At 45.4% G+C, this 72,089-nt stretch overlaps 1 protein-coding gene across 1 annotated transcript; it reads right to left on the reverse strand.

Annotated features, from left to right (window-relative positions):
* Positions 1–25,836: 25,836 nt before the first annotated feature.
* Positions 25,837–52,929, reverse strand: LOC146869352 (keratin, type I cytoskeletal 12-like). The gene is made up of 8 exons (XM_085651262.1): positions 52,230–52,929; positions 49,459–49,541; positions 43,199–43,355; positions 41,133–41,291; positions 40,734–40,859; positions 29,745–29,962; positions 29,608–29,633; positions 25,837–26,463 (listed from the first exon to the last, which is right to left on the reverse strand). Exons 1-8 carry the CDS (start codon positions 52,854–52,856, stop codon positions 26,360–26,362), a joined length of 1,500 nt encoding a protein of 499 aa, XP_085507388.1. The 5' UTR covers positions 52,857–52,929; the 3' UTR covers positions 25,837–26,359.
* Positions 52,930–72,089: the final 19,160 nt, after the last annotated feature.

Below are 72,089 nucleotides of genomic sequence, written 5' to 3' on the forward strand. Positions count from 1 at the left end.
CTTAGACTTTGTTTTGGAACTTGCTATTTGTTTTTGCTAACTTTTTTTCTTACAGGTAATATGAGAATATTTTTTATTTTCTCTCTGTTTATAAGTTTTTTTGATCTTATAACATGCCTATGTTTAGCACCCTTTGGAAGTTTTGTTGTTGCTGCTGCGATAAGCAGAGCATTTTGGAAGAAAGTCAGCCGGCGCCACCAGAAGGTACGCCAAATTTTGAGATGTACATCAAATATGGTATTTGTCCCATCATGTATAATGCATTATGGAACAAATATACAAAAGGGGATCCCCAGTTAGAATGGCCCTTAGAGGGAACCATGGACCCTCACAAACTCAAGTATTTAGAGAAACAATTGTTTTTAAAGAAAGTTAGGCCAGCTATGTTCGACGGTTTGCGTATGTGGAGGAAAGAAGCGAAGAAGCGGCAGCTCAATGCAGAGAAGGTAGAAAGGAAACAGGAAAGGAAGACAGAGTATCAGAAGTATAATGAATTGAAGGATAAGGAAGTTCAGGAGAAAAAGGAATGTTTAGACAGAGAGCATAGATTATTAACATCTAAAGAATATATAGTTAGACCAACAGTAGCAGTAGAGGTCCACCAAGAAGATGTGGTCTCAGATATTTATGGATTGTTGATAGAACGACCCCTGCCCCTATATGTACCCTTAACACCTCTTCCCCCTGGACCCCTAAATATCGCCCCCCTTGTGCCCCTGGCTCCCCCTCCTTTGCCCGCGGTTGTCCAGCTCCCTATTTTCCAACCAATACCGGTACATGCTTTACCCCCTCCAACCCAGGCCACTGCGTCCCCATCCCAAGCCTCTGCGCCTCCACCTCAGGCCACTGCATTTGAAATGACTAATGATTCTGTGCTTCCTGCATCTGTCCTGACCCCTCGAGTTCTTCGCTCTACTGTACCTCAGTTTCGTCAGGATGTGATAAGATCGATGGTGTTAAATTGGTTGAGTGATTTAGAAATGAAAGTAGGGGAGATGATAGATCAGGTACAGGATTTCTCTGAGGGTGAGCTTCTTTGTCTCATAAATAAGCTTTCTCATTAATATATGGTTCAATGGGAGATGACTACAGGACAGAATGCCCAGATGATGTTAGAGCTATTAATCGACAATGTCAGCTAGGGGCCTTCCCTGTAAATAGAGTTAATACTGCCATAGCAATGATAATTGGATACCGTAATGAACTCTCTTCCTCTCCCCAAATTAGACCTATGAGGGAAGCTGCGCCACAGTTCATTCCTGGAAGAGGGAATGCAGACGATGATGACCCAAATAGTGCTAATGTTAGAGCCCATTTTTTGTATAATTGGATATATACGCCATGGAAAAGGACGAATGTACTCACTTTAAAAGCCTCCTTACCAGACATACGGGAAAAACCCTAGAGGATTTTATGATGATGTACAGGCAGCCATTGATTCTTGTATTATGACTTTAGCGGATATTGATATGTTTTTTGGTATGATCCTGCCACCAGAGATGTGGCAACTTACCCAGAAACAGGATCATGCTGTTGATTTGGGAGGAGATTGGACTGCCATAATAGCAGCTGATAGGGATAGGAAACCTGGTCAGAAACCTAGTCAGCTTATACTGGATCTGCCTGGTAACATACTTACTATATAAAAACGATGGTTCCAGCTAGGAAAATAGACTGGGCACTCCTTACTGCTTGTAAACAAAAACAGGGAGAGGCCGTCCCTAATTTTTTTACTCGCTTTGAGGAAGTGTGCCATAATTTTAGTGGACAAGATACATCTACACCTGCAGGTGCACATTTATTTGTAGATAGATTTATGGGAAATTTGCTTCCTAAGATATAAGTTTGCTTAAAGAACTCTTAAAGCACATGGGCTTCAGTGACTCCAAAAGCTATATTAGATATGGCTCAGTATTACCAGAATCAGGTTACCACTGAGCAAGAATGAAAAGAAGGAAAATTAAAAGAATTGAAAACTAAGGTGATGATGGTTCAGGCCTATGGACCCCAAGGTTGAGGCCGTGGCCAAAATTATGGTCAGAATTATAGACAAATGCCTCCAGTAGGGCCACCGCGTAGACAAACTCCACTGGGACTGAATCAATGTGCTTATTGCAAAGAGAAAGGACAATGGCATTCTGAATGCCCTGTTTTAGCTGCTGGTGGGAGAGGAAGGGGACAAGAGACTAGTAATCGAGGGACTTCAGCTCCCCGACAACAGCCACAGCAGGTTCAAGCTCCAGAGCGGAATAGGTCAGGAAATTATTTTGATCAGCAAAATAATCAATTTTTTATGGAGGATTGGGATTCAGAGGAAACTGTGGGAACTCATTTTGCCAAGGACAGCGTAGGACAAGGAGGACCAGTTGAGATACCTGTAGATCAGTCAGGGCCCTATGTAACAGCAACTATACTTGGGCAGGAACAGAAGTTTTTAATGGATACAGGGGCAACACGTAGTGAGAGATCTCAGAAACTGGTCCCTGGGACACCCTTGTCTGGCCAAGTGATCACATCGATAGGGTTTGATGGAACACCAACTTCTAGCCCTGTGTCCCAAAAACTACCTTTGCAAGTTGAGAATTTCATCACTACATCCCCCTTTTTACTTCCTCCACATGCTCCAGATAATCTGATGGGACATGATCTTTTGAAATATTTCCATGCTACTATACATTGTTCCCCATCTGGAGTACGTGTCATTTTTGGGGAAAAGACATTGCCTAAACAATATAACTTTTCTTTATGTTCGGATCTTGATTCTGTCCCTGCATGTGTTTGGGCTACTGCTGACACAGATGTGGGAAGAATGGATATTTCCCCAGTACATATACAGGTTTGGGAGGATGCTTCCTTACCAAGGGTCCCGCAATATAAAATATCAAAAGAATGTGAAGATGCATTGATGTCTATCATTGATGACATGATTCGTACAGGAGTTGTTGAGGAAGTTTCCTCTAATGTATGCAATAACCACATTCTTCCCATTCTAAAACGGGGCGATGGAACAGGAGATAAGATTTACAGATTCGTGATCAATTTGAGGGAAGTTAATAAAATAATAATCCCTCAATATCCTGTCGTCTCTGATATTACGACCTTGTTGACATTAATTCCACCTACAGCAACTGTATTCTCCGTTATTGACCTCAAGAACGCCTTTTTCTCTATTCCTATACATGAAGACAGTAAATATCTTTTTGGGTTTTCATTACGAGGTGGCTCATTTAGATTTTGTAGGGCTCCACAGGCTATACAGAAAGCCCTAGCATTTACAGTCAAGCACTTAAGCGACAGTTGGATGAACTTCTTTTGCCACCAGGAGTTACACTTGTGCAATATGTCGATGATATTTTGCTAGCTGCAGACACAGTTGAGCATTGTAAAGAGGCCACTCTTTCTCTCTTGCAGCACCTTGTTGTTAAGGGACATAAAGTCTCTAAGAGTAAGTTACAATATTGTCAATCTGAGGTCACTTACTTAGGTCACCTCTTGTCTAAAGAAGGTCGCACTCTGACTAAAGACAGGATTCAAACTATCCTAAAAATTCCTATTCCAAGTACCAAGAAAGAAGTTAGGGCACTTATTGGGATTACTTCCTACTGTAGACAGTGGTTCCCAAATTTCACCCTTATCATCAAACCTCTTTTGTCCCTTGTTACTAAAGACACTCCCTCACCTTTACCATGGACATCTGAATGTCAGGAAGCATATCAGCAGCTCCGTGCATCCCTTTGTTCTGCTCCAGTGTTAGGCACTTCAGACTATACAAAGTCTTTCATACTATAGGTACAAAAGAGAGAAGGATGTGCATTGTCAGTTTTGACACAACCATATGGAAATAAGCATCGTCCATGAGCTTATTTCTCAGCTGTATTAGACCCAGTAGCTAGAGGACTCCCAGGTTGTCTCGGAGCGGTTGCCACCACAGCGATTTCTATACGCCAATCTGATGGAATAGTGTTGAGTAATAAGCTTATGGTCATGGTACCACATTCCGTGGATGCACTTCTGAATCAGACTAAGACACAACACATGACTAGTGCTAGACTTACAGGATACAAACTTACGCTTTTGGCTCCCCATATCACACTTAAGAGATGTTTGACATTGAACCCAGTTACATTGTTACCTTTGCCAATGGAACAAGCTCATGATTTGCATGACTGTATTTTCCTAACAAAAGAACAGACTAAGGGAAGAATAGATCTAAAGGATACACCTTTGTTAGACCCTGAGGGAGAACTGTGGGTGGATGGTTCTTGATTGAGATTATCTGATGGCACCACCTCTGCATCCTATGCCATAACTACATTACAGACCGAGGTGGAAACAGCCCGTATCCCACAAAAATCTGCCCAAGCAGCTGAACTCATTGGGCTCTTGAGGGCTTGTGAACTTAGTCAGGGATTAAGAGTGAACATTTATACAGACAGTCAGTATGCATTTGGTGTGGCACACAAATTTGGCAAGCTCTGGAAGGAACGGGGATTCCTAACCTTCCATGGCTGTAAAATACAACATGGTGAATTGGTAAACAGTCTTCTTACTGCCTTAACATTGCCAAAGAGTGTAGCCATTATCAAATGTATTGCCCACAAGAAAGTTACAGACAAAGTGGGACAGAGAAATGCTTTTGCTGACGAAATTGCACGAGAAACTGCAAGTGCACTCACAAGTAAAATATAGGTACTACGCTCCCAAGCTGAAAGATGGGAAAACATGTATACAGAGATTAAGGACATACAGCAGTCAGACACTGAACAAGAAAGGGCAGAATTGCAATAGGAAGGAGAATTAGATGATGAGGGATGTTGGAGGTCAAAAGACATGTTTAAATGGAAATTGCAATATACCTATGTATTGCCTTTTGTGACTATGGCTGATGGACCTGCTCACGTTAGTGCCAAAAACATAATTTCCCAATTGAATCCAATCTGGGATAGTCCGCTCATTTGGAAAATGGCTGAGCATGTGGTTAAAAATTGTGTGATCTGCTTACAGCACAATCCTGGGAAGGGAGTATCAACCCGTACTGGTGGATTTTCTCAACCTCAGGTTCCTTTTGAAGCACTTCAAATGGACTACATCCAATTGGAGCGCTGTAACCATTTAAAATACTCTCTAGTTGTGGTTTGTTCCTTTGGTAAGTGGGTAGAAGCCTATCCTACCAAAGACAACATGGCCTTGACAAAAGCTAAAATTCTGTTGAAAGAGTTCTTCCCTCGTTTTGGGGTTTGTAGAGTTTTATGGAGCGATAATGCCCCCCACTTCACTGGCCAGATAATAGAGTACCTAATGAAAGGTTTAGGGGTAAAACAGAAGTTTCATGCTTCTAATTATCCCCAGGCAGCGGGTTTGGCAGAAAGATAAAATGCCACCCTGAAACTCAAATTGGCAAAAATTCAAGCAACAACGGGCCTTAAATGGCCAGATGCTTTGCCACTCACTTTGCTATCTGTTCGTTCCATCCCACACAGTAAGATTGGACTTTCTCCCTACGAGATAGTCTTTGGTAGGCCTATGAATGTATGGGAACCCCTAACACCAAATTTGAATAAAGAAATACAGTACCCTGTTTTGAGTGACTATCTTAGAAACTTGACTGAAAAATTATTTCTGATTCATCAGCAGGTGCGTGAAGCTATTCCAGACAAATCAGAGGGTCCGGCCCATGGTCTCCAACCTGGAGAGTTTGTAATCCCCCAAAATTTCCAGCGTTCTAAGAATCTGGAACCTCGTTGGAAGAACATCGAGCAAGTGCTGCTGGCAACCCGAACTGCTGTCCGTGTCACCAACAGATGCCACTGGATCCATGCAGGGCACTGCAAACGAATCCCAACAACTGTTCTCCAGCCAGAAGGCAGAAACGATCTGAAGGACTCAGAAAACTGTTGCTCCTCTAAATGAAGATACTTTTTTCTCTAATCAAACGACGCCTTCAGTAACAAGGTGCAATCTACGACCAAGGAAGGGAAGGAGCAGATAGAGATACTGGAGGACCGATTTCAATTAGTGGAACGGTTTGGCTGCGACACGGTGGGAATCACAGAATCGGCTGAACTAGGTTCAGAGGGGTTGTGATACGTGTTCAGTGTTGCCTGGATCTCTCTCCGACCTGTGGTGTATCAATACCGAGAAGGAGACATGCAGAGACTGGGATCCAAGTTGCAGTTGCAAAACAAAGACAAGACTCCATGTATGGTGACTCTGATCATATTCTTGATAATCTTGGCAGCAGTTTTTTGAGAAAGTGATTCCGGCCCGAACCCTATAGCCCGGTACTACTCCTGTCCCCACAGAACACGTGTACTATACCCTTCCCTATCACGAACAAAAGCACCGCATGTCCTACCTCAACAACACCTTCATACAGATGTTGCATCATACTCACAACGCTACGAACACCAGCAACTGTTGGGTGTAGGAACGCCTTTCATTCCCTTGCCATTTGCACATAAAGGCTCCTGCGGAGCCTGGTTCACACTGTTGTGGGCCTCTGATATTGCTAACATTACTGACTATGATGTAGGAGGACTTAATGCAAAACTGAACAATGTGTGTTACCCCGATGAGGAAGGGGACCCACAAGCCAAAGGAACTGCATGGGAAATGGAGGAATATCGCAGAGGAAATGCCTCCACACGCTATGCTTTCCCCAACACTCGAACGACCAAGGGTAATGGGCCACCTGTCATTGCTGTGACTAGAGCTCGAGCGGACCTTTGTGTGAGCAGTATTGGCCGTATCCCTGTGGGAAAAAGTCACTGTACAATAGTACTAAACATTACTGGAACAAATAATAGTAGCTTCCTGTCCTCACACAATACCTATTTTATCTGTGGAAGCAAAGGTTACTATCATTTGCCTATTGGTTGGTCTGGGGTTTGCTACGTGTCTTTCCTGCTTCCCCCTGTGTTCTTAGCACCTGCCTCCTATCACAAAGACCAGAAACTATTTAAGGACATCTCTTTAAATAGATTCAAGCGGACCATAAATAATGATGAAGAAGATCGGACCGATACATGCAAAAACAACAATTGATGGACCAGTTTCGGGCTTTCAGCCCTCATCAGAAAGGATAGCTTGACTCTAGTGGCATGGAGAGCACGGGACCCACGTCTGGGCATACCCATCCCACTCGGGGTGACAAATGCAAAAAGAACAATTAATGGACAGAATGCAGAACAATGTCATACATTCACCCCAGTACAGAGATCTGGGCCTAAATCCATTTTTTTTTTGCTCACCATGCCATTCTAGTTTGGACCCAGCCATATGCAAATCAGTCTTGACCCTGCACCCAATGGGAACAGTGTAGCCCGAACTGCCAGGCCAGGTCCTCCCTTGGCTGGGAAAAAACATCCTAGGACCGGTTTCGGGCTTTCAGCCCTCATCAGCCAGGATAGCTTGACTCCAGTGGCATGGAGAGCATGGGACCCACGTCTGGGCATACTCGTCCCACTCGGGGTGACAAATGCAAAAAGAACAATTGATGGACAGAATGCAGAACAATGTCATGCAAATCAGTCTTGACCCTGCGCCCAATGGGAACAGTCCAGCCCGAACTGCCAAGCCAGGTTCTCCCTGGACTGGAAACAAGCATCCTAGGACCAGTTTCGGGCTTTCAGCCCTCATCAGTCAGGATAGCTTGACTCTAGTGACATGGAGAGCACGTGACCCATGTCTGGGCATACCCGTCCCACTCGGGGTGACAAATGCAAAAAGAACAATTGATGGACAGAATGCAGAACAATGTCATACATTCATCCCAGTACAGAGATCTGGGCCTAAATCCATCGTTTTTTTGCTCACCATGCCATTCTAGTTTGGACCCAGCCTTATGGAAATCAGTCTTGACCCTGCACCCAATGCCAACAGTCCAGCCCAAACTTCCACGCCTTGCAGCAATATGTAGATTTCAATTTGGGACTCTTTTTCTTCGTTGGTGCAGCCCTAAACAGTAGAAAGATTAGACGCCTAACCCGAGTAGTACAGGCAGTAACTAATCAGACAGCAATGGCTCTAGGAAACATTTCTGAAAAACTCCAGATTACAAGAATTTCAACTTTTCAAAATAGAATGGTGCTCGATGTAGTGCTCGCTGATCGTGGTGGAGCATGCCGCGGTAAACAACGTTTATAACAAAACTTTTTGTACGCAGGGAATCACAACGCGGTCGTTACAACGACCGCGTTGTGATTCCGCATACCATTACTCCGCAAGTCGGAACAAAGACTTGCGGAGGAGGGGAAGGTTTTGGATTTAAAATCCAACACCTTCTCTACTGTCCGCACAGACTGGAGTTGGAACAGTAAATTATACTATTCCAACATCCAGTGCTCCCCCTCTGCAAGTCGTTGTTCCGACTTGCGGAGTAATGGTATGCGGAATCACAACGCGGTCGTTGTAACGACCGCGTTGTGATTCCCTGCGGACAAAAAGACTGCGGGATAAGGAGGCATATTCGCATGCCGCATCATAGGGAGTAGCTGTTGCGTGTTCATTCCTGACCACGCCTCTTCTGTCTATGATGCCATTTCTAAATTACACAAAATAGCTGCAAAAATACATCAAGACCAAGGAACATGGTCCTGGTCTGCCTGGTTACAGGGACTTATCTCCACTTGGGGTTGGAAATTGTTAACGGGAATAGTAATCATAGGAGCCATCTTTCTCACCTGTTGCAGCTACATTCAATGTGCCCCTATGATATGCACCACTGGTATAAATATCTGTAGCCTCCCCAGCCAATGTTCATGAATTGAATAGAGAAATGTTTATGCACACCGAAATTCATGAACTAATGAATATTAATGTACACGATTAATATATGTACCTTCTATAATGTATTCAGCACAGCTGAAAAGGAAGGACTGTGAAACCTTAAAATCTGAATCTCTCGTTTACTAATTCAGCTGTGCTTCATCCATGCTCACCTTTGACCTGTTGTCAGCCTGACTCTATCCTTGACACCACACTTGCATAAACATTAGGTCACAAATCTAAGTTGAGACATTGTAGGCTGCGTAAACATGGAAAGTCAGCACAAAAGAACAGCTGATGTCTGCACTGTGGGTTTCGTGTGTATTTTAAACAATGATAAAGCCTTAGAAAAAGTTTGTTCAGATAAGCCTATCTTGTTATGCAGCTTCAAGACGCGACAGTTACACAAGGCACCAAGGTTGTTGATTCTTACCGATTGTCTCATTTGTGTGTTCTTCCCAGAGCTCTATTTATCTCTGGGCGTTCCTTGTCTGTGTTTTTCTCTATATAAACCCATGTAACCATTGCTTAGTCTATTCTCTCCTTGGGTATCTTGATGGCACTTGTCGGATGGAGACCCATTCATAAATGATTAAAATAAATGACCTATGGTTTGAATTCGCTTCAATGTTGTTTCCTCCTTACTAAGAACTTGTGGCTAAGTGGTGTGACCCTGCACCAGCAGATTATTAATAATTTGCTCCACACCTTTATTTTAGCATTTCTATTTATGTATGGAGAAAACTAGGAATTTAAAATTACACACCCTGGCATGGCTCACTCTCAGTGTACAGTGGATACTAAAAACTCTTTTTTTTACTGGAATCCAATATGGAACATCCTGATATGTTATCTCCGGATTCTCATCCAACCTCCTCCTGCGCCGCTACAATTTCTTCTAAGCAACCCTCTAATATACCAACCACAACTCCGCTAACAGCAAACAAAAGGCCAAAAAAGATCCTCCATCACCTGTTAAACCTATTTCCTCTATCTCTATGGAGCTCCTTCTAGATGAGATCTGCTCCTTGAAACCCTATATGGAGGAAACTAATACAAAGCTTCAGCGACTGGACGACAAATGGTCTCTGTTGGAAAATAGAGTTGCGAACATCCGCGGCCTGTGCAGGTAAGAGTGGTTATTTAATTTTCCCTCGTGGTCATCTGACGAACCCCCCCCCCAACCCGGCCCCACCGCCCCACCTCCCCACCGCTCTTACCTGTATGGGCCACGGCTAGTTGCGAACATAGAACAGCAGATGCTTTCTATTCAGGATACAACTCAAGATGTAATGCAATTCAAAGCGCAAGTGTCAAACCTTTAGAAAGTTACTGAAGATTTAGAAAATACCAATCGATGCAACAACCTTCATGTTTACAGTCTTGTGGAGGAAACAGAGGGTCTCAACATATTTCCTTTTTCAGAGTATTCTAGGGGCAGGGTACCGCCACGAGGTCTACTTTTTTGTTGTTGTTGTTTAGGTTTAGCCAATGGTTTCTTTGGATAATATGGGGCAGGGCGAGCAACTTTATCAGCAGCTGGTTTAACAAGGGTGTAAACTGAAGGTCGGGTCCCCAAACTATTACGTACCAAGGACGTATACAACTGTGGAATAATAATAGGCAGCTCGCGCTCACAGTCTGCAATAACTACAACGCCAAGTCGCTGGTGTATAGCCAAAGAAGCTGCTTCACCTTTAAAATTAGAAAGAATAATTTCGAAGACAACTGAAAAATTACCAACCAGTTTCATTCCCAAATCTAGGGCAGGACCTGCCCCATGTTCACTCTGTATTTGTTTCAGGATGTTCGGCAGAACGCCCATCGTGAGAGTGCCAAAACAGAGAGTATACACTGTGGCAAACACCGTTCCTCAGGTGTTGCAGTCAGCTAAAGAGGGAACCAGACCGTTGGGCAAACACATTGTTAAAATTACACATTTTTCCTGTGGTACTGTAAGGGGAATCACAGAATCAAGTTGATCAATTTTTCTGGCCAATCCAAAATGGAATGTCCTCATGATTAGGTGGGCGTTTGCCCATAACAGAATTCACAATTACAGGACTAATAACAAGACCCGCAGCCTGATGTGCCTGACCAGGCGCCCCAGGTGTAGCAGGGCCAGCCAGAAAGGTACGGAAAACAAATTGTATTAAGCGTCTATACAAATGAACAACCTGTTCATATAACAACAACGTATCAGCTAAATTTAGCACAGCCAAATTCGGGTAAGGTGTAAAGCCAGCAAAAGTAGACCAGGTGGCCCCATCGAACAATGCTATCGACATGGGGAAGGTTACCATTACACCAAGTCTGATGTTCCCAGACTGTAAGAGGAATTTTAAGAAGTGCATAAGGACAATAAGCGTTCGGTACTGCAGCAGCAGTATAAGTGTGAAACATATTCTCATTAGCATTGACAGCTGGAAAGGTGACCCAGGAATAAAAGACTTCAAAGCGGTATGATGTGTCCACTTCAATGACACAAACTGCTTTGGCCCCTGCATTAGGGATACCATGCACAAGTAAGTGTTGAGTAACGACTGGGTGGCCGTTCACTACAATGGCTACACCCATATTCAATCAGCCAAGGATTCAAAAAGGCAGCACATAAGAGGGTATAATCCTTTTAATATTCAAACTTGAAAAACCAACAGAAATAGGTGTGTCCTAAACACTAAGGAGAGGTCCCAAGCAACACGGACATCTCCGCAAAACAGTGCCAGGGAATTGTGGACAATCACAAGCGCTACTCAGGGGTCCTGCAAGTAAGTACCAGACCAAACGCTGGCGGCATTATGCTGCAGGAATTCTGCTTAGAAACATAACTATACTTGAGACCACAGAACATCAGCAGTTAGGGACTGAGTCACCATACCACCTCAGTACCGTGAGCCTGAGTCCGACTAGCTACAGTGTCTCACTTTCCCTCCTACTCATACACAAAAAGACAAGTGAATTGACACCGCAGAACCCAACACTCCTGACCTGTACAGGGATTGTGGTGCCAGGACATTCCCTTTTACTCACTCATACACATCCACAAAATGATATGACAGAGGCACGAAGGAAGTTTAAAATGTTTATTTAAACTATTGTGCTCTAGAATGCAGTATACGTGCCACAATTAGAAAACAACTGCCCAGCAAAAATACCATCAGCATTGTCAATATACCGCATATTATGAAAAGCCCTGTCATATTATAAGACAGAATAGCCTAACCCCTGTCCCCTTCTACAGAAGCAAACTGATTATACCACAAAGATCTCTAGATTTTCGTAGAGCTCCCCGTATCTTAGCATACACAGATGAACTTTCCATATCTCAGATACAGGCGTGATCTTCACTCTGGAAATATCTGTGTATCTCTGTCGGTTACCTTACTGTGCATACCTATATGACAATGTTCACATGTTCATAAACAACAGCTGTATTTCTGTGTTGTGTCTAGGTGCAAGTGAAGGACCAGAACAAAATAACAAGGGACGTTGTTTGACCTTGTCTGCTGTCCAGACTAAATCCCAAGAAGGAACAGAACGCGAAAACAATGGCAGGTTCAGTGTGAAAATATAATGAGGCACAGAAGCAAACGTGTTTATATAGTAACGTGTGCAAAACGAATGCGTCCTGTGTCGTGCACAGTTAGGCTAACATAGGCAAAACTACAATAGGCCCTGTGTAAAACACATGACGGTTTCTTATAAGAAACCGTACACATATTTCCTCCATTATTCATAGCTGCTTGGAAATATCTTGCATAATTCGGCTTTACTGACGTATGCTATTACATTCTCAAGGAATCACTGCATAACCATAAACGTTCCTCAATGTGAGCATTGTTAGCATGCCTAATAATTTGATCTTTCATTAGCTCTTTGTGCTGGTGGTCAAATTTGCAAGAAATTGCAAGTTATTTGAGAGGGCACGTAATTTTCTACAGTCTCTCTTTCCCAACCAATATTCTCTGAAAGAACTACGTAGACGATGTAAAATATGTTTCCAAGTCATTTAGTGATTTTTTATAAATATCAAATTCTTCCACAAACCTAATTTTTTCGACCTGGTTGCATATACGTAAACCAGCTCACCCCAAAGCATGTAAAGGACTTTTTTCCTCAGCAGAGAAAAATATTCATGTTTTTCATCCTTGAAGGCATGGTGGGGTTAAGAAAATGTTTGTGAAGCTACTTAGACAAAATAAACAAAAAGCACAAGTGTCCTTTAAAGTCTGACCTTTTGAATGATATGTTCCGTCTCACAGTAATTTTTTTGCAGTTCTGTTAAGTACTAGTAGATGTGAATGTACTGTACAGTTTAGCCGGGGATGCGCTCCAATGCTCCGAAGGGCAGTTGGTGCTGCTCACGTTTGGGTCATGAACGTGACCCTCGTGACGACTTTGACGCCAGTGAATCGTCATAGGTCTTGCGCTGTATTCAGGGAGCGGAGCCGTAGCGCGTGGGTGCGTAAGAACAATGGTGGGGAGGAAGCGTGCGGTTATCACGAGAGCATGAGTTCAACGGCACAACTACGTCCCGAAATTTGAATTGAAAATGCTTCACTCGTAGGATCGGAAACAGTAGCGGAGTCCCTTAAGCTTTGCAGACTCTATGGACAGCCATCCAGCGCAAGCAGGTTCAGACCAGAAGTTCCTTCAGCCAAGGACTATATCATATGCTGCGCAGGTCAGAAGTAGATGTGAGGCCAGCTCGTCGCTAATTTTTAGAGAACACTGCTCACTGAGAAGGTAGGGGTAAACTTTATTTGGCAACAGCCCCTCAAGGCAGCTACACTGGAATCATCTTGATATCAATTGTGGACCCCAGAATACAGAAGACTGCGAATCAGAATGTCTGGGCCCTTTGCCAAATATACCCCTAAATGCAATACTAAAGACCCCTGTAAACGGTAAATTAAATTCAGTGGTTTAGGGATGATGGCAACTGTTCTGTGTTTATTTTTGTCTTTGCTTGGAATATTTGTGAACATTATGTGTTTTTGTTGCTAATAATGATTGAAAACATTGGACTGCCTGCGAATGTGAAATAGTTTGCGATCATCAGCAACAAACCTTTTATTGTGATCTACCTTAGCTGAACGCACACATCTGTATGTCTGTTTGTGTTACATTTGCAAGATAAAGGATGAATATTTCCCACAAAGCACATCAAGGACGACCTATCCTCCACTTCTTCTTCTCTTGTTTATTTCTAGCAGATACACAAGGCCTCCCACCACAGGAGGCTATCACAAATGCACTTTGGGTGTCTTTCCCAAAAAACACTCTGAATAGTAAAATGTTGCCTTAATTATGCACTGTGAGTGGGAGAGAGGTCTGCGCAACTTCCAGACTTGAAAATGTAAGCTAGATTTTCCACCCAGCAGCTTACCATTGTAGCGTCTTCCCCAGCCCAGGAACGTGCATGAATTACTCCACACAGGAGCTGCTATCAAGCATTAATTTATACTTGAGCAGGGACTCACACATAGTGCATTGCATCATACTTCCCATTAACCACACCATAACACCTCCCCACATATTATGTGTTCTCTCTTCAGAGTACGATCAGAACCACGAGGGTCCTGGTGCGCATGACATGAATATGCTACATCTCCCCCTTTGTTAAATAAAAAGTGACAACCATCATTTAAATCACATTTCTTCGATTAGTTGACAAGGTGTTCGCGCTTGTCTGCTGGCTCGGGTGATCCGAGGTGATCGATGTTTACCCTGATCGAGCAACGGCAACATAGGCTTAGGCACTTGAGGCAGAACTGCTGGCGGGGTCACCTCACACGTGGTTTCAGGACATGACAAGTGTCAAGGTAGGTGTTTAAAATGTGAAGTGTCCTGAGTGATGGATCTCCCAGGACGATGTACTATTACCGTATGTCCCTTGCCTGCCACGACCTGTACAGGATCAGCGCTAAAAGGAATGTCCCTATTCCTTCTTTATGTCTTCTGAACCAGTACCCAGTCTTCTTAGTCAAAGACTGTCCTGGCATCAATGTTCACACTTCCTTCTGCCGCCATTGAGAGCACGTGCTGTTCAGACGGCTTTCGTCGTGCAAGGCAGCACTTACGACTTCTGCAAGCACTAGCCTTGTGCTTGAACCTGGGTTACTGAATGCTTCAAACGCACTTGATGGTAATAAAAATAATTTATAGTTATAAAGCGCGAAGATATCACCCCCTTAAGGGTTTCGAGGCGCTGGGGGCCGTCGGGGAGTTTAAGTGAGCTTTTTCCCAGAATCACATGATGCTGAGCTGCCGGTGGCGCCAGGGATCGAACTGCGAACCCGTGCTCCGGAGTCCGCCGCTCTACTGCTGCGCCATACCTCTCCCATGAGTGAGTAAGTTCTATGTTTCTATTACCTTGTTGTTCTGATTGTTTTATTGGCTTTGTCTGATTCGTTGCTCTATATTTGGGGAGCGGTGCAGCGTTTTGAATATGCTCCTCTGTAGGGCCTTTAATTTCTTCTGCAGCCGTGTACAGGCTGGAGCAAGGCTTTGACTCCACATGTGCCAGTTGCAGACCACTCTCCATCCATTCTGGGCACACATGGCATGCACAAGCAGTTTGCTGTATCGCTGCAAACTGTCAGAAAGAACAGTCTTGTCCTCGTGGGTAACATAACCCCTACTCATCCCCAGTAGATGCGTTCTCCCCAGCCCAGGAGCATGCAGATAAATTACCACACATGTGAGCTGCGATCAAACACGACTTAATTCTTCAGCATACACTAACACACTGCGCATTACATCATGCTTTCCATTAACAGCACCCTAACCCCTCCCTGCATATTATGTGTTTCCTCTTTATAGTCCTCCCAGAACCACAAGGTTCCTATTGCACATGACATCCATATGCTACAAACGCCACTTTAACCACACACCTACAGGGATCCTACTGCTATTGGTGCTTCCAGAAAGTGGTGCAGAGAGCTGACTGTTTCCTCCTGACTGCAAATATGCTTGTAAACAAGCCTGAAGGCCTTGTTGAAACACTACTGGCCTGTCCTGATATTGCAGTTGATCTTACTTGTGTGGAGGCTCCCAGTCAACTCAAAAGGTCCAGAGAAATAAACACAGTGCTGTTAAGCCCTCTCTGCAGGCCTCATCCAAGATCAGAGGAGAGTTTCCCCAAGTAATGACTGCTGCAAGATCTTGTGAGAAGAATGTTTTCTCTGTATTGTTTTAAAATTTGCTGACCCTGCTGCACGGTTGCAGCTCCTCGTTTGCCTTTGTGCTAAGTTGATCAAGATGACCTGATGTTTCATTGTGAACCTTTTGTGGGATGGCACAACTTTGTTGTGTTTCAGACATTGGTGTCTCCCCTTCATCATCAAGTCTGATCCCACAACTGTGGAACTGCTGAGCTGTAGCATCTAGGGCTAATAGGACACAACCCTAATCTTCATGGATACTGTAACTCACTGAATTAAACTTCAAAATGCTCAGCATCTCACCTGTAAGGTATGGTTGCATTGCATTACATTTGCCAATCGATTTTTTTTTCAGTTAACTTGGCATCGCTCCCACACCCCATTTCTGTGCGATGTTGCATTTTTCTATGGTGCATCCCAACGAAACCCATGTTTTCTCAGTTTGTGTAAGGTCAATGGCATCCCACACATTTATTAGGCAAAGTTTTGGGGAGGCCGTCAATGTCTTACTCCCAGCCCTCTCCATTTGTTTAGTATTGGCGTCCAGTATGATCGAGAAACTGGGCAGGTCCAGATAATGTAAAAAAAAAGATCCCCTTCTGGCGATATCATCTGAGAAAAGAAGGATCTACCCGTCTGCCCATTTTGACTAAAACTCCCGCATCCAGATAAGCTTGATGCAGGATCCTCAGTTGGACCAGACGTAGTCTCATGAGGATGGCCACCTCTCTAGGAGAGGCTAAGGCATCGCGCCAATCATCCTCCTCGAGCAAACCCAGGTCCAACTCCCAGTATTGCCACAGACGTGCTAAAGGGTCCGGGCGGTTGTTAATCAATTTTTTTGTACGTGAAGGATATGGCCTTTGTATTCATGGGATCCAGTAGTAACCCATCTTCTAATGGAGAGGCCTCAGGAAGTGGGTCGCCCCCTGGCAGCACTGCTTTCAGTGCGTGGCTGATCTGTAAATATTGAAATGATTCGGTCTGCGTGAGCTCGTATTTCTCCTGGAGGTCGGTGAAAGTGGCTAGTCTCCCTGAGTTCCATATGTTCCCCACCGTTGAGATGCAAATCAGGTCCCACTTATCAAACCCGGGGCAGGCACACAGACGACCCACGAATTTGGGCTCCCAGAGTAGTGTAGCGCTTGTGATTTTACTGTGCCAACCCATTTGTTGATTGACCCTATGCCAAGTTTCAATTGTGCGCGCAGTAGGTCCAGTAAGGTTTAATTTTCGGGGGTTTGTGCATAGTGCTCTATTATATCCACCCTGCCCCATGAGCCACCAGACCGTGCAAAAGTTCGGATCCTCATGATCCCCAAGTGCCCATCGGTTAATCACGACTAGCTGAGATGCTTGATAGTATAATTTGATATAATGCAAAGCCCCCTCATACAATCCTGCCGATAGCTTTTTCATGGCAATCCGTGGTGCCCGGCCGTCCCATAGCAGAGCGCGTACGGCACTGTCGATGTTGGTGAAGTAGGAGTCAGGGATTTTATCTGGAGTGTTCTGCAACACATAAAGAAAGCGCGGCAGTGCCAGCCATTTAAAAAGGGCTGCATGTCCCAAAAGAGTGAGGGGGAGAGAACGCAAGTGTTTGATATCGTCGCGGAAGCGTCTCAGAGGTTCCTGCAGGTTTGGTTCAAAGAATTGGGCTGGGTCAGTCGTTAAACGTATACCTAAATAGCGAAAAAAAAGCAATTCAACAGGGATGTCATATCCTCTTGGATTACGCGGTGGTGGCCCCCACAGTATGGATAGCTGAGATTTAGACCAATTAATTGTACACCCTGAATGAGTGCCAAATATGTGGAAAATGTGGAGAATACGGTGAAGGGTAGATGATGGAGAGGCCATGTATAACAGAATGTTGTCCGCGTACAAAGAGATGCGGTCTTCATGATCCTCCATCAATTTAAGTCCACGGATCAGGGGGTCTCCCCTCACCCAGACCGCTAGTGGCTCCAGCACCAAGGCAAATATTAGGGTCGATAAGGCCCGACCTCGCCGGGTTCGCCTTCCCTATTGGAACTGTCTAGAAGTATGTCGTTTCACCACAACCTGGGCGATCGGGCAGGCATATAGTAGTTGAACTCACTTTAAGAATTTGGGTCCGAATCCCATCCTCTCCAGGACTGTGAATAGGAAATTCCATTTGATGGTATCAATTGCCATCTTGGCATCTAGGGACAGTAGGGCTGCATCCTCCCTGATTGTATGGTGTCTGCCCAGCACCCCGTTTAAACGTCGTAAATTCAGGGCGGTATTCTGTCCTGGCATAAAGCCTGATTGGTCTGGGTGTATCAGATCAGTGATATGGGGGAATGAGCCTGCTGGCCAGTAGTTTTGCTAATATTTTTGCTTCTACCGTAAGAAGGGAAATAGGTCTGTATGCCTTGCAATCATCAGGTGGCTGGCCCTGTTTGTGTGTAACCACAATTGAGGCCAGTCTGATACCTTTTGGCAGCATCCCTTCTCCAAAACTTTTGAGGTACATTTGGCGCAAAAAGGGGGACACTTTAGAGGCCAGTGTTTTGAAGAATTCAATTGGGAACCAATTAGGTCCCATAGCCTTGCCCGATCAGATGTTGCGAATCGCCAATTGTATTTCCTCCGTAGGTTCAACCTCGAGGAAATCTCACTCTTTAGGGGACAAACAGGGGACTTTGATGGTTGAGAGCAGGTCCCCAGCCGCTAGCGGCGAGATTGTCCCGAATGATGTATTAAACTGATTCGAAAAAAGGTTGCAAATGTGTCCGCTATCCGCTGGGGATCAGTAATTTCATCTCCGCACGGCCTGAGCAATTGATGCACTCATATTGAACTTACCACACTCTAGGCCAATGATGATTCCAAGGTGGTCCAACAGGTCACCCTAATGTCCAACGCAATCCTGCAATCGGTGCTTCCATTGGCGGACAGTCCTGTCCACACCAAAGACATACAGCATCTGTGCTCTCAAACGCTCCCACCTGATCTTGTGTGCTCGGATGGCATATGCAGAAAGTCTACAACTTCCACTCTCCACCATCAATGGCAGGTAAAATTTGACTAGCCAGAGGAAGCCCCCCAATTCCTCATCTGACATCCTGCCCTCCCTACCCTCACCCACCATCTCTCAGCACACACCTAAACCTACTCATACGGGAAAAAGAACCCAAATATATGCCCCAAACACTATTAATTATTTAAACTACCCCTTAGACAAACACTCGACAAGTTTGAGGACAAGACGCAAAAAACATGTAAAAACAAGTACACAACAATTCACGGAGACACTATCGACGGTACACAGGACACAGCAACACTCTCTCAATCCAAAATCTGCAGCACACAACACCAAACACCTGTATATCCTTGATCATCTGAGACATGTAATGGAGAGATGTGTCCATTAGTTGCTGGGCATGCTGTGTTTGCGGTGTTCATATTTTGTGATGTGTGATTTGTGCTACTTTGGATTACAGGTTAGCCATGTGTAGCTTTAGACAATTAACCAGCATCAGTACAAATTACAATCCCTCACACCTGCTCGTCCCTCCCCTCTAGCCTATTTTATTGTGGGTGCTGCGCGTTTGCATCACTGGCACTCCAATGGCGTGCAAAAGCCAATCCCGTCTGCGCCCGTCCGCAAGCCAAACGCAAACATCAGCAGGGAGCCAGTTTCTCCTCAAAGTAAATGCTAGGATAACATACAACTGCCAATAGGCCACACCAAACACAACTCACATCCAGTTTTCCTGCTGCCGCTGATGTAAGACCTTCACCACCGCAAAACCCCTGCACTCCCAGATCCGGACCAGCCTCAAAGCAACACTCTGCAGCCCACTCGCCTGCAGAGCCCCCGGAGGCTGGGACCTCTTCGGCCACACTATCAAAGTCATCACACACCACTCCATCTACTCCATGGACTATGTACTCATTTCTGAGCTAAGCTTTCACCTCACAAACCACAACAACTCCAACTCCAGTACCCTCTGGCCAAAGCTCCCAAACATCAGTCTGGCCCAACTCTTCACCACACTGACCCACAAGGCAGGACAAACTGTCAAACCCATCTTCACATGTGGGAACAGCGTCCACTTCATCCACACCACTCAACCCACATGGAGTGACCACCTCTGCGTACACTACCTTGTGGAAACACCCAAGCCACCCAAGTACACAGCCCACCCCACACTAAGGAAATTGAGCTGAGTCACAGAGGAGCTGCTCCACTCCGCCTTCAACGGCAACACCCACACTGCGGCAGCCGACACCGACTGTGCTGCCAGGGATTTTCACACATGGATCTACAAATGTGCATACAAACTTGCCCTGCTATGCAACTCAGACTTACAACGTGCAAGAAAAGCCACATTGGTCACAACCAACCTCCAAGATTCCAGATGCATCTGCAGGCGCATGGAGAAGAACTGAAGCAACATCAAGACACACAAAAGACTTCACCACCTACAAGGACACACAGCTCATACTCTACCTCACCAAGGCACACACACCCACCAGACTGGGCTTCCAGGAAGGATTGCAGGAAGTTGTGACATGGATGATCAACAGCTGCCTGGTACTCACCACGGAGGAGAGATAAGTCCTCATCCTCATAAACACCCCATCAGCATGTGACAACGCCTGGTGGGCCACCGCCTTTGGCAGCCCACCCCCCAACGTCCCCAGGTACCTAGACATCGTTCTCGACTCCTCCCCCTCCATTTACCAACAGGTCTACGCCGTGGCCTACAGCTGCTTCAACATCCTCTGCATCCTCCATGAGACCTTCAAATGGATCCCCCACGTGTCAAGAAGGACAGTCACCCACACAGCTATCACCATCAGACTGGAGTACAGAAATGCCATATATATGCACACATAGACAAGTCTGTTCTCTGACTGTACAGGGCACCGCCGCAAGACTCGCCCTTGTGTTCATACTTTCCTCATGGGTCCAGACCTTCAATCGCACCTACTTGCCTCCCACCTCTCCCAGCATTTGCAAATGTGTGGCAGAGGGTTTTCGCCTTTGGGGATAGTTTTTCTACAAGGCTAGCCCCAGTAACCGCATTTACTTGGGTTGTTGTTTATGGTAGGTGGACATGTTACTAGGCATGTTGTATGAAATTAGCTGCATGTGCATTGTCACATTTGTGAGTTCCATGATTGTGTACTTGAGATGTGTGGAGTGTTCAGTTAGTACTTAGCATCAAGCAGGGCATTTCCATATGTGCCATCCTGAAACCGCTGGTTGATGATGGACTGGCGGAAGATGTAGGAATCATGCACACTCTCTGGGAACTTGGCTACGACATTGGTGAGCAAGCCCCGGTGGTCCACAATTGCCTGCACATTTATGGAATGTGTGTGCTTCCTTTTGCGGTATATGTGTGCAGTGTCCTCAGGGGGCAGAAGTAGGACATGTGTGCAGTAAATTGCCCCTAACACCTGCGGGAAGCCAGCAATGGCATAACAGCCTTGCTTAGTCTCAAGCTGTTCCTGTGCAGTGTTGGGGAAGCGTAGGTGCTGGGGTGTTAGGCTGATGATGCCATCCAAGACAGTTGTGAGGAACCTTGATAGGGCTGACTGTGAGACTCCCCAAACTCTGGCAGTTGTTGGTTGAAAGGTACCAGAGGCCAACATGTGGAGAAGTGTGGCTCAATGGTTAGAGCGGCAGACCCTGATGCAGAGGTCTGGCCCGCACCAGGGTTCAATACCCGCCTTGGCGGGTCTTGGGCTCAATTTCCCCGGACCCGATAATTCTCGCCTCGTTGCCTCTTCTAATCATGGGTCCCACTCTGCAACTCTGGGCAATAGCTTGCTTAATCTCCACAACGGCCCCAAAAGCGCTAGGATGCCTGGCTTTCACCTTGGGGGTGCCCAGGAGTGTGCACTTCACAGGGAAAGGCCAGGAAGGGTTCCACAGCGGTATGTGCACAGCGCCTGAGAGACCCTTTCGGGGGTGTGCGGAGCGCTATATAAATGCACTACATTTACATTTAACATGTGCAGCACTGCCAGCAGCTTTGTCTGCGGAGGGATGTTGGTTCTCCGCTCTGTTGGTGCCTACAGCCTATGGGCTATCTGGGTCAGGATGCGGAGGATGGATGACCTTTTGAGCCTGTGGTGGGCGATCACATCCTCTGGCGTTAGGACTGTGAGGGTGTGGCGTGGGCAGTGGACCTGCTGTCTTCTTCGGCTCTGCCTCTGTTGTGATCCTGGGGGTGGTGGCAGTGGTGGTGGTTGTTGTGGCCTTCCTGGTGCTCCAAACTGCATGAGTAGTACCTCCATGGCATCAGTGGGGCTTCAAATGAGGCTCTGGGCTAGTCTCCCTTATGTACTCTTCTTTTTCACCATTTTTAAGACCACCTTTTTTCTGGTTTTAAATCCCAGCCGCTAAAGCGCTTTACCGGTTGTTTTCTGAACATATCGTGGGCCCTGGCGATCATTGTAAATATCGCGAAGTGGGGTTAGCGTGCCTTTTTGCACGGGAACACCTATCTTGAATATCATTTGCGATAGTTATCGCTAATATAAGGGGCAATGCGAAAAACTGACATTTTTGCAGGAAATCTGTCGCTAACGGCTGTTAGCGACAGCTTGTTAATAGGGCGATAAAATGATCGCCAATTTAATGGGGGAAAAGTGACGCTAATGCGGCGTTATCTCCTTGTAAATATGCCCCTTAGTATTTTCAATGGAACAAGTGAATTTTAAGAACAGATTTTTCTTTATCACTCTTACTGTTAGATGAATAATGATAGCAAACCAGTAACCATGTTTGTCTGCATATAGTGTGTTGGTGACTTTAGCTACAAGCTTAGGCGTCAGGCTTTGACAAGGTCCAAAGACAAACGGGCTCACGTCAGCCCTTGAACCCATGCTACTGAAAGTTGTTTTGCTTACGTGATCAACAAACCTATTATTTCTTGATGGTTTAGGTTTTCATGTTGCTGATAGAGATGCTGTAGCTCACTCAATTGTTTATTTGTTATTCCCCAGTATTATTCCAGACTAATTTTCAAATTTGAGGTTTTTGGAGTTTTCCTAAAGGTTAGGCGTCTGGTGACGGTCTCTAGTGCCATATTAGGAGCACTAGGTTTGCTGAAATGTTTTAGACACACTAGAGTCTATATAGCAGGAACGCAGACACCAGGGTGGATGCATAGATCAAGAACAACAATCCTCAAGAGTACCCTCTAGGGCAGTAGATTTTAGAAAAGAGAATGTTCTCTGCGTCATGAGATGGAAGAAAGGTGAGTTTTGGTTTAATTGGCATTAGTTGTGGGGAGAGAACTGAGTAATTTTTTACATCCAGACTTTTGACTGTTTTGGAGGTGTACGACATGAGTGTATGGTTGGTGGTCAGGGGCAATGCAATGACTACAGTGCAGTATCTCAATATGTTATCAATTGTGAATGAGTAGGCTTTGAGTAGACATATGCTAATGCAGGTCGTGTCTGCATGGAGTTCTTGTTGATTTTGAGGCTCAAATGAGTATCATCTACACAGTTGTTACAAACTATTCAAGAAGGATAAGTTAGGTATTGAACGGAAGAGAAGGCTTTGGAGGTGCACTTGCAACGGGGTATGGGTCCTTAATCGAGGTTAGAGTTAGTTGGGTGACAACTGAAAAGTGCTAGACTATTGAGAGGAGCACTGTGCATATGGTACTCCATGGGGTTTGGACAAGAATGTGGCCAGGAATGGTTTAGTAGCTGAGGATACCTAACCGGACAGGGTTTCTGTAGGGTCCTGTGTCTGTTTGTGAGGATGATCGACGGTACATAGATTTGATGTGTGGTTTTGTGTTTTGACATAATGTTGGTTAAGTGCTTCTGGTTCGATGGTTGTTTGAAGATAGTTAAGAGAATGAGTATCCTGCTGGTGCATAATCAGTCATATATCTCATGCTGTGTAAACAGTGAATTCGAACAGGTGATTTGACAGTGTTTGAGCTGCAACAACTCCCTGAAAGACTGGCTTGTATCTGTATCTTTTCTCTTTAGTGAGCCAGATCAAGGTATTTGCTGCATCTCTGCAGAGATTTTAAAACTAAAACAGGAAGGAAATATTTTTTCCCCCAAGGAAAACAACCTTGGAGGGCTTCTCACATACCTTTAGTAGTATTCGTAAACCTTTTGTCCACCTTTCTTTTTCTGGCAGAAAACTCTTTTCCATAAATGTGTACTCTGCACTGCACCTTGACAAACTCTTCTGTACTAGTCCTATGGCAAAACAGGTGCCAGAAGGATAGACCTAACTTAAGGAGGCCAGGGAGGATGTCTGCATGTTTAGTACATCCACACAGACTGGTATTTCCATCTGAGAATGTAGAGGAAGTCAGTTAGTTAATCTGTGGCTGCTGTTCTTATGAGAGTCAGACAGAGCCCATATTCTATGCAAAGAGCCTCTCACTCTCTAAACTCCAAGCCCTTAAGAAGTTAATACAATCTCAGAACAGTAATGGTCTTGGATTAAAAGTCTCGGAAGAAAAGGAAAATATAACTGTGATGACCAATAGCTGAGCCTTTCTCAGGACCTGTTTGCCAAGGAGCCAGCCATAAATAACCCAACTTGTTTATCCTAGAATTTCCCTCTCTGTAAGCTGTGGATGGGGAAACTATTACATTGTTCAAATGAATAATGAATAATGACATTTGGCTTCTATCCAATTTCAACAGTGTGTGAATGTTTTAATGTTCTAACTCAATTTCTTAATTTGCTCCAAAATTCTAACCAAATGTAGGTGCTTGGGAAATAAATATATCGCAAAGTTTGTGTATGCATTTAAAAGAAACACACAGTTTAATAGAATCCACTCAACTAATTAGGGAATTTATGAAAATTGATCTCTTCAAGCTGATTGAAAAGAGTACAGAGATATGGGGTAAAACCAAGTTGGAAAACTCTCAGGAGAAGAGCAAGCGGTCCCCTATTCCGTCTCGATTCCATGTCGAAAAGCTGTCATGATGTTGTGTCTGATACTAAAAAGAATCGAAAAAATTATAAACAAAGACTGCAAATTAGGAGTACAAGAGAGGACTTGTACTTTAACTCCCAGTGCCAGATCCTTAAAGTGGCCACAGTGTGCATGTTCTCTATTTGCATGTCTGTTCCACTGCAGCTCTGTAATTTATGTAAATCGGCTTAAACAAGGCATGTTTGCTTTGATGAGTCACACAGAATAGACACATCAGGATAGAGTAGGAAATATTTTAGCCGATTTAAACAGAAATGGCACTGAATGTTATGGCGGAAAAACGCCGTTATGGATGTGCAAAAACATTTTTTTACCAGCCATATTTTTGTGAAAATCCTAAAATCTGCACCCTTTTTAGAGTTTGCATAGTATCCTAGTTTAAGCTGGTCTTCGCACACACAAATATTTTCTGTAAACTATCTGGTACTTTTCAGCCTAATTATACCAAATCAAGATGGAAAATGCATGCAGACAATAGGTTAAACGTTTGCATTTTTTTTCTACACATAATCACAAATGGATTCAGAATTGTTCTGCAAGCTGATCTTCTATTACCAAAACTGTAGCAAATGTCACAATTTTTACATCAATATGGGAAGATGAGAAGTTTTCAATAGAACATTTCAAAGATTCAGGTAGAACATTGCAAAGATTACAAAATAACATTAAAACTCATACCCTGTGTGCCCAAAGGAATCTAGAGCTTCATGCTCTACCTCCAGCAGGTATATCTCTAGATGGATATGAAGCACTGTTGTCACATGTCCTCCAGTGATAAGCATGTGCTCCACAACTGCTTCCTCATCTGAAAATTCAGGAACCAAACCTCCACTACTAAGACCAGTGTGACTCCAGATCATTAGATGAAAGTAGAAACAGCATAGTTAAAGAAATGTTTTCGAACTCTTTGCTACCAGAACATCAAACCATTGTTTGAATTCAGAAAGAAGATTTATTGAATACTAATTTCACAAAAGTAGAGATTTACATTTTCTGTTCAAGACAGAGATGAAACCCTCCAAAAATAACCTTATTACAGTGAATAGCCCCACTTCCCAGCCAAGAATGTACTACAAATAGGACATTTATGATGCTTACAATTGGTGCAGGTTATTAGATGTTGGTAACAGGTGATTCGCTTATTCTTCATCCGAACAACCTTTCGCTGCTCAATAGTACGTAAGAGAGATCTAAGGTATCTCCTTGTTCATCATGTGTATCGTCTCGTTTACTTGGATACGTGACGTGCTGGTGAAGTGTCCATCAGTGCAATCAAGGATCCAGAACATTCTTTGGTCATTTTTGCAGAGTTGAATATGGCCATTTTAAAGCAGGATTGTGAGCATGCGGATTGGATTATGAAAGGAGAAGGTGTCCCTCCTCCGTGGTTGTGCATCTTGTTGAAGGATTCCTTGTAGAGTAGCATTTCATAGGTAGAGACTCAGGTGCTGGCTACAGTTTGTGCTCACTTTGTTTCTCCTCTTGCGAAACCACTTTGCCATCAACTACGTTCTGGATGATGGTCTTTACAACCCGGCTTCTAACGCTATCTGGGGCTAAAACGAAGAAGAAACATGGAGGTGAAATATGGAACACAGGAAGGATGCCTCTGAAGAACAAATGATGAGGAGGGAAGCAAAGAGGGCCATGAGCATGTCAAATGGAGTGTGGAATTCTGCATCAAGCCATGAATCAGGATTGCCATTTTCCCCTCACATATCCATTTATTTGTGTATCTACATTGAACATAGATAGGCAAGTAGGCTTCTGAATCGGCCAGAGAAGCATTTCATTTGAAACCAGGAAGTGCTCCAAATGAAACTGGTCAAAGCAATCCTACATTCTCCTCAAGTAGGCTTTGTTCCCAGGGCACTTGTTCCCTGTGAATATGTTAATGTTTATGCACAATAATCATCGAAACATGATGTGCCTCCTGTTGAGATCCCTTTGGATGCTTGTACTTCCCGGGGCTATCCCAGTGGGTGCTTGTGTCTCATGTAAATATTCTATTCGTAAGTGTGGGATGATCTTGTTGGTTCATGTACCACATAGAAATATTATTGTTATTATTTTGTTAGCCCTTTATTTGAAAATACTGTTATTGGTACATGTCATGTCAAGATGTTAACATTGGTGAATGTCCATCGGAAGGCTTTTTTTAACATTCAGGCATGTGCTTTATTAGCACATTCTATATGGTGCATATGGGTCACATGAAGCATCTTCTTTTGCACGGTTCCCATTGGTGTATCCTAGGTTGGTGCATCGCCTCATGTGATCATTTTGTTCAGTACCTGGGCTACATGGAAATGTTCTCCTTTTTCCAGCCGTTCGCTTGAATGTGCTAATAACAGTGCATACTCTTAATGCAAACATGCTAACCCTGGTGCATAAGAGTTTTCTAATACAGTGCTTCAAGTGAACATTATAATTGGTATATGTTCCTGATGGTGTTAACTGGTGCATATGCCTTATGAGGAAATTCTCATTGGATGACATGGCCCTTGAGATCATTCTATGTGTGTGCATATGTGTATCGTGACAATGACATCTTTTAGTATGTGTATCATGTGAAGATCCGTGTAGGGGGTGAACCTCGTGGGAACGTTCCAGCTGGTGCAGGTGCCACCTGGGATCATTTTATTTTTATTGCCAATCTTTCATGTCAATATGCTGTTATTGGCGCAGGTGAACATGTGAATGTTGGTGCACGTGCCCCATGAGAATACACCTGGGAATGGACTCAATTTGAAGATTCTAAATGGTGCACGTGCATCAGACAAACATTATAGTTGGAGCATGTGCATTCGGATCGATATGGTGCATGCACATTTATGTGAATAATATGGTAATATTTGTAGACACTTGTGAATATTTTAATGGGAATGCATGTGTCCTCTATGCAAACATTCTTTTGTCATGTGACCATCCTAACATCTCTGACAAATATGCCTAGACGGAGACGACCATCGTGTACCCTGACCATCAGGCCCTCTCCAGTGTCCACTGGCTTTCTTTCAGGATTCATAGGTAGTTTTTATTTGTGATGGTCAGCTCCACATCCATCCTATGATTAAGAAACTCTCCATGGTAAAACAGAATGAGTGTGTGCTTGAGGAGGTGGCACCTTATTGTATGGTAAATGAGTGAGAGAGTGAGGGACTCCTAGGGCATCAGATCTTTTAGGGCCAGAGCTTCGGACCATTGTGTGTGTTTCACTGCACACATTTGGAATATGGAAGTGAATTAATTAATTTATGAAGAAAAACAAGATACATTGTAGACAGAGAGATCCCTGTCAGACAGTGTTGGATTTCAAGAAAGAGTGACCAGGCTTAGAGAGACATGACCAAATCTTAATGTGGGAGGTGTCACTCCACTCCCTGCATGTAACACCAGGCTGAGAGGGCTAGGTGATGTGTAGGATTTCCAAGATGAGAAGTTACATAGACCAGCATCAATAGCACAGGAGGGTTTCATGTTTTGAGGGAGCCTGGGAAAAGCTGTACTCTCGCTGCATGCGAGTTGAGGTGTATTTGCAGGTTCATAGTCTTGTCCAAAATAAAGCCCAGGCACTGGTCAGATTCGTCAATGGAGGGGTGGCAGTTCAGCACGGAGCTGAAGTTCGGCAAGGCTTGTATTGGGATGGCGGAGTTAGCAGAAGAGCTGAGGAGGGACTCAGATCTGTGCAATAGTGGTAGTTGGGAAGTGTGAGGCCAGCTTGCAATGCTGCTCACACTCCTGGATAGCCAGAAGACATGGGTGCGATAACCATTAATTTAACCTCGGCATCTTCTGATGGACTGGGCTGCCCTGAGGATGGGGATGTTCTTGTTCAGGGAGGTGTCTCTCAGATGTTAAGTTTCTTTACTAAATTCAGTAAAATGTGGTCCTAACTCCCTGTTTATCAGGCATCTTTCTATGTTATAGCTTCTCCCGCTGGTTCAAATAGGGCACCTATAAAAAGATAATGTTTAGGGATGTGCAAAATGTGTGTTGTTTCCTTTTATGAAGTTATGCAAAGTTCCTTAAAAATGTACGAGAAATGAGGTGAAATCCAAAAGCAGCATTCAGCACTTTCGTTGTCTGTGATGGGCATCCTTGGGCGCTTTTGGACACACATTACGCTACAAAACAGGGAAAAAATCACAAGTGCCATGAACAATAGTCGATCGCATTCTGGTGGTTTGTATTCTTTATGTGCTCCCATGCTAATCTGTGTCACATGGTGTAAGGGCCTCGTTTCGGGGATTTTGCGTAACAAGTGAAATAGCGCAAGATTATGCCAGCATTACGGAAATTTCACCCAGGCTTATTAATGTTCACATTAGGCAGGGCTGCCTGATGGACATTCAAGCCCGGTCACTTGAGGGCCACCAAGATCGAGCAACTCGAAGCTTCTCATTTCAACCCCGCCCGCAGGCTCTCATCACATCCTCTCGGCTCCCCCTCCGTCAGCATTAATGGTGTGTCCCTGGAGACAGTATGAATGAGCCTGTGACAGAGGACATGGGTGTGTGAGTGAAAGTGTGCTGATAGCAGTAGAGGAGATGTGATGCTTTGATGGGGCAGCTGTTTGCTTCCTAGGAGCCTTTGGTGCTTTGTAGCACTCCAGTGCTACAACAAGTGTTATTATGAAGCAAGAAACAGGCCATTGTGAAGGCATGGACATGAAGCAAAGACAAAAGAGAGACACTCACCTTTTCTTGGCTGAGAGCTGTGACCACTGAAAGCAAACAAAAAGAGACACACATGAGTGAGTGTATTCTACTGGTTCAATTTTCAAGCACCTAGAAGCTGCAAAGTGGGAATGATCCTGGCTCTGACGTATTCATACCTGTCTTCGCCCTCCAGCAGGCGCCGGTAGGTCTCGATCTCCCTCTCCAGCCTGGTCTTGATGTCCAAGAGTTCCTCATACTCTGCCATCTGCTGCTCCATATCGCCCCTGAGATCTGCCAGCTGCTCCTCCACCATGCTGATTTTGACTTGAAGTTGTGCAAGCTGGGCGCAGTAGTTTCCTTCTGTTTCTGCTAAGTTGCTTTCTAGGGAATTTTTCTGCCAGAGAGCAAGACAAGGGAGGGGGCTTTGAAACATTGTGATAAAGCATAAGGAAGGTTGTACGTATAGGAACACTGGGCAGTGCACTTATTAGCACTTGCTTTGGCTATGGTGTAAACATTTCCGTCTATCTGTTTTCACATGTTCTCATTGTTTGGAGAAAAGGTAGAAAAATAAGAAAATGAAATAGAGAGATGAAGGAGAAAAGTGAAAGTAGAGAGAGGAAGAACTGAGAGGGGGAGTTGATTGAGGGAGAGAGGAAAGAATGGAGAGGGAGGCTAAAGGAAGTGGAGAAATTGGGTGTAAAACTGATAGAGAAAGTAATGAAGTTGAGAGAAGGCGAAATAAATGAGCATAGGAGGAGAGTGTAGAAATGAAGGGGATAACGGAGGATGGGGAGGCAGTAGAGTACAGTAGAATGAGTAGAGAGAGAAGGGATATCACTTTGGTATAGTGCAGGAATTTCAGGTTTTGAATATTGTGCTAAACAAATATGGCTGCCAGAATAAACGTACCCGGACTATATGTAAATGACACATTGAGAAAAAAAGGGGCTGGAGACAGAAGAAGTGCAATGAGGTAATGAGAATAGCATAGCAAGAAAGGTGAAGTAGAGAGAGAAGGGTGGTAAAGATAAAGATAAGACAGGCCAGCTGGTGAAGTAGGGCGAGATGTATGGTAAAGAGACAAAGGTGAGCTAGTCCGAATGAAAGATACAAAGAGGTGGAGCAAAGAAGGTGTCACGATCGCACTCGGTAGACGCTGAGTGCCGGGCACTACGGAACCCGGGAAGTAAACAAAGGAACATTCCCGAGAGCGAACTACAAGGCCCAGACATCCCGGCCATCCCTGAGTCTCGTAATAAACCACGAGACAAGAAAGCATAAAGGACGGACACACCCTCCGGAAGACGCCGATTATTCCTGGATGTTACCCGTCAGAGAAGGTACGTGCAGACGTGCGTTCCCGAAACGGCTTCTTCGTTTACCAGAGAACAGACCCGCAGTATCGGCTTCCCGAAGCCTCCTTCGTGGGAAACTCGCGTGAAGCGCCTCAGGACTGTTCCTGTGGCTCTGTCACGCACCTCAGCTTCCCGTTCCTCCGAGAGAAGAGAGTGGCGGTTCTCTCTCCTCGTCTCCCGCTTGGAAACTACCAGGCGCCTTACACCGCGAAGCGTTCCTCGGCTACCGGCTCCTCCGCGAGTCGAGTAGTAGCGCAACCCGACTACCATCGCCCGAAGGATTTCCGGGTTAACCAGCGAGGGGTTTACTCCTCGATTCCGGTCTCCCACTGGGAGCCGCGAACACCACCTCCGCCCACAGGATTTCCGGGCAGCTACACTTCTAGGATATAGCGCTCCTCGGCTCACCGGATTTCCGAGCCTAGCAGTGGCAGCGCTATCGAGATATCCTAATCTAACCTCAAGACGTCTTCCGGGTGGAAGCGTCCCGACGCCTTGAGTCCACAAATCCTGCCAACAGCCTACGATTCACTCCTCGAGAGACAGACAGTGCTCTCCGGAGTCTTCACATGGGGATTGCACCCAGCTGGGCGGAACATACCAAACTCCGTTGAGGAGAAACCTAGCCCGGTGCATTGTCTTTCCTGTACTCCACTTTGCTCCTTTCCTAAGAAGAAGGGGAGTCCCTTGGTATTTCCCACAACTAGAAGGGAGGAGAAGTCAGGTAAGCGAGCTAAACTCATAGGGGATCAGAGAGGGGGATTGGCAGAGCAGGCCCGAGCTTACAGAGTGTTTTGTTTCCTTACAGATCTCCGTCCCTGCCGTTCCTGTCCTACTTTCCCTCGCTCACCTGCCTCCTCCGTCCGAGAGTATAACACATCCGCCGGACTAGGGGCAGATGGGAGGTGGACCCCATTTAGCATCAGCGTCATCCTGAGGAGAGGAAACCCGAGGGAACACGACAGAATAATCGGCCCACGATTTATTCTCCTCCCGATCACGCTGATCCGGCCATGGCCACTTTAGAGGACGTGTTAGCCGCGTTAGCCCAGATGCAAGTAGAGTTGGCCGCTTCTCGGTCAGAAACGGCCGCCTTACATGCACGTATCGATCGTATGCAGAAGAATCCCTTCGATGCAGGCCCCCCTTTTTCCACACAGACCCCTCAGGTAGTGGTAGAAATGCCGGCACACGTCCCCTTAGCCCCTCCTGAAAGGTTTCATGGGGACACACACAAAGTCCAAGTCTTCATGACGCAAATCATGCTTCACTTCCACTGCAAACCAAAACTGTTTCTTACCAACCAGGCCCGGGTGGCCTTCTTGATCTCATATTTGGCAGGAGACGCAGCTCAATGGGCAGTCCCCATAGTCCGCAAGGACGAAGCTCTGCTGTATGATTGGGACGCCTTCCGCAGCGCATTTGAAGGAACCTTTGACCGACGGGCGGACACCTTTTCGGCGGACCGCGAGTTGCTAGCTCTCCGGCAAAAGCCGAATGACTTCCTAGGCTATATGAACAGCTTTCGTCTGTTGGTGGCAGAAACCGACTGGCCAGAAACCAAGCAATCTGCCATCTTTTACCAAGGGCTCACAGACGAATTGAAAGACGTCATCGCCCAGATTGATCCTCAACCCCTGACCTGCTCCGCCATGATAGAGCTGGCCTCTCGGTTGGAACATCGTCTCCGAGAAAGAAAGGGAGATCCCAAACAGAGAGACAAGACGTTTTCCTCATATGACAATAACCGAGCTCCCGAACACGCGGGTCCCAGATCCGACCCTATGGAAATAGGGACTGTCCGGGCTTCGTTGACTGTGAGCGAACGTGACCATCGCCGCAAACAAGGTCTCTGTTTGTACTGCGGTAAAAAAGGCCACTTCCTGCGAGAGTGCCCGGTTAGACCAAAGACGAACAGACAACGTTCCGGACAAGCAGCACTCTCCACCGACGACGGGGCTACGGGAAACGACAAAGCTTGAAGGACCAGGGAGGGAAGCCGTCAAGCCCACACTTCATCCCTTGTATGGAATCCGACAAGGTGCAAGATCCTGACCACTTCTTTATCTCTCTGAAGGCGGTAATCAACCAACGCACACGAACCATACGAGCCATGGTTGACTCCGGGGCTACGGGATGTTTTCTGGATAAGGTAGAAGCAGACAAACTCGGAATTCAGCTAACCCTCAAAGAGCCACCTGCACGCGTCTTTGCAGTCGATGGGAAAGAACTGGAGTCTGGGCCCATACGATATGTTACTCCGTTTCTCTGGATAACCATAGGGAATGACCACGGCGAGTGGCTACAGTTTAACATCATTCAAGCCCCCCGATGCAATCTCATACTTGGGTTACCCTGGTTACGTAAACATGAACCAACGATTGAGTGGTCTACGAATACCATCTCGTTCCATTCCTCTTTCTGTCTCCATCGATGCGTCGGAGATGCGCATTATCAAGACACAGGTTCTACCCTAGCTCAACATATCGCCACGGCCGCAGAGAAGGACGTCACGCTCCCCACTTGGTACCTATCGTATCAAGACGTGTTCAACGTTCAAAAAGCAGAGGAACTACCCCCTCATCGGGAGTACGACTGCCGCATCGATTTGGTTCCCGGTGCGGTAATCCCGTGTGGCAGAATCTATGCCCTCACCGGGCCCGAGACCACCCACCTACGAGAGTATCTGGACACCTACTTAAAGCTGGGTTTCATACGTCCCTCACGGTCCCCTGCCGCTTCGCCACTCTTCTTTATTCCGAAGGCCAATGGCGAGCTCCGCTGTTGCATTGACTACCGCGCCCTCAATGCGTTAACGATCAAAAACAGATACCCATTACCACTGATTCCGGTGCTGTTGGAACAGGTTCGGGAGGCGCGAATTTACACCAAGTTGGACCTCCGAGGGGCATACCATTTGGTGAGAATGAGAGAAGGTGACGAGTGGAAAACCGCCTTTAAAACGCGGTTTGGGCTCTTCGAATATTTAGTGATGCCCTTTGGGCTTTGCAACGCCCCGGCAGCCTTCCAGTTCTTCCTCAACGAGGTGCTACGGGACTTTCTGGATAGGTTTGTCGTGGTCTACATAGACGACATCCTGATATTTTCCAACACGCAGGATGAGCATGTACTCCATGTGGGACGAGTGTTGCAAGTGTTGCGGAACCACCGGCTGTATTGCAAGCTCACGAAGTGTGAGTTCCACGTCGACACCGTGGAATTCCTCGGTGTACATTTGACCCCCACCGGACAGGTAATGTCCGTCCGAAAAGTGCAAGCGGTAAAACAATGGCCCCAACCAAGGTCCGTCAAGGACATCCAGAGCTTCCTAGGCTTTTCGAACTTTTACCGCCGGTTCATTCACCACTTTTCGCAACTGGTTTCACCCCTCACCAAACTGACGAGGAAGAACGTGCCATTTCACTGGTCGTCAGAAGCCCAGAGTTCCTTCAAACAACTCAAGGAGGCCTTCCCATCCTACGACACGCTAAACCCGACCTCCCTTTCTTAGTGGAAACAGATGCCTCCGATATAGCAGTAGGAGCGGTTCTTTCTCAACGGCATCCGGAGACAGGCTACCTCCACCCAGTAGCTTACATGTCCCGGAAACTGAACACCGCCGAACAGAACTACTCTGTTTCAGAAAAGGAACTCCTCGCTATCAGGGACACTTTCCTAGAATGGTGACACTGGCTGATGGGGGCACAACATCAAGTCACGGTCTTCACAGATCACAGAAACCTCAATTTTCTGAGGTCCGCTCGACACCTCTCTCCCCGACAACGTAGATGGATGATTTTTTTTGTCGAATACAACTTTATTGTTACATACCTCCCTGGCTCTCAAAACATCAAGGCAGATGCCTTGTCAAGACAAGACATGAACCCACTCCCGGTGGTGGAACCTAAACAGGCGATCCTCTCACCTGGACAAGTGATCGGACGAACCGAATCGGAATCCTTCCTGCTCGAAGTAAAGCGAGGGGTCGCCTCGTTTTCTTGGATCACCTGGTTGAAAGGGCACAAAGACTGGCGCCTCCGAAACGGCATCCCCATGCGGGGCTCACAAGTACTGGTCCCCTCTCTCAAATTACGGAAGCTCGTCTTCCAGTGGTGCCATGAACTACCCAGTGCCGGGCATATGGGAGGAACGAAAACCCTTGAGAAAGTGCTAAGAAACTTCTGGTGGCCTTCGGTCAGGCCCGACATATTGCTATGGGTCAGTCATTGTACCGTATGCTCCCAAATGAAATCCGACCATCGCAAGCAACAAGGCCTCTTGCGTCCGCTACCAACCCCCCGAAAGCCCTGGGAGAGGATCTCGGTGGATTTCATTGTTGGACTACCGAAAGACCAGAACTGTACGGCCATAGTCGTGGTGGTCGACTACCTTACCAAAATGGGACACTTTCTGGCATGTAAACAGATCCCTACTGCCGGAGCCCTTGCAAAACTGCTGCTGGTCAACATCGTCCGACTACATGGACTTCCGCTTGGTATAGTGTCGGACAGGGGGTCGCAATTTACTGCGAGGTTTTGAAAGGTATGGTGTGCCAAACTAGGAATACAGTCATCCTTGTCCACCAGCTTCCATCCACAGACCGATGGGCAGACCGAAAGACTAAACCAGACCCTGAAGCAGTATCTCCGGTGTTATGTGGACCACGCATCCAACGCATGGGTGGACTGGTTATGGATAGCAGAAGTGGCATATAACGATTCCATACATTCTTCCACACAACAAACCCCGTACTTTCTCTCCTCTGGGTTCCATCCCAGGTTCACACCTTTCCAACTCCCTCACACTAATCTCAACATTCCAGAGGTCCAAGACAGGCTAACCACACTTCGTCTAACCCTCACAAAGGCACGCAAAAGTCTTCAAGAGGCGAAAGCTAGATACAAACACCAGGCAGACAAACGTCGCAGACCCAATCCGGTGTACCATAAGGGGGATAGAGTATGGCTGTCCACAAAACACATAAGATTTAGACGTCCCAGCATTTTCAACCCGAAATACATAGGCCCTTATCCGGTCCTCCGGCACGTAAACCCCGTGGCTGTACAATTGAAGCTTCCTGCTCATTTACGTATCCACCCTGTATTCCATGTCTCTTTGCTCAAAACCTCGCTCGGCCCCGTCCGGAGACTACCTGCTCCCATATGGGTACACCACGAACGTGAATACGTGGTGCAACGGGTGCTGGACTCCAAAAGGGTGCGGGGTAAACTCTGGTATCTCCTGGCATGGAAAGGGTATGGGCCCGAGGAGAACTCTTGGGAACCAGCGTCGTCGATCCACGCAGACCGGCTGGTGACGGCCTTCCATCGCAGGTGTCCAGACAAACCTGGTCCCCCGCTCAGCGCCCCGTGAGGGGTGAGAGGGGATGTGCTGTCACGATCGCACTCGGTAGACGCTGAGTGCAGGGCACTACGGAACCCGGGAAGTAAACAAAGGAACATTCCCGAGAGCGAACTACAAGGCCCAGACATCCCGGCCATCCCTGAGTCTCGTAATAGACCACGAGACAAGAAAGCATAAAGGACGGACACACCCTCCGGAAGACGCCGATTATTCCTGGATGTTACCCGTCAGAGAAGGTACGTGCAGACGTGCGTTCCCGAAACGGCTTCTTCGTTTACCAGAGAACAGACCCGCAGTATCGGCTTCCCGAAGCCTCCTTCGTGGGAAACTCGCGTGAAGCGCCTCAGGACTGTTCCTGTGGCTCTGTCACGCACCTCAGCTTCCCGTTCCTCCGAGAGAAGAGAGTGGCGGTTCTCTCTCCTCGTCTCCCGCTTGGAAACTACCAGGCGCCCTACACCGCGAAGCGTTCCTCGGCTCCCGGCTCCTCCGCGAGTCGAGTAGTAGCGCAACCCGACTACCATCGCCCGAAGGATTTCCGGGTTAACCAGCGAGGGGTTTACTCCTCGATTCCGGTCTCCCACTGGGAGCCGCGAACACCACCTCCGCCCACAGGATTTCCGGGCAGCTACACTTCTAGGATATAGCGCTCCTCGGCTCACCGGATTTCCGAGCCTAGCAGTGGCAGCGCTATCGAGATATCCTAATCTAACCTCAAGACGTCTTCCGGGTGGAAGCGTCCCGACGCCTTGAGTCCACAAATCCTGCCAACAGCCTACGATTCACTCCTCGAGAGACAGACAGTGCTCTCCGGAGTCTTCACGTGGGGATTGCACCCAGCTGGGCGGAACATACCGAACTCCGTTGAGGAGAAACCTAGCCCGGTGCATTGTCTTTCCTGTACTCCACCTTGCTCCTTTCCTAAGAAGAAGGGGAGTCCCTTGGTATTTCCCACAACTAGGAGGGAGGAGAAGTCAGGTAAGCGAGCTACACTCATAGGGGATCAGAGAGGGGGATTGGCAGAGCAGGCCCGAGCTTACAGAGTGTTTTTTTTCCTTACAGATCTCCGTCCCTGCCGTTCCTGTCCTACCTTCCCTCGCTCACCTGCCTCCTCCGTCCGAGTGTATAACACATCCGCCGGACTAGGGGCAGATGGGAGGTGGACCCTATTTAGCATCAGCGTCATCCTGAGGAGAGGAAACCCGAGGGAACACGACAGAAGGGGAGGATATAGAGAGAGAAAGAGGCAGAGAGATAATACGGGTTTAGAGATAGAAAAATCTAGATATGGGGATAAGGACATTTACCACAATGTTCAAGGGTGGAGTTCACAGAGAGATGAGGTAGAGAGAGAGGGAAGGTAGAAAGAGATATGAGGTAGATAGAGATATTCGAGGGGTTAGGTAAGAATAGAGATGTGCGGTAAAGAGAGAGTCATAGGGTAGTAAGAGGCGTGGAAAGAAGGGAGATGTAAAAAGAGGTCAGGTAAAGAGATTAGTGAGTCAGAGAGAAAGGTGGATAGAGGGCTGATGGGCAAAGACAGCTGAGCTATAGGTAAAAGGTGAAGTAGAGAGACGAAGGTGAAGCAGAGAAACAGCGGTGAGGTATAGAGATAGTATGAGGCTTAGCAAATGTTTTGAGGTACAGAGATGGATAAGTTGAGTAGATGAAAGAAAGCGAGGTAAAGAGGATGAGTTGAAACAGAAAAGGTACAGAGAAACATCGCAAGGGAGAGAAGGTAAAGGCATTCAAAGAGGAGCATGGCAGTTAGAGCGGTGATATACAGGGAACAGAGCTAGAAAAAGAGCAGAGATAAGGTAGTGAATGAAATGTGAGATATCCTGAGAGGTGAGGGAAAGATGAGGATTAGAAAGATGAGAGTTACATAGCGAAACAACATAGAGATGTGTGATGAAAAGAGTGTTGAGTTAGGGAAAGCAGTGAGAGAAAGGCAGAGAGAAGTAGATTGGAAGAAAGACATAGGGGCATATTATCAAGAAACAGCATTAAAATTATCGCCGCTTTAGTGGCAAAAAACTGCCGCTAAAGCGGCGATAATGGGCTTGATAATATGCCCTTGAGAATTCCCATAGAAGCCCATGTTCTGATGTCAACATGGGCTTCTATTGGAATTCTCTGCGGCATATTATCCAGCCCATTATCGCCGCTTTAGCGGCAGTTTTCTGCCGCTAAAGCGGCGATAATTTTAACGCCGTGCTTGATAATATGCCCCATAGATAGGTGAGGGGAAGAGAGATATGAGCTTTGAGAGAGGTGAGGTAGGTGGAAGAGAAGAGACAGGGGTGAGATTGAAACAGAGCAGACAGCTGCAGAAAGAGGGGTGAGGCATAGAGAACGTTGAGGTAGAGAGAGGTTAGAGAGGTAGAGGTACAGAGGTAGGCACAGGGTGGTAAAGAAAGAGGTGAGGTTGTGAGACATTGTAAGGTGGGACAGAGAGAGGTATATTTGGGAGTGATAGGTGAGGTACACACGGGTGAGCTAGAGCTTAGGTAGCAAAAGAGCGAGTTGTTACATGGAAATGGAGAGGTAGGTAGAGAGAAAGGGAAAGAGAGACAGTGAGGTAGAAGATGTGAGGTGAAATACAGAGGGAGGAATGGGATAGAAGGAGAGGTGAGTCAGAAAAATAGAGGTATAGTGTGGTGAAGGTGACATAGAGGTAGTATGAGAGAGAGGCAGATAGAGAAATGAGGACAAGAAAACGGTGCGTATTTAGTGATTGGTGAAATAGAGACACATATGGTATGGGCAGAGTTGAAGCAGAGAAAAGTGATACTAGGAAGAGGTGGAGAGGTAGAAAAAGAGGCAAAGTAGACAGAAGGAGGTGAGGTAAAGAATAAGTCTGATGGGAGTCTGAAGAGAAGCAGAGAGATAAACAGTTAAGTCCAGGTAGAACCAAGGATAAGTAGAGGGAGACAGTCAGAGAAGAAAGAGAATATGAAGTAGAAATGAGACAGAGGTGAGAAAGAGAGAGAGATGTAACTGTAATACAAGGGCTTAGAAGGGGAAGGACATAAAAACTATGCAATTTGCCTGTGCCTAAAACTGTTGCTGGTTTTGGTCAGCGACAGCTCTGCGCAACTTACCTCTTCTTTAGTTTATAACTAAGGAGAGAAGCTTAGTCTGAAAAATATACTACAGCCCAAATGTCACATGTTTGAAGAGTGATATTTTGTAACTCTAAGAAATCAGTTTGTTATTTGAGAGGGGTGAAAGTCCCACTCAGGCAACAACCACAATTCTGGCCAGGGTGAACAACAAAAGTCACCAAAATGAACCTGTGCTTAACCCTCTGGTAGTGTGGCTCAAAAGCAGTCAGGCCTAACTTAGAGTCAATGTGTAAAGTGTTTGAGCAGCAGGAGGTTCCTGCCATTGATTACACTCGGATCACCATATCAGAGGACCTGGTCTTATTCCGTGCATTGTCACGTTTTCACGAACCAGTGCCACAATTTCCGTTGGATTGTCAACAATTGGACTCTACCTTTGGTTCCTTTCACTGCAGTGTCCTTCACGCAAAGACCCTTATTCCTGATTTCACCGCCGGACCGCACCCCTTACGCGTGTAGCGCGTTTTACACCTCCGAGGCTTTGAACCCGCTGTGCATACGGACTCCTTACTACGGCAATTTCATTTGCAATCAGGCTTGTACACATTAATGTCCTGATGATGATCCTAGTATCCTCTTAACAGGATCGAAACGTCGTCGACCTTAGTTAAACAGCATGCACATCAATCCATTGCGTAAAAAAGTGCATTTGTTGTTTTGAAAAAGCTTAAAACATTGGATAATGCAAATAAGCTTCTTTGTCTTGCCTGAAATGTCCTTGTGTGTTTTGTATTGCCATTGTTCTTAGTGGATACAGGACTGTGTCCCACAAGTATTATGTTGTTTTATATGTGCAATGTTTTATTGAGGAATTAAACGGGTTGTCCGGCTGGACATCCTGAATATAGTACCGATTCTGGACTATATTGATTTTCATCTTTATTTAAATCATTTGAGGGCCACTGTTTCTTGTAATTAATTATTGATTACACAATGAGCACACATAAACCATGCTAAAGAGCACAATAATGATCATAACAAAAAATGTTTCTGTTGCTATTGATCTGTGTCCCTATTGATTGGCATCACAACAACCAACATGAGACTTCACAACAATAGTGTGTTGGCTGCAGAGATCTGTATGTGGCCTGGAGGACACATGCCAAACATCTAGCAAGGTGACTTACTCTTTCTTTCATCTAGTGTTGACAAAAGAGCTATCACTCTCTTGGGCAATAACATTTCTGAATAAATAACTCATACTATGTAAGTTTGGCTCTTATAGTTGAAATATGTGGAGGTTGGTCACAACTGAAGAAAGGATTTATAGTCTAGTGTTGTGTCTTTATATTGAAAAAGAATAGCTGTTACCACCTACCATCGCCAGAGCGGACTGCAGCTCAATCTCCAAGGACTGCAGGGAGCGCTTCAGCTCGGAGATCTCGCTCTTGCTTGACTGCATCTGTTCAGCCCCGGTAGAAATCTCCTGCTTGAGGTGTTTGCTCTAAGAGAGAACATAGGCAGGAGTGACCACTTGACATTTAGTGTAGGCCCATCCCCAACCCAAGGGATCAGAGTGGAATGATCTGTGAGGTCTCTGTATGGCTATTGGACACTGGGCAGAGGGTGACATGTTGGACAGAGCCTACCATGGGACTGATATTGGCATTACAGAGGGGATTAACGTTTGGAGAAATGTCTAGGTTTGCCGATCAACCATCCATCTTATTACATTGCCCGGATGACTTTCACCGTGATGATTCCCTCTCCTACTCACCGCCTCCAGGAACTTTGCTTCTGCATCCTGGCGGTTCTTTTCGGCCATCGCCTCGTATTGACCTCGCATGTCATTGAGGGTCTTCATCAGGTCAGTGCCTGGGGCGGCATTCATCTCAACGCTGAGCTGTCCTTGGGCCCCCTGGAATCCTTTCATTTCCTATAGGAGAGGAGCGCATTTTGAGGGCATTAAAAAGCGTTTATCCAAAGGATAGAAAACAAGTGCTGGAAATGGACCAGTCTATAAGAATTTGGACCTGAACTAGAGCCTGGATGATGATATAAATACACTGATTCTGGTGGATGTGGTAACTGTGCTATCAGTGGAATCACATTTGGCAGAATTGCTACCAACATTTTGTAGTTTGCCAGTGGTAAGTCCACCTGCGGTAATTTACTGCTTGCACTAGTAAATGGTGAATTTTACATTACTACAACTGTCTAAACCAGTTTCTTCGTCATCTTTGATTTTTAATTTACAGTTATTTTCCTGTACAAAGGACTGTACATATCTCTAAATTTAAATATGAAGGCTTCATACGGAATCCATGCTTTTCAGAAAAGCTTGATATTACAAAATTAGTTGTGTATCCACTGGCTCATCAAACAGAAGATAATCAAAATTCTCACAAATTCACCAAGACTATACAAAAGGACAGACACACACCCAGGAAACCTTTAGCTGAGTTGGAAAAGTTTCTCAGGGCTTATAATAGAATCTTCTCTATGACAAAAGTTCTTACCTTAATGCCCACGTCCAAATACCCAGAATTAAAGTTTTAACTCTGTCTCTGCATGACTACCACATAGTACCAGTGCAGATGTACAACTTCCTAAAATGTGTAAAGCTTTCCAGAAGTACACCTTGAAAGCAGAGATATTAATATGTTTACTGGTATACATTAGGAAGACATTTTAAATTCCCATTATATATGTTATACATGTAAAACGCCATTGCTTTAGTGCCATGATGAAATTCATTTTTTCAAGAAAAAAATTCCCTATGGGAAAACACCTGTTCCCGATGGATAAACCCCTTGCTCTCCACCCGCACCAGTTTTAAGGGGTGTTTACTCCTGCCCTTGGCAGGACTAGGAGCTCATTTAGAGTTTGGTGAGTAGACCGCTATCCGCCAGGGTGGCCAAGCTCATAATTACCTTTCCCACCTTGTTGGACTATCACCCTTCATGTTAAGAGATCTCCGCTAGCTTGCAAAGTTCTCTGTGCCCTCTGAAGGCTCAGATAGTTTGCTAACTGGCCTCCGTGTTTAATGGGGCTGCTTAGCGTAGGTTTTTTTTTTTAGCCCAAAGCAGGAGTTTCTTTTCGCAAAGCAAAATACTACTACCCCTGACAATCTGACTCCCAAGTAGTGGGAGTCATTTTTCTTTTGTTCTGTGTAGGACCACCAGGTTTTCCATTGTGATCCCAAGCAGAAAAAAACTGTTCTTTGGTCAGTCTGCTCTAAATAGTGCAGCTGCTGTGATGTGCTTGCACTTACAGCTTGAGTGCACCGAGCAGTTAAAGTGAAGTTTCTGCTGGGAGAGCCAGTGGAGTTACCGCCAACAAAAACATGGCGGTGTGCCTGGCTCTAAATAGTGCAGTGAACTATCAGTTTGTGAGAGAGGGTACTCCATCACATTTCTGCCCCCATTTTAAATGATGCCCTAATTCTCCAATCATTTTAAGGTGAGGAGGAGTCGGGGATTTCTTACAAACTTTCAAGTTTCAATGTGAGCCCCAACTTTCAATGCGAACTTCAGCGTGGCGCTCCCACTTGCCTTTTCTTGATTGGGATTTTCTCATACACATCATTACTCCATTCTAGGGTAATATTACACCCTAAAATTACTATGCTTTCTATTGAATTTCCTGACATTGCTATCACTCTATATAATCAAAGCACCACTATAATTTGAGTTCTTCGTAATTTGCAAATCTGAAGTTGATAGAAAGGGCCTCGCAGATGCCATGCCATCCTATTAAATGCAAGAGTTCACCACTAACCTTGGTTATGAATGCCTCTATAGTTTGCCATTTCCTTTGTCTAGCTTTAGAATCAAAACTTACCTGTTCGTGGTTCTTCTTTAGGGAAGCCAGCTCCTCTTGCAGGCTCTCGACTTGTCCCTCAAGGTCCGACTTGGACGAGGTCAACTCGTCCAGCACCTTCCGCAGTCCAGTGGTATCGGCCGTCACGCTCTGGTGCATATGTAACTCATTCTCATACCTGTGCAAACATGCCGAGATTGATGCGGCTGTCAACGATGGTCGGTGAAGTGTTTGTGAACATTTGCCGTATGGTGCAATGTCAAGTAGCTACAAAGAGGCACCATACTGCAACAAAGGACCTTTGTTCTCTGGGCACTCATCCTCCCCAGATGCAAATTGCCAACTTTGCCTTAGCCTTGTGTCAGACCTGTGGTCAATGTACCCACCTCCTGTTTTAACAGCGTAATAGGAGTGTTTTATTACATTCAGCATCAGAAACAGTATTTAGACATATTTGTAAAACATGTCTGAGCCTGGAGGTAGCAGAGAGCTGCACATACAACATTACTTAACATCACAGCACTAAGATACCTCACAAAAAGTGCAAGAGGATACCCCTATAGCCATAAACAAAATTTTGAAAAACTGCAGAAATTAATAAATGTTTATTTTTTCACCCGCCTGGTGACCTTTTCATACATGTTATATAAATCTGTGTGAAAACAGCTAGTCACAGCTTCATATTATGGCTGGAAATTGCCACTTGTGTATAGTTGCTTGAAATAACTGGTAATCTTGCCCACATTGATGTTATTCATTTTATTGGCTAGAGAGTGATGGTAGGCTGAGTCATCCTTGACTGAGTTCCAGCCTGTGAATTTTAGGTCACACATTGGTGTGTGCAGTTGGAACCTTAACCCACCAGTGTGTGTCAGTCAGTTGTAAGCTATCCACAGATGCCTAGTGGCAGAACAGAACCTAAATTTGTTGTTGAGGTAAATAGGGGTAGCTTGAGAGATTTGGAAGAAACTCTTTTAACCACTGGTAAGCATTACAGTCAAGAATAGCTGAGGCAGAAGAAGAACTAGGTAGACTCAGCAATTTTAGCAGCCATGTTTTGAATACGCTTGAGCTTCTTCAAGACATTTTTGGAAGCTCCTAAAAAGGAAGATTTGCAGTAGGCAAGACAGCTGCATGAACCACGATGTGGCTAGCCAGAGGGGGGAGCCAAGGAACTATTTTGGAGATTTATTACTTTTCCCCATGCAATTTCAGATGGAATTTTTAGACAGCGCTTCAGCCAAAATGCTGAACAGAATTATACCAAATTTGGGGAGAGGGCGGAGCGGTGGTAGATTATTTCTGAGAAAGCAAGATTTTTTTGATTTTGTATTAATCCATTCATCAGTTTAAATCAAGCCATCAGATTGGCAAAGGGGGCTTTCTTAAAGTGTGTGCTCTGATTGGCTGACCGCAACATGAACAAAAACATTGCGGCAGCCATTACAGGACTTGTCCTGAAAATATTTTACAAAAACGATTTAGGGGGGCAGGTTAGGGATACCATGACCCCTTAGTGGTTTTATGGAGTTGAGGAAAGATTTTTTCGAAAAATGTTTTGGGGGGGTTTTGTGATCTGCATAACTACTGCGGGATCAGCCAAAAAAACAATTTTTTAGCATTGCACAGGTTGTACTGACTTACAGTGTAAATTGAATAACAGATTAGTGGATGATGTCACCAAGTGATGCCATCAATTATGTCAATGAACATGTTATGAGTGATGTAATTGAATAACATTAATACAAAGTGGGTCAAAGCAATATATAAATATGTATGACACACTCAGTTTCTGGACAGCGACAACATGAAGGGGAGGTCCAGAGCACATCAGTTTGAACCGTTGCATCATAATGCAAACCCTCCCCTGGAACTCCAAAGTAAAGATGCAGTTCAAGGGGATGTTGTCTGGCACTAGATGACGTAGCATCAATTTAATAATAGCTAATCCCGAAGAAGGTGGCAATAAAATAGAATGATACCACCACAACGCGCGTCAGCGACCCCTGTCTGTCTGGTCCACAGAGCGTGATTCATTTTTGTCGCAGTAATGCAGAATATAACCCACTCCTAGCAGGTTAGAATGGGCATATTGACCTGTTCTGATTTTTAATGAATGCTAGAGGTATGCAATAAAATAGAATGATACCAGTACAACGCGCGTCAGCGACCCCTGTCTGTGTGGTCCACAGTGCGTGATTTATTTGTGTCGCAGTGAGGCAGAAGAATATAAACTGCTCCCGGCAGGTTATTAAGGGCATATTGACCTGTTCTGATTTTTAATGAATGCTGGAGGTATGCAATAAAATAGAATGATACCACCACAACGCGCGTCATCGACCCGTCTGTTGGTCCACGGAGCATGATTCATTTGTGTCGCAGTGATGCAGAATATAAACTGCTCCCGGCAGATTATTAAGGGCATATTGACCTGTTCTGATTTTTAATGAATGCTGGAGGTATGCAATAAAATAGAATGATACCACCACAACGCACGTCAGCGCCCTCTGTCTGTGTGGTCCACAGAGCATGATTCATTTGTGTCGCAGTAATGCAGAATATAACCCGCTCCTAGCAGGTTAGAATGGGCATATTGACCTGTTCTGATTTTTAATGCTGGAGGTATGCAATAAAATAGAATGATACCAGTACAACGCACGTCATCGACCCCTGTCTGTGTGGTCCACAGTGCGTGATTTATTTGTGTTGCAGTGATGCAGAATATAAACTGCTCCCGGCAGGTTATTAAGGGCATATTGACCTGTTCTGATTTTTAATGAATGCTGGAGGTATGCAATAAAATAGAATGATAACACCATAACGCGCGTCTGCGACCCCTGTCTGTGTGGTCCACGGAGCATGATTCATTTGTGTCGCAGTGATGCAGAATATAAACCGCTCCCAACAGGTTAGAATGGGCATATTGACCTGTTCTGATTTTTAATGAATGCTGGAGGTATGCAATAAAATAGAGTGATACCACCACAACGCGCTTCAGCGCCACCTGTCTGTGTGGTCCACAGTGCGTGATTCATTTGTGTCGCAGTGATGCAGAATATAAACCGCTCCCAACAGGTTAGAATGGGCATATTGACCTGTTCTGATTTTTAATGAATGCTGGAGGTATGCAATAAAATAGAGTGATACCACCACAACGCGCTTCAGCGCCATCTGTCTGTGTGGTCCACGGAGCATGATTCATTTGTGTCGCAGTAATGCAGAATATAAACTGATTTTTAATGAATGCTGGAGGTATGCATGGCCTTATGACTGAGGTGTGAGTGAAATAAGGTTATGGGGTTAATGGTAATATCTCAGTTGAATAATGTCAAATACATTTTTTACGTTTTTACTTGTTATGAATTTTGTAAAGAGATTTTTATATTGCTTTTTCGAATGAAAAATAAAAAGTGTTATTTTTGATAAAAGTTTGAGTCATTTGTCATAGTTGGCAGGTGGTTTTGTTGCTTAGAAGTGATAAAGGTTGAGCAGGAGTCCTTGAGACATATTTATTATCTAATTACCCTTCTCCTGAACCTAAAATCGTTTTTCTGGGATTACCCTTTGTGGATTTTGTAGCATCAGGCTATGCCTCTCTTTCCTGCTCCAATTCTAAGATGGCAGCTGTGGCATCAGCACTTTTACCTAAGCACTGGTTTGGCATGCCTACGTCGTGGACATGTTTGGATGGCCTATGCAGCATCGATGGTGGTAGGATCTATGCTAAGAAGTCCATGATTATCGTTGGGCGGGGCGCGCAAACACCTTGTCAGCATCAGCAACGCAAGAAGGGCTGTTAGTCAGCCACACTTCTTCTGGTATTAACAGATGCCTATTTGAGATGTTGTGTTGACAGGGCATCCAAATATAATCTTATAAACATTAACATGCGCAAGCAAGATGTATATGATTGCAATGCATGCCTATCTATGGGTTATGTATGTGTTTAGGTGGGCACCGGGATAGAGTACAATTGGCCCATTTTTTTTATTTTTTTTTGTCCTCATACACCGTGGATGGCATTCTTGATGGGAAACAGGACACCCCCTCTCTCAACCGGCCAACCTATTCCAATCCATACTTCAAGGCCCGTACTGAGAGTGGGGAGTGAAGAGAAGCCCACAAGCTGATACTGTTTTCCCAGTCCTCTCCAGTTCACACTACTGATGGAATCCAGTGTTACTATGGAGACTAAGAACCAACAGTGCCCGGGCAAAATCATAGGACCACCATTACCTATTTCGCCATGTGACTAACGCCACCCAAATCTTATTGTAGCTTGTACTGTCACAGGTCATATCTGATTCACTGGTGAAGATTATATGTTTCAAACATTCTGTAAAAGTTGGGGGATTTACATCTTTCCATGCCCTGCATATCTCACGCCTTGCCAGAATAATGACATAGAAGATGAATTTAGAAACTAAATCATTAAGATTGTAGTCTGTCGTAAGACCAAAAAAGACAGTCCCCGGGGTGATCTCCACTTGTTGATGTAGCACATCCTCCAAAAATTCATGTATCTCCATCCAATAATTGGAGATCTTCGGGCAGTCCATAAACATATGGAGGTCGTCCGCAGCCGGATGCTTACTCCTGGGGCAGTAATATTCTACACCTGTGACCTACGCTAGTTTTCTAGGTGTTAAATATACCCTATGTGTGGTATATAGATGGTTTCTTTTCAGTGCTGCGGGTTTAACAACTGCCTGTAACATAGTAAAGGAGTCTCTCCAAATACTCTTGAATTCATTGGGGTTGAACGTAATGGCATTGGCCCAAAGTTTTGGGAGTTCAGATTCAGTCACTCCTCCGGTTTCTAGAAGGGCCCAGTACCAAAAGGAGACCTCCCGTTTCCACCCCCCCCTCCTTGAGACAGAATCAAACTTAGAATTGAGTTCACATTCCCAGGATTTCGTTGCCCACCATCCTGACAACTGATAATACTTAAATCTAGTGAGTGTCCCCCCTGTCAACCCCGAGAGGGATTCCCAGCTCAAGAGCTGTGAGTCTTTCTGCAAATCGCCCCAGCAAAATATGCCTGCCGTTTTTAAGGGCCGGGACAGTTGATCATTAAGGCAGTCAGGGGTACCGGGGGGATCCCAAATTGGGGCCTAGGGGTGCATAGTAGGGGATTTTAAGACTTTTCCTGATGTATAGCCAATTCTTCAAGGCAGCACCCAGAATCTTAAGCCTAACCTTTTTATAAAACTTCGGATCCCCGAATTTGAAAAGAAAAAACTCTTGGCCCTGGGGGATGTCATGCAACAAAGCCTGAAACAATAAACCCAATGAAGAAACATCCCTCTTATTGGCCATTATTCTAAAGTTTTTAAAATGAAATGAGTGACAGTAAGTGAATAGATCTGGTAGAGCTAGACCGCCCATTTATAGACTTCTCCGAAGCTTTTTCCAGGAGATTCTAGGAGACTTAGCATTCCATATAAAAGAGCCAATTTTCCCTTGCAATTTCGCAATATCTGGTGTCATAAAAGATTGCGGGATTGTATTGAATAGGAAAGTTATTTTTGGTAAAATAATCATTTTTATCAAATTAACCCTTCCAAAAATATTTAGAGGGAGACCTGACCATCGCTGCAGCAGACCACAGACCTCCTTGGAGACGCTAGTCAGATTGATTTTCGATAGATCGCCAATTTTCTGGGTCAGATGGATCCCCAGATATCTCATACAGAGATTAACCCCTTGTGTCCCCACATCTTGATTCCATTCCATAATCTCGGTCTTATCTTTATTTATTTTGTATCCCGAAATTTCTCCAAATGATTCGGCCTGATCTACTAATCTAGAGATGGCTTCAGCTGGATTAGATGTAAACATCATTCTTGTATAAGTTTGGAACATGGAGGAGGCTCAAGACTTGGTAAGTAACAGGGCTTTCTTGAGTCCTCTTTGTTTTCTGGTCATGCCCAATATTTTGACTGCCTCGGACCCTACAGCAAGTGCAGTGCATAACAAATCAGGTATAGCAGCTTCCATCCCTGGCTAGCCCTAATGCTCCTCAGTTACTATTTGCACTACTTGAGCACTTTGTACAATCCAATCCTGATTAAGATGGAGTTAGTTCCTGTTGCGGGAAAACGGTGGCTAAACATTTATAGGCAGAAGAAGCAAAAATAATTTCTGTCATTCGACATCCAATCAATCTCCTTTTAAATTAGTGACCTGACCTTTGTTTCTTGGGCTATGTGATTATTGAGAGTTAGAGGTATCGCGCTCTTTGCGACCACAGCACGCATTACGTAGATCTTCTGACTCACTTAAGTTTGAAGTCCTCAGCGGCCAGTCTAGCATTGTCAATCTGCAGGACAATCCTGGCGTTATCAGTAGATGCAGCAATGATCTGGAGGGCGGCAAAATACCGAGAGAGAGGGTTAGGGTACACCTGCTGATGTGGACAGTCACGATATGACAAATATACAGTGACTTATTAAAATCTGCAAATTACGAAACACAACAACAATGCTACTGCTTTCAGGAGCTCGCAGATGATTGCCCACCCGGCCCTCTTCATGCTTCAACATCTACTTACCTGCCATACTCCACAAGATCATTTAAGGGTGAGGATATAATATCTAGAGCTATCCATGGACGAGTCATTTATGAATAAGCATCTGCATGGAACTCACTCGCATAGTCAGAGGTTATATTAACCCACCTAGACATGCACCTGAAACCCATGCTATACTGTATGGCACCAGATCACAAGCACACTGAGGCTCCAATTTATTAATAAAAACCTCTTGTAATTAGGAACATTACTCCATGTGATTCAATTGAAACAAGCCAAAACTACAACTCCCACGATGCATTCATTTGAAAGAAGAAGAAAACAAACAACGTCCCAGTCACATGGGGTCATCCTCTAATTCTAAATAACACCTAGACGAATGGCCAAAAAAAACTAGAGCAAAAGGCTACACTAGTGAATAGTATCTAGTGAAAAGTACTTAGTTTCCAGCCATGCCAAATGTCCTGATTTTTTAAGACATTTCGCTTACATTGCGAACACATTTTCCACTTGTAACTATGGAATTCTCCCAAGTTACTGTGTATGTTTTCGAGAGTAACCTTTGAAGTTAACATTGCATAAATTCTTCACTCATTCATCGCCCAATGATAATCTCTAAGTGTAGATGTTGAAGCTTTGCACTTCACTCAAGAATGAAATAGGCGCGGGCCGAATGGAGCGCGCCGCCATTATGGCGGTGGCACCCGTCCCCGGCATCCGCAAAGGGGGGGGAAGGGGAGGCCGCGTCATCCAGTGACGCGCGTGGTTTTCTTTCTCCTCCCCCCCCTCCCCCGCGTCAGGCGAATAGAGGAGGGTGTTAGGGACGCCGAAAGCACTTCAGTGCTTCCGGCGCAGAAACGTTTGGTGGGCGTCCAGGCTGACTGGTCTCAGCCGGTCGGCCTGGGCCCCCACTTTAAAAGGGGCGGTGGGGAGCAGAACGGTCTCTTGCTCCTACCTGGGGGTGACTCTGGACTCTAAACTCACATGGAGAAACCACATAGAGAAGACCTGCCAGAAAGCAGCAACAAAACTGTCTGCACTATACCCACTCCTGAAGACCAAGTCGATGCCCTTGCAGAGCAAGGTGCGAGTAATCACCGCAATAATTCGGCCAACCATGACGTACGCTGCACCAGTTTGGAGTGGCTGCCGCCCGCAGCTTCTGAATGACCTGCAGAGACTACAGAGCAGGGCCTTACGGATTGCAGCAGGTGCTCCACTTTTCACAAGAACAGCAGACCTCCACAGAGACCTAGGCGTTGAGATGTGGGACGACCATCTCCGCAAACTCAACATGACATTCTACAAAGGACTGGATCAAAAAGATAACCCACTGATCAGGAAACTTGCAGACATTTCTACGAACCCATTTGACCGCTACCCGAGGCCCATCGAAGCGCTAAACTTGTGAAATTGAAACAACAACACAGCATCCAAAAAACCCATCACTGCCTGAGGGCAAATCGCCCCGGCAGGTACCCAAAACTCATCACTGTCAGAAGGCAACCGCCGCGGCAGCCATCAAAAGCTCATCACCGCCAGAAGACATTTGGCAGACTAATACAAGACTCTGCGATAAAACTCTGCGATAAAACTTGCTGACACTTCCGCAAACCATATTGACCGCAACCTGCGGCCTTTCACAGCGCTGACCTTGTGATCCAACCTCAACTGTGACAAAGCGTCACATCAATAAGACAACCGAAACAGCGACTAAAAAACTCAAAAATTAATGTGGAGTAATGAGGCTATCGCCTCGGTATCCAAAAACTCACCGCTGTCAGATGGAATCTGACAGGCGAAAACAAGACACACTGACACAGAACGGTCTCTTGTTCTTGCTCCCCACCTTCTAGGTTCCCACGGGCCGGCTGCGGGCCCGCAACGCTATCTTTTCATAGCAAGCAAAAGCATCGCTGTGCTGCTGGGAAAGTGCTCCTTGCTGATAGAAATAAACTGTAATGTACGTTTAGACCTTTTGTTAATGGGAATGTATGAATGTGGATTGTTTTCCGTGGTATTTGTCATTTTTTCTACATTTCAATAGATTTCTTTCTTTCTTATTTTGATGAAAAAGTGGGGACAAGAATGAAACAGGGCGTTACCCGACTTTTGTATCCGAAGAGGGAGGAAGAGTGAAGATGAAGAAATAGGGGACAAGAGTGCCCTTCCACACAAGCAACACAAACCGAGAATAGGCACTTTAGGGGATGAAGTCGGTTTGTTTGTTTTTTCCCTGTACGAGGGAAAAAGGATCCATCTGATCCGGGAACAAAAGGTCTTTTGCATTTTATATTTTACCTGAAGGTGCTGGCAAGGATGAATTTGAAATTTTGGGAGTGCAACTCATTTAGAAGGAAGTGAACTCAATGTGGCAGAGAATGGCATGGGAATAGATATGTTTTTTTTAATCTAAAATGCATTCCAACACCTTTAAATATGTATCTCGTACACCAAATGCAACACACACATTCTCTCAGGGCATGATTTGTGTTCAGTGATAATAGATGGTTTCCTTACCTGTTTTTGGAGCTCTGCAATTATCAAATAATATTTACTATAGTCTTGAGCTCCTGAGGTACCTCCTTTATGGTGCTTCTCATACCAGTCCTTGATTTTATTTTCAAGCTCCAAGTTGGCACTTTCCAGCTCTTTGACTTTGTCCAGATAGGTAGCCAGGCGATTGTTTAGGTTCTGCATAGTCTGCTTCTCACCACCAGAGAGAAGGCCCTCGCTGCCACTGATGCTCCCCCCAGCCCCGCCACCAAATGCCTCACCAATTTGGCTGCCACCAAAGCCACCTCCTCCTGCACTACCACCATATCCGCTGCCACCAGTACCACCTGCACCACCACCTAAGCCTCCACCAACATGGCCGCCACCGTAACTACTACCACCACCAAAGCTACTTCCTGCTGCACCACCACCATACCCACTGCCAAAGCCTCCACTAACCTGGCTGCCACCAAAACTACCACCACCACCAAAGCCACCTCCTCCTACACTACCAGCATATCCACCACCAACAAAGCCGCCAGCACCACCTGCACCACCACCTGCTCCACTGCTGCCTTGTAAGCCACCAAAGCTGGCTCCACCACCACTTACTGAAACCCGGGTAGAGCCACTACTGCGTTGCAAAGACATGATGACGTGGAAGAATTGTTTTCCAGCAATGTGAAAACGAGGAAGGCGACTGACTGTGCTGGCAATGCAGTTGGGTTTCTCAGCCTTTATATACAATTTTAACTGGGTGTTCCACTTCTAAAAGTAAATTGTCAACTTGCAGCATTGGGCTCTCCCTCCCTAAGTTGTAGTGTAATTAGTTAATGGTCTAGCCTTATTTGGCTTACTTATTTCTCATCAGTCTGCAGAAAGCTTGAGAATGGCTTCCTGTCGTCCCTCGGGAGGTAAAGCGGGTGGAGCAACCCTAAGCATTAATTTTAATTACTGTAATCTTATAATCATATTTGATGAAAGTATGGCCCCTGTGTTTGAAAACAAATCCCTGCTTTAATGTGCCTTTTACAGTTTGCAAAATGAACAATATGCTTTTAACAAACCTTCAGCAAATATATCAATGAACAGACTACAAACAGTTGGGCATTCCCCACAATTGTTATGCAAAAGATTTGCAAACCTTGCAGACTTTTCAAAAAATGGGATACACAATTTGTATTTTGTCTAATCATACCTGAAAATAGTGCTTTATTTAGGCGAGCTGTTGGAGGTGGGGCCACTCATTTTTGAGGGCTTACTTTTCCTCTTCAGATATTTACCGAGTGCAAGGGAGGGAAACACAAGCAAAGTGGAAAGACAGAAGAAGAGAAAGATGGAGAAAACTGTCCCAAAGGGGGAAAGCAGGAACCTGAAAGAGTGGAATAAAGAGGCAGCGAGTGTCTGATGGTGGATTTCAGAGACATGAGCTAGATGTAAGACCACACAGTCTTGGTATTCCATGCCAACATTTAATTGCACTAGCCGCAGGCGGCTGAGCAGAGCTTTGGGTACCAGCACTCATTCCTAAACTACACACTTTCCTAACCCATCATACGTCATATATATCATAGATCATATCATAAGTATTATAAGTATGCACATACATATTAATTTCACAACTATGCCAGTATGATCAGACGCTCCTCATGCAACCCAGCAAAACCTGAATAACCTAAGACTATTCAAAACACTGTAATTCATATACATACTAGAAGCGCAACACATGTGTTGTTCTTAACATAAAATCATAGAAGCCTAGTTGCAACAACACGGTTGCGTAGTGCTGTGCTATTAAAACGTGTGACTTGGATTTCGCAGGCTGCTATGTTGCCGGAAAAGTACCATGCAGCGCACAGTCGCACGGCTCATAAGCATTCATCATAATATCAGGATTTACGACCCTTAAATCATTCCTATGGGCTGTAGCCTGCTATAGAGAGGTTTGAGCATTTCCTTTTTTTAAGTCCTATTATCACCATCAGACCAGATCTCTTACTTTGTTAGAGTGCCCATATCTGACCTCACTGTGTCAGATTCGATTCAGAATAACAAAATTATGGGTCCAACAGCGTTTGTATATGGTGTAATCTTGGTACTTGTTAACTAGTTATTTTCCAGCAATTTTCTAGACTAGCTTTAGCACTTGTAATCAGACTTTTTTGAAAACCGTTGGAGCACCGTATGTGTACAGAATGTTTTCTTTCCATGTCCCCTAACATGGCCTTATAAACTTTCTCAACTGTTAAGTCCTCTGGCTGTGACAGACATACCTAGACTCACAAAAAGAGAAGGACTAAAGTGTGCTGTGACTGTGCAGTTATTCCTCTATCTGTATCTATATCAGAAGGGTCAGAGTAAAGAATTAGTAGGGGAAATCATTAGATTTTTTAAAAGTGCCCTCACCTACTATGTAATGCCATGCTTCATCATAGGGCCACTAACAACACCCAGGTGCAGACCAACACACAGGGTGAATCGTAGTTTTGTTTAGAAAAAAGAAGAGAAAAGAAACAAAAAGTTTTCCTAGTGAGGGATCCCAAATGCAAAAAAAGAAGTGAGTTAAAACTGTCTAAGGAGGTACCCTATAAACACATTAATTGCTGGTTCCCCTTGACAGGGTTAAACAAATAGAAAAAGGGTGCATAGGAGGAGTTACAGCTCCTGTACCCCATCTTTGTCAGACAGTGGCTACATATGAGGGGGGCCTATCGGACTCCATCGTTATCTCCCCAGCTCTTTGGCAGAATCCTCTTTTTTTTGTGTTTGAAAAGCTTTAAGGCAGAAGCCTCTTGCTGGTACAGATATGAACGATGGCCTTTACTCACCCTGCGGCCATGACTACAGTAGTAACGAATGCCTCCACCCTAGGGAGGGGAGTCCATCTGGAGATCAGGTCTCCAGAAGAACAGGTTCTTCTCAATCATTCCCCCCCCCCCCTCCTTTCCACCTAGACGTACTCATAGGCCGCCCTTTCATTATTATGGCAACTACCAACACATAAATCACAATGAGCTATGGAGTATTCCATTACGTAACCAATTCGAACCACTGTCAAGCCTCGAGGACCTGGATTGACAGCTGAAGGTTACTCCATGCCCTCTGAAACCCGGTCCTCTACCTGGGATCTATGCATACCAACACTGGCGTGGGCATGACCCCTCTCCTGACAGCTTCAACACTACCACCGCAGTTAGCGAAGCTATCAAACCAATTGAAACAGGAAGGTCCTTTCCCACGCCCAATGGGTCACTAATTCAACAAATTCCACCTCCACTGGAAATGAGGGTACAGGGGGATTCTTTACAACCAATTCCCCTTCCCACTCTCATGGCTGGGGAATCTTTTGATACTGTCCTACACAAGGCACCAAATCCATCTGCCTCCTCATACTTATTCTTGTCCTGGAACGTGGCAGGGCTGTTAAATAAACTTGGCCAACAGTCTTGGCGGGACTTGGTGGAGAACTACACCATCATATGTCTGCAGGAAACTTGGGCCATAGATCCGGCACACCTACTGGGGTATCGGACCTTCCACTCACCAGCTCTACCCTCCTCACACGGTAGAAACAGTGGGGGTCTATGCATATATCTTAGCATACAGAGTGGCCTTACTGTCTTAAACCAACTCCTGGCTGAAAACTATCAGATTTTAATTCTTAGATGGGGCATTTCTATCAACAAGATTTTAATTAATTTTTATAATAATGTGTCCACTGTCAACCTGGATAGCGTTATAAACAATCTCCTAAGTGATGTCTCTTCTACCAAGGAAAGAATAGGTGGAGAGTTTTTTCTGGTCTGGGTGGGCGATTTTAACTGTAATATTTGTCAGGACGGACCCAAGGGCTTGTGCGGCCTCGGTAACCCTACTGACGAGAACCCGAGCCACTTTGTTCATTCTAGACAGGGTGACATCCTAAATAATTTTTTGTCCTATTTTAACCTCATATATATAAATGAGCTATGCTCGCCGCTCCAACTGTTCCAGCCAACCTTCCATGGTAAAGGGTGTAATTCTATCATTGATTTTACCCTCCTTTCTAGAACGTAATCCCACTTAATAACTTCATGGGAGACGTTAGATGTCATTCACGGAGACCACTATCCAATTTCTTTCTCCATAAAAAAGGCAGAACCAGAGCGGATGCGGAAGGAAATCAACCCCACTTACCAACTCCCGATCACCCTTGCGCGCAAAAACGGTTACACCCTCAAATGGGACAAGGTTGATCCCGTGGGCCTTTTAACTAAACTGTTATCGAAGACGAGGAAGGAAATATTCATCTGCCTCTCCCCCAGTGTCGACCCATTAATAATTTTGGATTCTTTTTCAAAAATCCAATTAGCCTTAAAACACTTATTGACCAGATATCATCGCCCGGAATCGAGCTGCCACTCTGGCTGGTTCGATCATAAGTGTACCACTGCACTAAAAAATTTGAAGACGGTCCTCCACGCTACTCCTAGATCCCCTCCTGAGATTAGAGAAGCCAGACATCTTTATCGTTTGGCAATAAAAAACAGGGAGAAATCACTGAAAAAAGAAGCATGGCAGGCCTTAATTTCAGCCTCAAAAAATAGGGACTCTAGTGCATTCTGGAAAGTGGTCAACGCTCCTGTTTTTCGTGATAAAAGATAGATATCGCCATAAATGGTGAAGCCTGGGTCACTCACTTTGAACAGCTATACGATAACGAAACCCCTTCCCTATTAGTACCTCCCGTTCCTACCATTACCTCGGAAATGTGGAAAGTCCTTGTATGGGTGCTTATCCTTTGGGAATTTCGTTTATCTACGCCGAGGTTAAAATGGCAATCAGCGAGTGTCCCTTAGGAAAGGCGCCCGGCCCAGACGGTATACCATCCGATGTTTTTAAACACGAAATCGACCTCTGGGCACCACTTTTAACCAATGTCATGAATAGCGCATGCCAAGTGGGGATATTACCAACATGGACTGAGGCCATAGTGGTTCTGATATTCAAGAAGGGAAATAGACAAGATCCAACCTGTTATCAGCCTATTTCCCTTCTTGACACACTAATGAAGGTGGCCGGTCGCATTGTCTTAAAGAGAATCCAACTGTGGGCTGAGGAAGCTAACATCATATCCAGCCTCCAGTATGGTTTCCGCACCGGCATGGGAACAGTAGAGCAGAGCTTAAATTTGTATTTTTTAATTTCTAAGTACACCCAGGCCAGGAAGGGGAACCTTTTTATTACTTTCATTGATTTGAGCTCTGCGTTCGATTGCGTGGATCATAACCAACTTTGGTCCACGCTGTCGAACCTGGGCATCGACCAACCAATTTTAAATTTTATCAAGGAATTATACAGGGGCGCTGGGGCCAGGGTGCGCTTTGGTAAACAAGGTGAGTGCTCGTCCAAATTTTCCATCAAGAGGGGAGTAAGACAGGGGTGCATTCTTTCACCCCTGTTATTTACTCTATACATAAACTCTATTGGCGAGCACCTCAAGGGACTCCCTTTCGATTTCCCTTCCTCCCAGGGCCACCCTGTCCCCATACTACTATATGCCGACGACGCGGCTATCATGTCGCAAACCAGGCAGGGGCTTCAGGTAGCTGTCAACAAATTTAATACCTATATGAATGATAAGGGGCTAAAAGTCAACACTTCTAAGACGTATATCATGGCCTGTGGGCACGGTTTCAAGAAAGTACCCTGTTCTATATACCTTGAGGGTAAGAGGTTGGAGATCACCGATAAATTTCCCTATCTTGGAATAACCTTTGACAGGAAATGCACCTGGCATACAGCGGTAAAAGCGAGAAAATTAGCCTTCTCGAGAGCGGTTGGCGCACTACACAACTTTGCGGCTAAACTTGGTGGCAGACCAGTCAAAGAACTAATTACACTATATCAGGCAAAGGGTACATGCACGGCCATCTATGGATCGGGTCTCTGGGGTATTGAAAACATAACACCTATTCAATTAATTGAAAATCAATACCTCCGATATCTGCTGGGAGCCCCAAAATTCTCAGCCACTTATCGTACCCACACTGAATTAGGTATCCCTTTTATTTCTGACACTATTAAAATTGCACCTATTCTTTTATGGCACAAGGTGTGGGTTACCCCGGAGACCGCTTTTAACCGCAACTTAATTATTGACTGTCTCACCTTGGATGGAGTCAGACATATTAAATGGTTGTCCCACGTGCAAGACCTGTTGACTGAGTGTGGCCATCCCGAGTTTTTCTCTACCCCATCTACTATGGAATTGATTTCTAGAAAATCACTGAAACAACTGGCCATGAAACATCTAGCTAACAAAAGATGGTCTATAGAAAAACAAAAAAACACTGTGTTGACATACCAGGAAATTACCATCAAACCTGGGCCGCAAATGTACCTCGTTGGTGACCTAAACTGTTTCTCAAGAATGTTGCTAACACGCTTTAGATTTGGTACTTTCTTCCGTATTGTTACTTTTCCATCTTGCAATAATTGGTCGAGGGACTTGCCCTCCTGCCCCTGTGATGATTCATCGCCCCAATCTAATTTGCACTGTCTCTTATTTTGTAAATTTTATTCTGTTCCACGAAGGATTATTTTGAGACCAATCCTTAAAGAGTGGGGCCTCTGCTCTGGTAGAGCTGCTTATGTGAGATTGCAACAGCTAGAGAACCACTCAGTGGCTCACGCTACATCCAGCTTTTTAAAACTCCTGATAAAATTCAGAAAGTCTATGTAATGCACTTTATTCATGTACACATCAGTTTTCATATGGTTTTTATTATATCTGTTTTTTCCAAATACGATATGCTCGATCTGTATCAACACTGTTTTTTTAATCCTGTTTTTTACCTTGGTGATTTTTTTTTTTTTTTGGTGTGTGTCTGTTTTTTAATTTCTATGCTTTTATGAATTCAATACAGAATATCGAATAAAGCTTTGAAATTCAATTCAGTTCATCAACCTGTGGAACTGAGGGCGATTCAGCTGGTGCTCAGAGCCTCCCTCCCCTCCATCTGAAGTCAGTTCATCCAAATTTCGACAGACAACACAGCAGTGATCTGCTTAGTCAACAAGTAAGGGGGAGTAGGTTCTCATATCCTTTGCCAGGGAGCAATGAGACTGTAATCTTGGTTACCTCCAAGGGATCTTGCTGCCCACCAATCACCTGGCAGGGTCTCTGAATGTCAGAGCCGACAGCCTGAGTGAATGCTGTCCTGGCGACCATGAGTGGCATCTTCTACATGAGGTAGTGCAGTGGGGGCACTCCTCAGGTGAACTTGTTCGCCTCCTCAGAAAATGCTCTGTGAAAGCAATTCCGTGCGTTCTTGTATCCGTCGAAGGGAACCATGGGAAACGCATTTCAGTTTAGGTGGATCTTTCAACTGGTTTACGAGTTTCCCCGTAGTCTCAGGAAAATTCGCCAAGTCTGGGCCCAAGTAATTTTGATCTCCTCGCATTGTCCAAGATTGGTGTGGTATGCTGACCTCCTGCGTCAAACCTTCTCTCCCAGTCGAGGGAAATGGTTCTCCACTCCGGTTTCCAATGCCTCCACCTATCAATCAATCAATCAATCAATCGGACTTCCTATAGAGCGCAACTACTCACCCGTAAGGGTCTCATGGTGCAGGGGGGAGGGTCTGCAGTTCAGTCAAATAGCCAGGTCTTGAAGTCCTTCCTGAATTGAGGCAGAAACGGTGATTGTCTGAGGTTCAGAGGTAGGGAGTTTCGGGACTTTGCAGTGAGGTAGGAGAAGGATCTTCCTCCAGCCAATGTCTTGCAGATCTGTGGGATAGTGGGTGGAGCGGAGCTGTCTGGTCTGAGTGTAGAAGGAGAGGCGGTGGTTGAGGTATTCAGGGCGGTGTTGTGTAGGGCTTTGTAGGCGTGTGTGAGGAGCTTGAGGGTGATTCTTTTGTTGATCTTGAGCCAGTGGAGGTTTCTCAGGTGACCGGAGATGTGGTTTCGGTGAGGGATGGCCAGGATCCATCAACATGCTTGGAGATGGAGTGGGAACGCCTGAGTTCCTTTCAGTGGCAACCAGAGGTGAGTAATGCCAATGGAGCATGGTTTAGGCTGATTTGCATATGGCTGGGTCCACATTGAGATGACATTGTGTGCAAGATAGCGATGGACTGAGATCCCACGTAATTACCAGTGACTGACATTAATTCAAGCATTCAGTGCATCACTTTTTTGTACACTTGAGTGTGATGTCATAAATGGGACAGGTATGCCTAGAAGTGGTTTCTGTGCTCACTGTGCCACTGGAATTAAGCTGTACCTGGCTGATGAGCCATGAAAAGGGCAAAATCGGCCTCTGGTTGCTTGTGTTCCTGTTCAGAGAGGACCTGGCCTGGCAGCTCGAGCTGGATGGTTCCCACTGCAGCAGGATCCAGACTGATTTACATACGGCTGGGTCCAGACTGAGGTGGTATGGTGTGCAAGATAACAATGGACTGGGGTGCGGTCTGAGTAATTATCAATGGCTGAGATTAATTTTAGCATTCCATTGTAGGAAGGCAGAATCTTTCCAGCATGGTTACCCCCACTTTGTGCCTGGTGTCAGTGTGTTTTTAACTAGTCTGACTGGCATCCTTCTAATCAGGACCCCAGTCACTGTGCTTTCTCAATAATTTTGACCATGGTAAGTATTTCTGTACCTCCACAATTGGTTACTGGTGTACCCCTATATGTCCCAGGTATATGGTACTGAGGTACTTAAGGAATAGATACACCAGGGGTCTCCCATGGGCTGCAGCATGTATTGTGCCCCCCCTGAGAGACCACTCAAACAGTGACTACAGGCCTGCCATTGCAGCCTGTGTAAGCTGGTGCTAGAACCACTCATGACACATATACATTTGCTTATGTCTGAGGTCACTGCACTTAAAACCTATAAGTCCCCCCCAAGAGAGGCCTTTCAATCCTGAAGGCAGGGTGCTGGGTTATAGGTGGGTGGGTGCCCCTGCAAGAGCAAGACACCCCTACAAACCCCAGAGTCAATTCTCCAGGCTTTGTAAGTGCAGCCAGCCATTTGTACACATATAAAGGCAATCCGTCATTGCGTGATGGCTAACTATATGTACTGCGCTCAAGGGCACATTTTGGTGCCCTCCTTGCATACTTTGGTTTGAGCCACTTCAGGGAGCTCTTGAGTCTCGCTCTGGCGCGAAACTAGACAAAGTACATGGGAGTATCCTCCCTTCTGTCTAGCCTCTCCTCTGGGAGGGACCCCTGAGTCATTCCAACCCTTTCTTAGGGTACTTCGGTCGCTGTTCGCATTCCACTTTTTAAGTATATGGTTTAGTCTTCCCTAGAAATCACTGTATTTTTTGCTTGCTTACCTATCGCAATTTAAGTATTATTGTGTATTTGTGTCTATATGTCCGGGTAGGAGATAAACCAATGTGTTAGTGAGTTTTGTGTAATAAATATAACAATCTTTATGTATGCGCTTTGTGGTTCTTTATCATTTAACTTACACTACAAGATTAGATCAGGCAAAACAAGCTGCTTAACAACACTCCTTCGAGATAAGCCTGAAGGCTTCTCTCTCCTGCTACCACTTTCACAGCTTTCTATGGCTGTCTCGGACCACTAAAATTACAGTATGGGTTGTCTGGATTAGTGCAAGGTGCTTCACTAGATAAATTTGCACCATATACCAAGCCAGACTCCTACATCCATCCTTCACTTTTGTCAAAAAAACTGAAGGCCAGCAACTGATGTATCATCTGAGCTTTTGCACTTTTTTTTTAGCTTTTTTTGCATGAAATGCATACTTGCACCAAAAACAGGAGAATGCATTTGCTCTTAAAATAGTATGTAATGGCAGAATAGCATTTTGTGTAATAACTTGTGATTTCACATATTTGATGTGCATGTATGCAAATTACTCAAATTTCACCCAAGTCTAATCCTAGGAAAGTAGGATCTGCTTTCATGATTACCCTCACTTTTTGCCTTGTGTCAGGATGTTTTTGACCTAGTCTGATGGGATCCTGCTAATGAGGACCCCAGCATCTGTACTCTCTCCCCTAAATTGGTTCTGGTAAGTACTTTGGTACCTCCACAATTAGCTACTGGTGCCCCCTTGTAAGTCCCTAGAGTATGGTACTGAGGTCCCCAGGGCATAGGTACACCAGGGGTCTCCCATGGGCTGAAGCATGTATTGTGCCACCCATGGGAATCCACTTAACCTGTGACTAAGGGCCTGCCATTGCACCCTGTGTGAATTGCTTCTTGCACATCTCACGGCAGATATAAGTTTCCTTATAGCTGAGGTCATTGCACTTAAAACCTATATGTCACCCCTATGGCAGGCTCTTTAGTCCTGAGGACAGGGTTCTTGGTTATAAGTGTGAGGGTTCCCCTGTATGAGCAGGACACACCTATAAAACCCCCAGAGATGATTCTCCAGGCTTTGTAAGTTCAGTCAATCATTTTAAGACATATAGGGCCACATGCATCAAATTGTGTAATTGCGATGCCTAAATTGCGATTTTTAAGAAAACGCAATTTAGGAATCGCAATTGCTTATGCATGTAGGAATTGCCAAAAAAATTGTGATTCCTACACATTCCTTAATTGCGACTCGCAACTTGCGAATCGCAATTAAGGAATTGCTTCCCATTCATTCCTACGGGCCTAGAGGCCCATAGGAATGAATGGGAATTGCATGCGCAATATGCGAGTACCAAATAGGTACTTGCAAATTGCGCATCCAATTTCAAGGGTGCAAGGGTGCCAAAAGGACACCCTGATACACTCCCTGAAATTGCAATGTTACCACATGTTGCACACACACATGCTCCAAGGGCATGTATGTGTGCAACATGGAACTTTGAAAAATGCACTTTTGTGCATTTTTCAAAGTACTCGCAAATTATCATCAGCTTTGAATTGATGGTAGTTTGTGTTTCGTTTTTGCAAAATCACTAATTTATTATGGGTTAATGCATTGCATTTAGGCAATCACAATTTGCAATTCCCTAAATGCAATCGCAATTTAAGTAATCACAAATTTTGTGATTACTTAAATTGCGATTTGTGCATTTGGAAGGATGCATCCCAAATGCAAATTTACCTGTCGCAAAGGGGCAGATTCTGCTAATATACCCATTTGCGACTGGTATTTTGAATGGTGCATGTGGCCCCAAGTGAACATCGGTCATATTGTCTAACTATATAATAGCTGCACCGAGCCCGGTCATATTTGGTATAAAAAATGTGTTGGAATTATGATCCCATGTACTGGGGGACCCTTAGGGGATCCCCCTGTAGTCCCGTTAACAGCCTTTCAGGGTCTGCCAGCAAGCTAGTGCTGCTGTCAACCACAACATGATTCCGAAGCCAAACTCAAGCAGGGGAAGGTAGAACAATAGATTTCCTGTCACAGGGAGGTTTAACCCCCTCCCAGACAGGTCTTAGTGTTTTGGGCTGGGGTGAGGGCACGTACCAGTGCCATCAGACTGCTTTGAAGGGCATAGATGGTGCCCTTCTTGCATCCTCCAGCTTGAGCCAGTTCAGGAAGCGTTGGTTCCCACTCTGGAGCAAAACTGGACAAAGGACAGGGTAGTATCCTCCCATCTGTTAAACCCCTCCACTGTGAGGGACACACCGACCCTTTCCTTAGCATATTTAAGGGCTGCCCTCTCAGTGGCTTTTCAAATTTGTCATGGGACCAGACTCAACCCTGAAACTACGTCGCTCTTCAATCGTCTGGACACTTAGACTTTGTGGGATTTTGACTGGAACCAAAACTGCACCAAGGAAGACTCCTGCTGCTCCTGGTCTCTCTGTTCTTCAAGTCTTCTGCGTTGTCTGTGTCTGTGCTTCATCCAGATTCTCCAAAAGACCTGTGGGCATCAAGAACACCCAAAGAATTCTCCCTTAGAGTGAAGGAGTCACTCCCTTGCATGAGCAGGCACCGTACCGAAGCTAACCAGTCTGCTGCTCCTGACACCCCACAGATATCCCGAGGCTCAGCAACACAGGTGGTGGTTCTGTGGCTACCTAGAGGCCTGTTAATAATCAAAGTGAATGAATCACATAAGTCGTTTTTCCAGAGTCTTAAAGAAAATTGTGATAGAGACCCTCAACCACACTAGCATAATGGCGGTATATCTTGATCTTTAACAAAAGGGTATGCAGTTCCTAATAATAACGTAGTGTGTGTTAGAATCACTAGGTCCCAGGGTGATGGTGTGAAAACGGTCTAGTTAAGCGGAGTAAAAGGTACTCCTACTGGAAATGAAGACCCTCACACACCCAACAAGCGGGTGTCTTGCTTCATCACCGGGTCTTTGCTCCTTATCGGGCCGGCGGTGCAATGCCCGATCAGGCACCCCAAGGGGGCCTTCCTATCGGAGATCTTTATTTCCAAACGCCGGTGAGTGAGGTGTGTGGGGAAACAGTTAGTTGATATAACTAGTGTAGGTGCAAGTGGAGTGAAAGGTAAGTGTACTAAAACAGGGTAGGTGATCCACTTCAAACTAATTTAATAAAGTATGGTCACCAACCTGATTAAAAGCAATCTGCACATCTCTCACCATTAGGTGTATGAGTGATATGTGCTACAATAATAATAAAAAAGGTCAACATGTTTCTTGCCTGGATATTAATTAAATGGCAATTCTTCAGGACCAATGGATACGGCTACCTGCACCTTTTTGGTGGTGGCCACAACCTCTAAGAGGTGTCAATGGTAGCCACACGTACAGCACCCTAAAAACGTGTGGTGCCGTGTAAATCAAGAACACACAACCTGTGAAGAAAAACACACAATTATTGAAAAGAACATTGTTATTGTACATCCGTTCGAGGCATCTGATTCAATTAAAGTTTACGTATTATGTCAAACCAGAAACCGTGGCATGCATCGAAAGTGAGCATGTATTAAAAGGACTTTGTCGAGGCAAACAGCAGAATCTTATGGGAGGACTAAATCTATATTTCTTAGAAGGCATGGTACTCTTGGTTATATACAAAACTCACCCCATTAGGCTGTGGAGATAATGTGGTCAGGGTAGGAACACACTAATTGTTAGTGTCCTAAAAAGGAGGAAGAAAAGTAAAAAACAACAAGTGCGTCAGGAAAATCCGTGTTAATTGCACTCAACAAAAGATGGACAACCCATATGGTAATTATTCTCATGGGGAACATCAGCGTATATAGTTGCTTATTGCAGATAAAGATACATGTAAAACAAACTCCCCGGAGCACTCTGGTAGATGCTTACTACAGTTATGACATATACTTTGAAAATGTTGGAACAGTGCCCGCTCAGTGCTGATAGCGCGGGTACAATCCCTGTCAGTGCTCCTAATATCGCATCCCCAATGTGTGGGACTCGAAACGTGGCAGCACTGGTCTTAGCGTGTTGCCAAAAGGCGTGCAGGGGTTGTGGCAGTCAGTTAATCAAAAGACTTGCACACGCAGTTGGTGATAGAAAAATAAGGATGGACTCATCCCAGCGCGTGGCACGAAAGCGCTGGGGAGACCGCCGTGAGCAGAGATTGTACATGCTGTCTACGGACAGTATCGCCTCTAAAGCGTGGTGAGCAATAGGCTCAATGAGCCGCATGCCAACTCTCTCGGGCATGCCGAAATTGACGAGAGAAACGAAAAATATGTACTCACGGTTGCGTTGGACTCACGTTACCGTAAACCTACGACCCCGCCAGCTGCTCGAGTCTGGTGAAGTTCCCATGGGGAGGTTCCCAATTAAGCGAGCGGTGCAACGTGTTACGTCACTACGTCTCGGGCGGTAACCAGTGAAGGGGGCGTGGCTACGTCCTAGAAACTAGACCTCCACCCGTTATTCCTATATAAAAAGTCCGAGATGCCGGAAGTGATAAAAAAGGGATATTGTTACAAGAAAGACTCCCCCTCTCCTGTGAGAAAGACACGAGAGGGCGGGGATCCCATTGACAAAAACGATGGTCCCCTCAACGATTGTCAAAAGGGTGTTTACTCATGTAATGGTGTTAATGTGAGCATTGGGATGACGCGTGCTCACAACAACTAAACAATGCACCCGATCGTGAGAATAAATGATATCTACCTGAACGCTGTAGTGTTCAGTAAATATCCCGCGCAACATAATCTGATGGAGCGCGGCGCGCAATATGCACACAGTCCTGGCAACCCTAATATTCGGGAAGGGGTTAGTGAGTCCTAAGTATTTAAATTTTTTTTTCTAAAATCAATAATTATTATGTAACCACTGACCGACTTGGAAAGTCAAGAACAACCGAAATCAAGGGCATGTTCAGCAATGGTTGTTAAAAATTATATTAATGGCCTAAAAAAATGCATTCCTGTGCAGAGAAAAGACTCATCGAGTATGGATATAAGTAAAGTCACATATACAAGATAACACCACATTTCCAAGAAGAAGATAGTCTAAGTCAAGTTAGACTACTCCACGGAATGTCCTTATTCAGGCCAGTTGTATCAGCTGTCAATCTCAGGACCCAACGCTGTTCAAGTCTGAAGAGGGCATTTTTTGACATGTGGGGGTGAGATTCCAGAACCACCCATTTGAAAGAAGTGGGTGCATGACGTACCAAGTTGTAGTGGGTCGTCATTTTAGTATTAGTCTTAGCGCATCTGAAATTACTCTTGTGTTCCAGCATACGCGTCTTAACTGCGCGTGTGGTCATACCTATATATGGTAAGCCACATGGGCACGTCATCAAATAAATGCAATTTGTTGAGTTGCAATTAGTATGTTTATTGATCTGCCATGTCACGTCATTAGGGAGTGCCAGTTCTTTACTGATTTGTGTCTGAGGACACATCGAGCACATCCCACAAGGGTAATGACCCCTAACTGGGGGTAGGTTCCATAGTAGTCTCTGAGACCCAGTAGCTGGTTTCTTAGGCCTAGTGTGTATTAAAAGGTCCTTAAGGTTGCTCGTGCGTTTAAACGCAAATCTGGGGACTTCCAAATCTAGATCTCCAGTGTTGAGAATACCCCAGTGTTTTTTAATGATCGCCTTAATCCTGTTCGAATTAGGGGTGAAGGTGGTGACACAGGTTAAGGATTGATCAGGTTCTTTAGTGTTAACTTCTAACAGACTCTCTCTGTTGTTATTTCTCGCTCGTTTGCGAGCGCGAGACACAACCTGTGAGGGGTAGTCGCGCTTGATTAAGTCATGCATAAGCGTTAAGGACTCTTTCTGATAATCAGCCACAGAACTGCAGTTCCTTCTGATTCGCAGAAACTGACCAAAAGGTAAATTTTCTCTTAGCGCTTTGGGATGGTAGCTGCTGAATAAGAGAAGGCTGTTCCTGTCTGTGGGCTTACGATACAGACTCGTGGAGATTGTCCCCCCTTCCAGGTGGACAAGAAGATCCAAGAAAGGTACTTCTGTATCAGAGATGGTATGGGTGAATCTCAAATAGGGATTAAGGGTGTTAATCCATGTACAGAATTCTGTGCAATTCGTGTAGTTTCCCTTCCACAGAACCAGGATGTCGTCGATGAACCTTTTCCAGAGCAGTACATTCGCAGAGTAGGGGTTGGAGGGATGATGTATCACCCTACTCTCGAAAGCTGACATGTACATGCATGCCAGACTCGGCGCGAATGTACTGCCCATGGAAGTGCCCTGGGTTTGATGGTACAATTGTGTGTTGTACTCGAAAAAATTCTGTGTCAAAGCCAGGCTAGCACATTCCATGATGAATGATACTGGTGTGTTAGAACTAATCTCACTGCTGCTTAATGCATCCTCGATAACTTGGAGGGTTGCTTGTTGGGGTATGTTGGTATACAACGCCTCGACATCTAGTGTCAGCAAGAGATTGATTTCCTGTGGGTATTGGAACCCTTCCAGAAGACGAAGAATATCAGAGGTATCCTGGATATAGGAGGGGGTTGCTTTAACCAGGGGCTGGATAAAGTGGTCAACAAATTGTGATAATGGTTCCAAAATAGAACCTATACCGGAAACAATCGGACGTCCTGGAACAGGGGATATTCCCTTATGAATTTTGGGCAGACAGTAAAAGAAGGGGATCACTGGTTCTTTAGCTATAAGAAAATTGGCTTCTTTTTTAGTAATCCACCCTTCTAACTCAGCCGTGGAGACCATAGAGCCTATGGTACGAGTGAGGCGCGGAGTGGGGTCTTCTTGGATGGGTGTGTAATATCTAGTATTGGTCAGTTGTCTGCGGCATTCAATGTCGTAATCAACTGCAGACATGATAACAGTCGCCCCGCCCTTGTCAGCTTGTTTTATGACGATGGTGTTATCGTTTGCCAGGTCTCTTATGGCTGCCTTCTCACTCGTGGCTAAGTTCTGAAAAGGAATGGGACCAGTATCTGTATTGAGATCCTTCAAGACTGCCTTTTCAAAGGTCAGTACTTCTGGTGGGACCATGCTCCTTGTGGGCGTGAAGGTAGAAGGTCTATGAAGGCCAGAATCTTCGTGATTGAGTGGTGGATGATCTTGAAAGAATGCCTTTAACCTGATTTTGCGGAAAAGGTTCTGGATCTCACACGTGTCACGGAATCTATCTGTTTTGGGTGTGGGGACAAACCCTAACCCTTTCTGGAGCACACTTACTTCCACTGGGTTGAGTGGTCTAGAGGACAGATTAATCATCAGTCTCTCTTGTCCCTGGTCTGGCTCCTGGTTTCCACTGTCCTCGGTGGTTGTTCCTGCCATTGGACTCTTTTTTGTTGACGCCCTCTTCTGCGCCCTCTTCCTCTGCCCCAGCCTCTGTCTAAAAAAGGTTGATCATCCCGGGGTTGGAAAAAGGGCGGAGGGGGGCCTTGGTGGTACATCGGATATTGCCAGAAGGGGGGTGGTCCCTGAAAAGGAGGCATATTGTATGCTGGGTAGCCTGATTGTTGGTAAGGCCTAGTCTTCCTGTTGTTGTTATTCCAACTACCTGTACTGGAGTCACTGTTGGTTGAGGAACCTCGTCTAGATGGTCCTGAGTTTTCATCTGATGAGTAACTAGTGACTGTGGACGTATAGTCTGCCTTCAAGTAGGGATATACCTTTTCTTGCGAAAACTTCTTGATGTCTTTTTGAAGTTTAGTTATTTTCTGCTTCATCAGATATTCCCTATTTTCAGCCAGTTCGGCGTTGATCTCAGGTATATCTTGATCCTCCGCTGGTGTGGTTAGGTGGATTGCATCATCATTGGGTCTTAACACCTGAGTGTCCAGTTCTCTAGGTGCTCTGTTATCCTCTACCTGGTTCACGACAGTCATGAATGAATTACTGGAATAAAATTATCTACTCTCCTGTGTGTTGTGTCTTTATTGTTGCAGAAGAGGGATTTGATTGAAAACTGCGAAGGTAGGTTTCTTGTATGGATGCTTTATTGGTTCATTGCACCTAGTGAAAGGTCGACAAGTTTCAGCCTAGTTTTGCTCATACGTGTCAGTTGGCTTTCATCAGGACCAAAGGAAAGCCGTCTCTATTATGAGGAGGCTGTGTGAGCATATAGGTAAGTATGCCGGTAAGAAGAGTCACTCACCTATCTTCGTCAGCAAATTTATTGGTTACCGGGCTTACAAAGTGTCATATTCGCCATCTTGGACTATAACTGTGGAGGATAAAAGATACTGGGTTAACAAACATGTATCAGTATCTGAAGCGTTGCCCAATGTGAGAGTTCTATATAGCATTGACATTGCAAGATGCGGTCCTGTTAATCATAAGTGCGTGGAGCAATACTTTTAAAGTGTTGCGAAAGTGTAAAGCATAGATTGTTTTCCAGGCATCTGTGATTATGAGGGGTAAGGAACAAACTGATGTTGAGTACCCACAATCCCTGGTGTGTTGTCATTTACTCACAGGCTTTGCATCGTCTAGGATGTGGTGCGTACTTCCTGGGGATGCAAGTTCTGCTGTGATACTTAATTGGGCGTGTCCCTATGTTACATGGTGTTCTCGGAAACGGGAGGCAATTAAGACTCAGTTGTGTTATTCTGCGTGATGAGGGTGGGCCACATGGCTCCAAGCATCTAATGCGGAGTGGAGCTCTGACCTGTCTTCCCTGCAATCTGGAGGACAATATCCCTCGTCAGGGCTGCTGGGACTGAACCCCTGTGCACCACATCAACTTGCCGAGGCTTGTTTACTCTGCACTCCAGAGATTTTCGGGCTACAAGAAGCTCCAGCCTCCAGCACCTCACTTCCTGTTGAAAAGAGTCCTCTCTGCATTGTGGGCCTCCGAATTTGGTGAGCTGCTTAAGGTCCTCTTGCGACTCCTGTGCCTCCGGCTTGAGGGTTCTCTTGAGGGACTTCCTGTGCTTCAGTGGGCTCCACTGCTTGCTCGGGGCCTCCTCTGACTCTCCTGCACTTGGGGGAGTCCTTTAGACCTTGCTGGTGCCAACGTTTTCTCCTTTTTGTTCTTCACGCCAATTGTGGCTACCAAGGCTTGTTGGTGATGCCGCCGGACACCGACCACCTAGACACCAACATCCAAGGTGCGACAACTCGTGCACAGCTCCTTGTCTTCCTTAGCGATGCCTAGTCCTCACAGCTGTGTTGTGGACGTCATGAGCGGTGTCCTTGGCTCTGGTGCAGGCAGTGGCCTCGGTGATGGCTTCGGCGTCAGCAGGCGTCGGGCCTAAGGTTCAAGTCCGGGCGGTGTGTCGAGCTCTTCATTGAGCGGTGCCCACGGCTTCGGTGCAGGTTACTTCTTCGCTCGCCGGCGTCAGTGTTGCGATTTCCTTCTGTGGCAGCTGAAACTTTAGTTCCAGATGCAGAAAGACAGAAGAAATTAATTCTTTGTGTCCCTGGGACTTCAGAACAGGAGGCAAGCTCTCTTTCAAGCCCTTGGAGATCTTCCTCAAGCAGGGGACACAGCAAACAGCAAAGTCCATCTCCTTTCTTTGGCAGCAAGTAGCCACTGCAGCCCAACCCCAGACAGCAAAACAGCACAGGGGCAGTATTCCTCCTCAGCTTCTCCAGCTCTTCTCATAGGCAAAGGTTCCTCTTGATTCCCTGAATGATCTAAAGTTCTCGGCCCCAATATTTATATTACAAAATCCTTTGTTCTCTGGGGGCAGAGAAGCCCTGGGCTCAGTCAAAACTAAGCTCGGGCGGAGTTTGCATAGCCGAGCTACGCAAAGCTCCAAGAAGTGGTAAAAAAACTGCAACGCTACGAGAAGTTCCGCGAGCATGTGGAGTTGCTTGTTCCCCATTCTCGCTCATGCTCGCGTGACGTTTCTGACATGCAGCAACGCGGATTGCGTGTTCGGGGGTAAATATCGCACAAGCTTCATCACGCGGTCGCCAATGGGCGACGCCATCTTGTTTTTCTACTCTTTGTATGGTTCTGGCGCCTGTTTTTGAAGCCTGTGAAATCTTTTCACTCCTTTATTTCTAAAACTTTTTTTCTGATCTTTTTTATTTATTATCTATCCCTCTCTCTTCCTAAGTGTATATTTTGGATTTATTTCTACTTTTACTGCGTTTTTTGTGCTGTTTTTCAATTACTTGCTTTTTATTTATTTTTCGCTTCGCTACTTCTTCTCCTGACTTTATATTTTACTTGTACATCTTCTTTTATGCCCCTCCCCCAGAACCATGGTTAAGGGTAGTGCAACCAGGAGACCCCTTCCTTGTGGAAGACGGCACCCGGAAGGGGTTCAGAGACCCGGGCCTTGTTCTCAGAGGTGGAAGTGACCTCCCTCATTTTTTTTGTGCAGCGCCACCTCCCTTTAACCTTGGCAGCAGGTGGCAGGCCTAGTTCTGACCATGGGACCCAGGAGCGTCACCGCCAGTGGGCGAGGGTGCGCTGAGCGGTGTTTCGCTGCTCTGAGGTCCGGTGCACTCACACCAGCTGACTCACCGATGGTCCGACATCCTGGCCTGGGAGCAGGACCTGCTAGGTGTTGAGTTCGTGGGGCTTAGTGAGTAGCT

Source organism: Triturus cristatus, chromosome 1_1, assembly GCF_964204655.1.
Source record: "Triturus cristatus chromosome 1_1, aTriCri1.1, whole genome shotgun sequence".
Lineage (NCBI taxonomy): Eukaryota > Metazoa > Chordata > Amphibia > Caudata > Salamandridae > Triturus > Triturus cristatus.

Coding starts and splice junctions, on each gene's coding strand:
- LOC146869352 (XM_085651262.1), bottom strand. CDS start 52,856: ATGTCTTTGCAACGCAGTAGTGGCTCTACCCGGGTTTCAGTAAGTGGT. Junction 43,356..49,458: donor GCTGAGGACTTCAAACTTAA/GTGAGTCAGAAG, acceptor ATGTTTGCACAG/GTATGAGAATGAGTTACATA. Junction 40,860..41,132: donor AAGCAAAGTTCCTGGAGGCG/GTGAGTAGGAGA, acceptor GTTCTCTCTTAG/AGCAAACACCTCAAGCAGGA.